This window comes from Perna viridis, chromosome 6, assembly GCF_037379345.1.
Source record: "Perna viridis isolate PV_CMFRI_1.1 ecotype Kerala chromosome 6, ASM3737934v1, whole genome shotgun sequence".
Taxonomy (NCBI): Eukaryota; Metazoa; Mollusca; class Bivalvia; order Mytilida; family Mytilidae; genus Perna; species Perna viridis.
This window is the reverse complement of record NC_142450.1, coordinates 9,588,857-9,656,410: the sequence shown is the minus strand read 5'-3', so window position 1 is coordinate 9,656,410 and position 67,554 is coordinate 9,588,857. Positions and strand designations below refer to the sequence as shown.

The window sequence follows — 67,554 nt, the reverse complement described above, 5'->3', positions numbered from 1 at the left end:
ATATTGAACTCTTCAGTGGGTAACGATTCACATATGTTGACACCTTTTTTATCATAGACTTTCAATATGACCAAAGAAAAACAAACAAACACATAACAATCAAACAAACAAACAAAAAATGTCAATCCCCCCCCCCAAAAAAAAAAACCAACAACAACAACAACAAACAAAAACAAAACTTAAAAACAAAACATAAAAAAGCAATTTGTGTTTTTATCAAAAATTTAAGCCATTTGTCAAGACGAAGAAAAGCAAATAAGTGATAAACCCTGCTCGGCGTGATCTGGAATCGTGTTAGATGAATCCATTGCGTTTTTTTTAATGGGACATATCTTTTTTGCACTTTAAGTTATGATGGGGAGCTGGCTTTGCTGGTTATCATATTAATATGGTTACTCCGTTTGGGGTCGTCTGGAATGAACAGACTAAAATCTGGGATTGGTTTGGCTAGTTCCAGTATTTTATTGTGAAAGTGCATGACTAGACTTGTTCCTGTTTATTAAACAACATTTCGTAGCATTAAACTTAATATCCCACTTTTTTGGACCATTTTTCTACATTTGAAAAAGTCGTCTTGTATATTATACTTGATGTTGTCTTCTGTTTGTTCCACCTGTGTCGTAGAATAATATGATGATTAGTTGGAGAGAGTGAATAACAGAAATTTGACCACGAGTGCCGAAGAACGCCTAGATTTAATGAGTAGGCGAAACTTGTTCCGCGCACGAGTTAAATCTTAAAGTTACTGTGTTCTTGGCACAAGTAAATCACTGCTATCTATATAATAAAGATGGGTTGTCCTAACACACTTGTCGTACAAATACATGTACCCAGTAGTCTACGTGTATATTAAGAGAATATTTTGCTTCAAAAACTACCCCAGTACTATAGTCTTTGATGCCCTTGAAAAACCAAGCCATAATAATTCTTTTTTTTTTCTTTATCTGTCTTTGACAGTTATTCATAGGCGACTGTATAGAAGGTTTTGGAAAAATCGGAATACTGCCAAATCAGTGTGTATGCAATTCCGGAATTGCTCTGACTTCAAACAGCTTTTTTAGACAAGCTGGAGACGGTCCCAGTTTCTCTAAAAAAAAAAGCCGTTGGAAGTCTGAATAATTTCGGACTATGCATATGCATATGCTTCTGTCAATTTTCAATTAGATCTTCCGTTGTTAAAAAAGGTTGGTAGTCAAAACAAGATGTGAATCCAAGTTCTATGTCTGTACAAATTATATATTTTTTGAAGCAAATATGTCAAGTCTCAAACTTTCGGTGGGAGCCTATAGATGTTTCATGACAAATTCAACAATCTCCCGCTTACGTGCTTTTGTCAAAATGGGAAATTTAGCTTCATTCGAGGAAATTTCTTTCGTCTTATTTGAATTTTCAACTTAAAATTGTAATGATTTACGTCAATTCTTAATTGTCAAAAATATCGCGAAAACAAAATCTCGGTTGAGTAACTAACTTATGATGAATTATTTGGTTGAGATATGAACGTAAACTGGAAAAAGGTAAGCACAAGTCTTATTTGTGCCTTTCATTTTTTGTAAACTTTGTAAACAATAGGTTTATTTGGAAGAAAAATGTGTTTATGTTCTAATATCAGTTTGATATAAGCTGTTTCCGTTCTCTTGATGAGCTTGCATTACTGTAAAAGGGGGGTCCACGATTAGGTAAACTGTTATGACGACACCTTGTAACACAACAAATAATTGCCAACGTTCCCCTGATTCGTTTATACTTGTTGGCCTATGAATTTTCAAAATATAATAAGTTCTAAATGTAAATAAACCTATCGCCAAGGGTTACAATCGTATAAATAAAATAAAAAAAGATGCTGACTGTATGGTGAACAAAAAATCTGAATCAACTAAGTCAGTCAGTGATCGATTCGTGCGCACAATGTTCCATATTTGTGATTCTTTTTGCCCCTATGTAGACGTTTTAAATTGTGGACTGTTAATTGCGAAATTCCACACCCCTATCAAACATTCCTGGGTACGATAGAGTGAGTCAGGGCATGTCTTCTAGTGAAATATTTTGAGCCAATCTTCACAACTGATAAGTGGTTTCTCGTAACGATCTACTAGTATAATTTTTTGTGAAAATGTTTCCACACACCGTGCAGACTACCGACAGTGCTCTGTAATATTCTACATTTTAAAGCATATATCTACATAAATTGTTTTATTTGTTATATTTTTAATTACAAAAAAAACAGACACCACATCATTTTATACATTTTAAATTGACTATAGGAGTTATTTTTGGCTTTCAAATCTAGGTAAAGAAAGAACAGTTTGTATGTGTTGTCAGTTTGTTTCACTAAAGTGTACAACTTGTTTCAAAATATTAATGTAAAGTGAACATTTGATATTCTTGTTTGGAATATGAATTGCAAGCATATGTTCGGTAGTTATTGGAATTAGGGACTTCATATTACTATTATTATATTAGTCCCTGATGAAAATTACTCGACTCATTACCTGCTAAAACCATGTTACATGTACATGTATATGATTGTTCTCCTACCTTCTAAATATACTTATATGGTTGTTGCCCTCTCGTGCATATCGAGTGTACTATTTTAAACAATTATTTTTGATACATACATGTATATATTTGCAAATATAAAATGCTTTCTCCATTAATAAGTTTTATGTGTATAAAATTAGCATTATATGGTCCTTGATAAAAAAAAATAATGCTTAATTACTAGATTTGAATTTATGTCCTTTTACAGCGATTTATACTCCTCGCGTAATCCCTTTCGGGATTCAGTGTCGAGCTGTTTTCTAATTTGACCGGCCATATGAAAAAAAAAAAAAAAAAAAAAAAACAGCTCCGGCCACTGAATCCCTAAAGGGATAATTAACTATACTCGCGGTCTTCCACGTACGTATAATATGATTATGCGATGGCTACGCAAGGTAAACTCGATAATTACCTATCGAAATTTAGCGTTGTAGTATACGGTAGAATGTGAAGAACACACACACACACACACACATATATATGGTCTGCGAATGATATTTACAACATAAGATGGTGTAGTAATATATAATTATACAAATCATAAACAAGTGAACTGTACTGGAATAACGAGTGCAAGAAATTGATTACAATTTTACCGACTAAAAAAAATTAAATCGAGTCTCTTTTTTAACCAAAACTCGTGCATATCTCCAAAAATCAATTATTTGCTTGTTTCTCCACCAAACATCAACTTGACGTTAAATCGTGTGATAAAACGGTCCTAATAGTCAATGAGTAATTGTCCTTTACCCGCAAACTTAATAAACGTTAAATGAGACGCGATTGGACAAATATATGTCGCCTCTTATGATGTATCCAATCATATTTTATTTTATTAAAATACAATATCACAACCACTTGTTTACAAATGGACGCCTCTGTCGTCTGAACCTGAGGTATAAATTATGAAACATAACCGAAGAAACATGGACATTGATTGTCACATTTTATTTAAATTACTTAACTGTTTGACAGTGAAGTAGACAATTATTTTTCTCGGAATGACTCCATAATACTTGTCATTTTTTTCTCTGCTTGGCAATGCAAATATGCTGCGATGGCGTGCAATTTCTTCACAAAACTAACAAGAATAAATCTCTGAATGTTCACTTGAGAATGAAATATAATTCAAACAGCAAAAGTCAGTAGAAGGAGCCCTATTTGTCTGACCAATCCTATATACAGTATTTTGTGTGAAGAAAAGTAAAACTCACAACTTTAATGTAGTTTTCATTATTTTCTAAAGTAAAGGTCTTGATATGAGACTTGTGGTTATAATGAATGAAATATAATAAGGATTCATTAAAAAATTGTATGTTATTGTGCTTCATCCAAATTACCATTACCATGGGAGACAACCCTAGCTACCTGTAATGTATGTAAAAAAATAAAAAGTCAAAGTTGAATTATGCCTCCTTTAATTTTAAGATCCGCCTTCATGAATTTTCAGTAAGAGGGATGTTTTCTACTTTACCATCACTCAGGGCAAGTGCAATTTTTGCTAACACAGAAAAAAGTTTCTTGTTAACATTAGCGTGTCATTCTAATACAGGACAAACCATTTCTAAAACTTGTAAATTTATAATCCATATTTGTGAGTGTGTTTTCTTTGATGGGTTCGACATAAATTTTACAATTATCACTGTCAGATTCTTTATTTAGTTCCTATGATATGTTGTCATCTGATTTCTTTTCTGTAGCAGTTACGGTATTGTCAATATTGTGATGCCAAGTTTCCAGCTTGCTACAAATATTGAGGAGGTTTGCTAAGGGTATTTCATTATCATCACTATCATCGTATGATTTGACATTTTAAAGTATTTTTTAACATGTACTTAAAATGTTTGGAAGAATGTGAAGTCCTTTGTCAACTTCCTGTTTTGGCTCATTGCTTATCTCAACAAATTGTATGATTTCATACTTCAGTTTCCGAAGAAAGAACTTTTTCTTATTATAAATTAGGAATCTGACACAGATATTTGGTGTCTGTGAGAAACATAAATAACATTACCTACCTGTTTTATTGTAATTAGATTTTATTGCTATGAAAATATATCACTCTTTGATTAAGTACACATATCAACCTCTTATACACTTCGGTGTCTGAGGATAAATAAAGTGTTTGTTGTTTAAACTTTTTAATGTGTGTGTGACAAATTTTTTTTCTAGACATTTAAAACTTGTTGTAACCAATGATCAATGCATGGAATTATTAATCACCAAGATCAATTTATTCAAGGCTGCATCAAAAAATTTGGTAAAAGTGAATTCGCTATACATTCTTCTAAATTATAATGACTGGCTATGGATTTTTAGAAAATTCGCTGTATGGCTTTTTCTATTGACATCCCTGCCAGCACATCTGCAACTCAGTTTTATGAATAAAGTAAAAAATTCATGTAAGGACAACCCCATTCTTGGAAATTAATTATTTGAAAATATTTAAATAATGGATATGACATTGACTAAACATAAAATAGTAAAAAATAACTGTTATTGTTTGTTTCTTTTCTTGGAGACAATATATAGAGCAAATTCCAAAATATTTTTGAGTTGTCTCTCTCTTACCACTAATATTTGAATACTTGTTAGTCAAGCATATCAGCAGTTAGTATGGAATATCACTAAATAAATCATAATTTATATGACAATAAAAAATTGTGATGTGTATAAATCTATAACAAGTACAAGTACATTAATTATTATATGAAAGAATTTAAGTTTATTCTTTAATACCATGAGAAAACATAATTGGACTGGATTGCCTATTTTTATAAAACTTTCGGGAAATGATGCCTTGCATTATGCACCTGCATTTTTTTTAATGTAATTTTTAGACGTTTTAATTAACATTGATTTCAATGATATACCAATTCTAGTTCTGGCATGTGTTATTTTTGTGCATCTTTTTTTTACTTCTGTTTTGAATAAAGGGGGGTATATTCACATTAACGGATGTCCAGCCCCGTTATCAAAGAAAATTTTGACTCACCCACTAAGATATCTTTTTGGCATATCTTTACTTTTCTAAAGGTAACTTTACCAACCCATACAAAAATATTGATGAGCTGTTATGTTAATAATTTATCAAAATTACTTCACAGATCACAGTTTCAAATGTTTCTTATGAGACTTGGGTATTTTTTTAATCAGGAAATACTGACCTCAATCAATGACAAACTAAATATTTTGTCAACAATTGTCTTGATACTACAGACATTCATGGTTGAAATATTAAATTTTAATAATGATGTACATGTACAATGTAGCATATTTACATGTACCTCTTACTACTAAGTGAAGTGATATCATTAGAAAAGTATGATGAACTAACAGCTTTAAGAGATGACAGGGGTAAAAATAAGGAAATACAAGCTGGTAGCCCAGACCATATTTTTGTTTAATATTTTCTATATGTTCAACTAAATTTTACCCAAATGTTTGGTAGCCCAGCACAAAATCTAGTACCCTTGGGCTACTGGGAGACTGCTAATTTCTATACCTGGTTGAGTGGAAAATCTTTCCATTTAAAAAGAAGCGAAATAAATTCTGGTTGAGTTATTCAATTACATGTGAATTTTCTTCCATCCATCAGTTGAGTTATAAGGGGGATATATTTCATAGACACATCCACCAATTTGTTACAAGACTTCGTCTAATTGTAAGCACCAGAGATTTTCATATTTACAATAAATACTAGCAAACATTGAACTGGTATTAATCTGGTGTTTTGTTTAGCTATGGCTGTAGTTTGACACTAATATCTGAATATTTGTTAGTTTACTATGTAAACTGGTATTTTACCAAGCTGCAAAGCCAGTTTTCTTGCAGACATGCATATCAAAACTGATAGAATTATAGATCTATGATACTTACATGTATTACATACTTATCTATTCTTTTAAAATGGAACAGATGGAAGTCCTGTGGACTAGTGTGTATTTTAATACACACAAGTCCTTGAAATGACTATTTTTGTCCCCTGCCATTATGAGGAAATACTGATGTCTGTCTGTCCTTCCATCTGGTCACACTTGTGGATGCAACTCCTCTGCAACTGCTCGATAGATTTGTTGTTGTAAGCCACCATTTGCAGTTGATCATATTATGCCCTATTTAGATTTGACAGATTTTAAAGGAGTTATGGGACTTCAACATTTTTTTCATTGGCAGAGGTCTTATACAATGTAGCTACGAGTTGTATGTTTATCTGCATTCCCTCTTTCCACAGAACCATTGTTAGTTCCCATATCATGACAAAAGTATATCCAAAATTAAAAAGAAAAAATGTTACATTATTATTCATGAGAATGGCTTGTTAGCATTTTTGCGTAAAATCTAATAAAATTTAGACTTATAGTTGTTTCAGCATCATGAGATAAATTTTAGAGATAACTCTGCAATGGCTATTTTAAATTATGGAACAAAGAATAGGGGTGAACCAATGGCAAAACTAATTAAGTCTGTCTGTGGGCACTGTTCCAAGGAGTTTGATATAATGGGTTGTTATATATATTTATACATGTATCATTAAGAAGATATGTATTACATGTACTGGGTGTTCTGTATTTGGAAAAAAAAATACTGCAACGGAAAGTTAAATTTAGTTCTTTCATTGTGTACAATCACTAAATTTCAAATGTAAATATTAACTGAATTATTTGCTTATGATAAGAACTAAAGAAAAGTAGAATGTAATTGTTAGATCACGTAGTATGTACGTAAGACCAGAATCACAGTTTTGAGGGGTCAGGACAAATACATTTAATGCCTCTCTTATGATGGTATTGGTTAAATCTCTATATCATCAATAACAGATAACAATTCAAAACCAATTGATTTACATGCATAGGCAACCACCTGAAGCATTTAGTTTTAGAAGATTTAAATATATATTCTGATTTGAATTCGGTCATTCACAGTCAATACTTCACACCGTCTGGTGTTTACATTTTTGTTGTTATACTAGCTGATGACATTTAATTGATTTATCCATTTGTGTTAAATTGTGGATTAGAGAATATTTTTAGGTGCACTGAGTAAACAGAAAATATAAAATATTTGTAAAATGAAGAACTTTAATTTTGAAGATCATTACAATGAATACAGTCGCGTGGTGAGTTTTTGTTTATTTTGATAGTACATTGTAACAAGTGTGAACATGTTCTTAATGAAATATGCAGTTGTAAATTTAAAGCACAGGGTTTGACACTAACAGTAGTCTGGTAGTCCTGTGCCACCCTAATGTGAGAGAGGACTACCTAGAAATTTTAATGTGTAGTCCATTGGGCTACCTAAATTAATTCTTAACATTTTACTATATTTAAAGACAGGGTGCAAGATAATTTTATGGACTACCTAATTTATTGATAAGAAAGTCCTTTGGGCTACCTAGCTAAAAAAGTTAGTGTTGAACCCTGAAGCAATTACAAAAAAAAAGAGAACAAGTAGCTTAAGTCACATTAAGTACTTGCAATGTCTCTGATTTGTCATGGTTCCATATTGAAGAGAAAAATAATATTTTAATTTGATACAACTACAAAAAGTTATGGACTAGTACAAACAGTGTCTGTCTTGAAATATTTTCATCCTGATATGCTGGAAATTTAAATGGATTGTTTTTAATACATGTTTGAGTAAAATTTATATGGTGCTATTGCATTTTAATGGATAAAGACCTAGAAAATAAACTTAGATGTCAGTTATAGACTTAAACCCATGTCAAATGCACCTGAATCTTCCACATAAAAATTAAAAGATATTTTATGTCTTATTTGTTTGTTTTTTTTTCTAAATTGTTGGAAAGAAAATACATTCGTATTTCACTTATAATCAAGACAGAACAAGTTGCTACATTTATAACTGGGAAACAGAAAATAGAATGGGGATTGGAAGCAAACAAAAGAAAAAATTCTGCCTGCCAGTGGAAAATGGGAAAATTCAGAGAAAAAAATGTTCCACTGGTAGCAGCCTGTATAAGCCTATTCTTACATGAATTAGTAGTTAGGGTCTTTGATGGGCTTGAAGCTTTATACATATGTACTTTATAAAGCTTGACACTTTATATTTGGACCACTTTGGCCTGTGGTCAAGAAATTCCTTCAGTGGCATTACAGCTCCTGAAATGAGTTCTGAAGTACAAAATGTATACCCTGTGCATTCATGCAAATTTGGTGCACACTTAAGAATGAAGATCTGTGCCTGTGGGCTTGCATTTGTTGTTTTGTCAAATGCTTTATGAGAGTTTACGGTATGGGGTAAAGCTGCCTTATATAAAGAGGAAATCGGTTTTCAGAAATTATGTGATTATTGATGATATTGATAGCGGAAATAAATAAAGTAAATAAAGAAAAATCAACTTCAGTGGAGTTATTTAAACCATTCTTGTTGACTTTCAGTTTGTACCAGACATGCATCTCTTGAACTTCATGTGTTGTTTTCAACTAAATTTAAATAACTAGATTCTCTACTTTGAATGCAAATTTTGTCTACAGATTATGGATCTTTCCAAAGTACTTTTACAGTGCTTGACATTGTTTGGTGGTCAACAGGACTACTTTAAAGGTAAAACAAGCAGTCCGCAGATGGTAATGAAGGTTCTGGTCTTCGATGTTATGAAAAATAAGACAAAATTTAGCTAGCCTATAGGACTACCATGAACATTTTTCAGGTAGTCCTCTCCAAAATTTGTAACAATTACATTGTATTTAAAAAAATATGGTAAAAAAGGGATAGTCTTCAAGTAGCATAACCAAATTTGATTAGGCAATATACATGTGGTAGCATTGTTGACTAAATGGAGCAGGTACAAGTTTATGCTTTGTGTATTATGATCTTGCTAATAAAATCTTCAAAGGTTATGTTTTTAATTTGATTCCTATCTTGTAACATGTATGTATGATTCTGAATTAAATTGGAAATGGTGGTAGTTTGTCATTTGGAAGTAACTTAGAATGCTGCCATTTGCATTTTATTTTTGAAAATTTTCTTGGAGAGCATGCCCCTCAATTTTCAGGCCACCTTTCTGATATTTCTTAGGCTATCCTGACATTGCAAACAACTTATTTTATTTGTTGTCAGATTTCCAATAGCTAGAAATAATACAATGAATAAATAAATATTAAGTATATTTGTTTTATCTTGAACTTAGCTTTTTCAAATAAAGACTTTTTGTTTGGTAGTGAGATATACTGAGATGGAATTCAAGTGTTATGGGTTATTTATTTGCTGATAAGAAATTATAAAATAATTTTAATGGCTGCATGCGTAAGTAAGTAAAAGGTCCTAAAGATATACCTTAATTCAAATAGAATTTGACACAACTGTTTATGATAAGCCTTAGAAAGTATATATATGTCACTTAAATGTTGATAACATTCAAAACTGCTGAGTCCTAATGGTTGTTTTACTTCAATCTTTTTACCTATTGACTAAATTTGGTGACATGTGGTATAATTGTTGTGTTTTTTAACTGGGTAAGTAAAATTGAAGAAGAAAAAAAAATATACAAGAATTATATTCTAGTGGTACATTGCACTGGGTGTGATATTGTTGACATGGGTGATTCTTCTGTAAAATTTCAATTAATATGAAAGATGGTATCAGCATGCAGAGAATTGATTCTGGAATTAAATGAGGATTGAAGGTTAAATGTCTGCAGGATTTTGAAAAGTGAGCTTGAAAATTGTTAGCACTACTTGAATTGTGTTGTTATATGGAGTACTGCTGAAATTCCAATTTTTTGTATGGCACATGATGTGCTGAACCCAACTGGACAAACATGTATCAATTTACAAATTTATGAGAAAGGTTGTAGGGTTGATGGCAATATGAAATGAAAATAGTACACACAAAACATAACAGCCTTTGTTGGCAAAATATTGGAAAATTTGGTAATGCTCTACATGTTCATGTATTTCTTAAAATGAATGAAATTTCTGGCAATGGATGTACATGTACAATCAATTAATGGATATATTGGTCCTGGGATACAATATACAATTAATATTAACAGAACTATCTTTTTGTATTGTTTTCTATCATACAAGAATGTGAAGTTAGACACCCTGGCAAAGTGCCTGTACCATTACGATTTACTGTTAGTAACCAGCCCTATTACACTGTCTGTAATGGATTAGTGCTTCATTTGTGAGGATAGATTATAACCCATTTACAATACCCCCCTTTTCATGATTTTCAGTGATCTATAAATTGTATAGATATGAAGTTATACAACTCATGTTTTATGAATATACTTTATTTTGTATTTACTACCATGCAATTGTTACATACAATATGAAAATATTGATTTTAATTTGTTTACTTCATTTTTCTGTTGAATGATAATTGTATGCAGCATGCATGTACATGTACAAGTGCATGATATAATTTACACAAAATAATTTACTGCTTAATTTTGTATTTTTAAACTTCAAATTTATTAGCTTTGATTCTTGAATACAATTTATTAAAGGGTAGTAATTACTCCAATATATACTGTATGTAGTATCCATTATTGAACCACATTAAATAGGTCAGTAAGTTTATTTGCTACAATAAAAACATTTTTCAAATGCTTGACCCTTATTTGGTTAGATGGAAATCTTAGATTGTTAACTATTACATTTAAAGTTTTTTTCCAATGATGTTGAGTGCATTATAAACATTGGATCCTTTCTTTAGTTAATCCTTATTTAATTTAATATTCTCTAACTAAATATGTACATTTCCTCAATTTTATGCACAATTTGGGGGAAAATGAACAAACTATGGCCTGAACCCCTTTTTATCAATTTCTATCCGTCCCTGCATATAATTGTTTCTAGAATACAAAAAGGACACTTATGTTGGTGGTCATATGCAATTCATATTTTTTTGTTTCCTTAACATGGTGTCATATGACTGTCTGTGTTGACTTTCCTTTTCATATGGAAATTTACACATATTTAAGTATTACTATAACAATGAAGTTGAAAAAGATAGCACTTTTGGTAACATTTCATGGTACTAATAGGTTTTCAGTGACATCAACTTACATCTAATTATACAATAATAAAATATTTTATTCCAAGTAAAGTGTGAAAAAATCAACATCAGAAAAAAGATATCAAAATAAAAACAAAAAATGCACACCAACAAACAAAAAAAGAAAAAAAATGAAGAAACCCAAAAAAACCAGTCATTCCACTTATATGAGAGCATTTTATAATCCATCTGTACAACTAAGCTTTTAACAAGAAAGCATTATGTGGGTGAAATTGGAGACTTGATCCACATCAATTTAAGATTTAAACAGGGTATTTGTTTGCAGTTGTAAGTCACTATAGATTAGAGTCATAGGTATTGAATTTAATAATAAATTTGTAGTATCATCCTATGAAAGGGATTTAAAAGTATTTTCATCTCATTGAATTAAAAAAAAATGTTCTCCTTTTTAGAACAAACATGATGTAAAAGAACCTCCCATGAACAAGACTGTAGAAAGAGACTGTGGGCTTATACCAATGATGAATGGACATGGCAAAGAGGCAGGGCTGATGCCTCTATCCAAAGATGAAAATCAGCAAGATGATGAAATGACAAAGAAACTTCAGCTATTACAAGAAGAAAGCCTTCATCCTCTGAAGGAAGATTTATCAGATTGGTTAGCAAAAACTCTTAGTAAGTAACTGTATCCATAGGCAGTAACATGATAAAATACAAAATTACCTTATAGAGATTATTTTGGCGGGTGTAAGATTTGGCAATTTTGATGCAATGAACTATGCCAAAAATATTGGCGATCCTAATTTTGGTGGATGCTAAGTTGTGCTCTAAGTACCTACTGTAAGCTCAGAGTAAATATTTTGTGGAATTTTGTGTTTTTAGGCAGACTGCTAAAATACGCCAAAATTAGCATCCCACAAATATAACCCGCTTTATCGCTATATCGTATGACAGGTTAACACGTTTAAAGTGCAGGTGGAAATTATTACCAGTATTTTAGTAAAGTAGACAGGAAGATCTGTAAATTTTGTCATACTTCTATCAAGACCTCCAGATAATGATGTTTTTTATTGACAAGGTCTAATTTAATAGATTATTTATCAATTATCTTTTGCAAGTATGTTTTAGTATGAGGTGATATTCGGCCGATAGAATGATAAAAAATATCAGTAAATGATAAACCAATAATAGTCTTAAACAAGTTATCTGTCTATTGGTGATACAAACAGAATGCAATACAGTTATTGACTTTTTCTTAATCTGATGTCATATATACAAACTATATGGAGAAAAGGAAATGAAGGGAGCCAGAATTAAAACAGGAATAAACTAGGAATACTGTGAGCAAGCTCTCAATGAGAATACCCCCATATCAAATGCAGTTAAATGAATAAGTAAGTAAAAAAGTTTTTTCTTTGAGAGCATTTTATAATCCACCTGTACAACTAAGCTTTTAATAAGGAAGCATTATGTGGGTGAAATTGGAGACTTGATCCACATCAATTTAAGATTTAAACAGGGTATTTGTTTGCAATTGCAATTGATTTCCTTTAATGCATATTAAAATAATTATCTCCCTTTCGAGTCTTCTAACAGTAACTTTATTCTGTCTTGCACATTTACATACAAATGTGATGACAAATTTTCCTATAATATTTCATTAAAACCCCTTGAGTGAATTAGGATTTGGGCTTATGAGATCTTTAAGTTGGATTATCTCCCTTTGGAGTGTCCCAACAGTGGCTACATCCCTACATGCACATCTACATACATGTACATGTATGCCCAACCTTCCTGTAAAATTTCTTCAAAATCCCTTAAGCTGTTAAGGAGTTACACTTATGGGGGTTTTAACATGTTAACCCTTTAGTTTGATTATCTCTCTTTGGAGTGCCCTGACACTAAGTATGTTCCTTCATACACAACTACATGTTATGCCCAACCTTCCTATAAAATTTCAACAAAATCCCTTTAGGGGGAGTTGTGATGTTTTAACATAAAAAAACCCTTTAATTGTATTACCTCTCTTTTGTGTGCTTTAACAGTAAATATATTCCTTCACGCACATTTTAATATGATGTCCAAACTTCCTGTAAAATTTTATCAAAATCTCTTGAGCAGTTTAGGAGGAGTATGCTGAAAAGAAATGACTTATGGATTGGTGGATGGACATATGCAGACAGATGGACCAATAGACAGACAGACTGGATGATTCCTTTATAACCCCCACCAAACTTTGTTTGCTGGGGGTATAAAAAGAACATAATCCAGAGACAAGTGCTAGACAAAGAAAATATAAACACACAAACAGTTAATAACCAATAAACGGATAATATGAACAATGAAACAAAAGCAAATGAGCAACTCAGACTCCACTAAAAACTGCAAGTACGGACCAGGTGCACTGGTAGGGTAAGCATCCTCTTCATTCTAGAAACACCTTGTTAAGTTTACAGAGTAACAGTGGCCATGTTGCATTGATTATTAATCAATAAGCAGTGGTTGCATACAAAAGTATATCTACAGTACATGATTATTTATCAGCATCTTCAGAGCCTAATCTAGACATTGATGACATGGAGAAGTTTTAGTAAATTCTATTTGAAAAAAAAAAACAGTATTGACATTTTTGTCTAAGTAATCTATTACAAAAAGTTCTCTCTGTCAAAGACAAATTGATGAAGTGAGCACAAACAAGGAGAGGTTTTTGCTCATTTCTTCCTCTAGATTAGATCCTGATCTTGTGGACAACCCAGTTTTTAATTTGGGCAAGTTGAATTTTAACCAACTTGCTTGATAAGATATGAAAGTCAAACTCTGTGTATTAATTGTAACAATTTTGTTCTTTAAGGCTGTTAAGTTTTCATCAACTTGACCTGTACGACAAGGTTCACAAAATAGTAATGTCATACTTTGGTGTTCACATGTTTTCTAGAAACCATATATCAGGATGTTGCAAATTTGTTTTATTAATAATACCAATTTAATTAGCATATATACATGTAATATGCATTATTGTTTGGTCTATTTTTATGACCTTGGCCATGACAGTTTTAAAACAGTGTAAATTCCATATACATATTGTAAACAACTAGCTTCCAATTCTTTGACCAAAGATAGGGCCGATTAAAGGCTTGGGGTGGTATTATCTGCTTTATTCCATTTATTTTTGGCATCCTATATTCAAAACAACAATTTTGAAAGAATATGGTAATCAGTAGTCTTATTTACTTTGAATATTGAAATTGACAACCACTTGACATTGTCAGTTGAATGCCATGTCACTTTCAGGTGTCAATTTCATTGTATGAGAATCTACAAGAAAAAGAATGATAAATATATTTCAGATAGTTTCTGATTGGAATACTAAATCAGACCATACAGTGATTCACTCACAAACCTGACATGAAAGTCCTTTGGACTTTAGTTTTGTCAGTGAATGGTCCTATTTTACACGTCAAAAATATTTGGAAAAAGCAGTTTTTAATCCTATCATAAATTTTAGCTGTGAAGAACAAAATCGTTACATTACATTGTATAACAAGGTTTGACATTCAAATCCTATTGGGCAAGTTGAAGAAAATTGAAAACTAAGCTTTCCTTAGGTTAATGCATATTAAAAATTCATAAAATTTGGTTGTTCTTCAGGCAAGTGTAATTTATTTCTACTACTTGTCCAAATAGTAGTTTTCACTTACCCAGGCTATAAGACAGCCCCTCTATAAGCATGCTCTGCATCATGAGATGTGTCACATTTGATGATTGAGGGTTATTACGGTCTTGACTCTCATTACGGATCTCACATGACCACCCCTTATGGGGATTCTGTTAGTAGTTGGAGGTACCGGAGCCCAGCCTTCGGAATACCTGACAGAAGAGCTCAGTCAGAGTATGTCCTACTAGTGGCTGGGCTGCTCTCTGATGCTGTGGCCTACTCCCAGACCCCACATGGGTCCGAGAGTGTTTCCCCACTCTAACTCTTTGGGAGTACGTCAACGTGGAGTTTGTATCATATTTGATAGGTTAATTTCCTTTTGTAGATATTGAGATAACAGCAGAGACATTTATGGATGTGTTAGATAATGGTGTGTACTTGTGTCATCTGGCTAAAGTTATACAGAAAAAGGCTGAGGAGTGTGTGGCTAATGGCACATGTGATGAGGTAGTTCCCTTACTTAGTTAATAACATGTATATTTCAATGCACTGCATTCTTTCATATGTTTCATGAATGCAGACATCATTTTTTTTTGTGCTTTTTAGTGGACTTTGGCTATTTCAAATCTGGATTTTACCCTTACAATTCATTTTTTCAGTGTATTTTTAATTCCAATTTTGCCAATTGCTGCTTTGTCAACCTCGTAAATTTAGACCTGTATTTGAAAGCTGATTTTGATACCCCTCACTTGCAAAGTTGGGAGTAATATGGTGATGGGGTGTCTGACTTTGGTCAGTACTTCCATTAGGTAAAGAGGTCACCCCTTCTGTTATCCATTACTCCTCCTACTTCACTTTATAGAATTAAATGAAACTTTTACAGAATACTTATCTCTTATCCTGTAATTCTTACAACATTGCATTGAATTTCAGGTAATTTTCAGAGAATCCTTATTACCATTGTGCACCTCATACAAGTATTTTAGATTATGATCCAAACCAATATGAAGGTTTTGCATAGCAAAACATGATCTTTGTTCTTCATGAATATAGGGTACTGTGAAAGTTCTATTTTTTTTGGGAAACAAATTTCTGTGGTTTTCGCAGGTAGGTCAAACCATGAACTTTGGTTCCCAACGAAAAGGAGAATCCCATTGATTTGAAAACCTCAAAACCACAATTTCAAGAATCTATGAAGTATTTTTATAATGACTGTATCTATAACTCTTTCTACATTACTTATGAAATTTTCACAAAAAATATTAAATATTGAAGATGTGCAGCTCTTTTCATTAGATTTTGATCTGAATGTTTTTCGAGATATCTCAGCAAAACATGGACTTGTGATTCACTGTCATAGGGGTCAGGGGAGTTGATTGTTAGTATAACAAGAATAGATATGGTGAATATATCAAAGAGAAAACAGCCCCACTGGGATCAAAAATGTCAGCTCAAAGCTCCCTATGGGTCATCAGTGAATGATAAGGAAACCCTCACACCACAGGGCAGGCTGCAGCTTGCCCCCAAACAACATTATTCGCAGTGAAATAGTTGGCCCCATATACTCCATCAACATAAAAGTCATGGTAAGAGCAAACAAGGCGCCTGGAAAACTGATTCCGTGTATAAGAATTGAAGCAAGTTCAATGAGTTTTGCTTACAGTTTTTCCAGTTTCTATACTGATTCCACTTTTATAAAATAAAGGGCAAATTTCTCTGGAACACTGTAAAATATTGATAGCTATTACAAACCTATCAACAGGCTGATATTTTAATGTTTTATAAAAAAATTTTTGAGTTTGAGTCATTCTTCTTGTGCTTGCAGTTATATATGGCCCATAAATCATTAGAAATACATAGAATAGAAGGTTTACCTTACTTCATACCATTTGTTAGTTGTTAAAAATTTATATTTTAAATATTCCAATTTCCTGTCCTCTTCACAAAATATTGTTAGTGTAAAATTTGTCAGAAGTTCCGACTTCATGACAGATCAAAGTGTTGTTGCGTCGTACCAGTTACGTTACAACTTTTTTTACGCTGAAGATATTTTGTTAAATCAACCACAGGGGTAGAAATCTATTAATTCCATTGTTTTTAGATCCTATCTAAATAGAATAAGATGTCTTTTTATGCTATATTTCTGAGCATTCTCAGTCTGTATTTCTTTGAGGTAAGTTCTAACAGTGTTCAATCAAATTTACAAAAAAGTGTTAGATTTTCCTTTTGGAAGAACTTACTGAGCATGCTCAGAATAATAAGACGAAACGTTCTATAGGAGTGCTTTGCGTTTTTATTTAGTGTGATATTGTGATTTAAGGGGTATGAAGATTTGATTTATAATTATGATCTTGTGTTATACAGGTGATATATAATTTTGTTTCAGCCAATTCCCCCCTCAGGACCAAGATGTAAGAATAATGCACCCTCAGGAAGCTGGTTTGCTAGGGATAATGCTGCAAATTTCTTAACATGGTGCAAATCACATGGGATGAAACAGGAATCCATGTTTGAAACAGACTATCTTGGTAAATATTTATACAGTTTCATTATCTTCCTTTGATATTGTAAGGTCTGTTGAAATGAATAGAATATGAACTTTTTGTTAGTGTCTGATCTTAATGTTTCCTTTTTTTTTTTTTGGATATTTTTTAAACAATATCTTGCATGATTATGTTTTTTATTTTTTTTAAATAGCCAAAAAAAATTCAAATGTATGAAGAATTAAACTCAGTTACCATGTAAAGGAAAGACAACTCTGACAGACTGCCACATATTGTTCTTGACTTCTTGTAATGTAAAATGACTAGTTATGATTTTTTTTGTCTATATTGTAAGCACTTTTAATTTGTAATATTATTTTGAATGTATCTCTATTTCTGGATGGGAATTTTTTTTTCATGATCATTGTCAAATAAAAAAAATTATTCCATTTTTTCATTTTACAAAGCCGGATTTATAAGTAATTTTAAGCACAAAACCTCTAAAAGATCAGCACTTTTAACAAGTTAGAACAGTTAAAAAAACAGCATTGTTCCATCATTATATGTTCTTGTATGTAATGATCCTTTGCCACGATTTTTCTTCTTTTTTTTCCCTATAAAAACTTCTTGAATTAAGTTTACAAAGTTGTATGATATTACAGGTACACACAAAGTTATGAAGTAAGAACTTTTGTACTTATTTTAATAATCAGTAGGTTCTGAATCACTATCTGTTTTAACAGGAAATAGGTAGGACTAATAAATAGTGTTTGAAACCAAACTTGTGCACCACTTTGGTATGTTCAACAGGTTGCATGGGAAAATGTATGATCATGCACACGCATATTTTATTGGTTTGGAAAAAAATACAATGTACTGTGAAAAGACACATGCATGGTTGTAGTATTGCTGTAACGTGGTGGAATAGTTAATCCCAAGTGAATCAGACATTTTTTTCAGATGTGTATTTATTATCTGCTAATATTCCTATTATGAATGTAAATATAGAATCAGATTGGATGTATACTGTTTCCATTACAGTTCTTTGTACTTTCTTTTTTTTCTATTCAACCCCTGTCTGATTAATTACTTATTTCTTGCTTTCTCCCATTCTAAGCTGGTGATGAGAAATTCACATGGCTTTTTAACTACCCGATAGTGATGAAATTGTTTTCCCACCATTTTACAGTTTCTGAGGTTTCTACAGATTTCATAGGAGAAACCAATTCTCCTTAAGACAGTTCTGGGTTTAAATTATTTATCCACTCTCTGTGGTAAAATTAAAATTTTAAAATGTTCGCTAAAGCTCACATTTTGAAAGTTAATTTTATCATCATAAGTAGAAAAATAATTTAAACCACTCATACTGAAGGAGAACCTATTTATTTCCCGAAAAGGATCATTTTATGAATTAAAATTGCAATACATGTATTTTTCTTGTCTGATTTGAAGTTTTTCATTTTGTTAACCTGAATTATTTTACTAGTAGCCTAATCAGTTACTCCAACGTTCATGGTTGGAATTCCATTCTTCCACAGTACAAAGTCTGGAAAAAAAGGCTTGACAAGCAACCTCTAGCATTGCTGAAGTACTTAGTCAGTCTGACAGGGAATTTGTCTGAAACACTTTTTATTCATGGATTTTACATGACTTCTGTTTTTAGTTCTTGATTAGACGTCAGAAAGAGTGTATGACGAGTGTTGAGGCTAAGATTTCTCACTAGAGAGATGGACATACTCCTATTTTTATCATTATGAGATCAAACATGTGATGTTTGTGATTTCACAATACGACATATGTGAGAAAAAGAATGAAACACCACCAGAAATTACATGACTAGAAAATCTCAGACACCCTTGGGTATGACTATGCAGAGACTTGATATAAAACTTGGATTTTTAGTAACTTACCCATAGGTATCTGAGATTTCGCTGTCACACACTGTATAAGCAGTGTTAGATTTTTATGTCTCCCTGAAGAAACAAATTTAATTTGAAAATTAATTTTAAAGTTGAGAAAAAGAATCAAACACCATTCAAAATTGCAAGATTAGGAATTTTCAGACCCCAGTGTGTGTGAGATGTTTTCTAACTCTTTAGGGTCTTGTTAGAGAACTTTAAATCTTACTCCACTGACAATCACAGCGGAATTACACTGGAATTCCAATGCAATATACTTTTCCAGTGAAATTCCACTGGACTGCATTTTCTTCTGGAAAATAATCCAATGGTTTTTCATTGGATCAAAGAATAGTTTAATGGAAAACAAATATTCAAGTGCAGTAATGGTTTGTGTTTTTTTTTTTTTTTTTTTTTTTTTTTTTTTTTTTTATCAGTGAATGTTTCAGAATAAATATCCAAGCAATTGTTTCTTCTTCCAATTTTTTTAAATTACAAAGTCAAATTTTTCAAGAGTATGTAAAAATAAAAGTTTCTTTTAACTTCATCTGAAAAAAGAAATTACACAATATGTATTTTAAAGAGAACTACAAGTTACACAATTAAATGCATTTACCCTTGGGTGTGTAAGATTTGTCTGTCAAGCACTCTATAAGTGGTATGAGATTCTTTATATCTTTACATGCATCTTCATTACCCCTTCTATTAAGGACTGTAATTTTGCAGGAGCCCCTAGATTAGCTATCTCTGGGCTACCAGGGAGATTTATTCACTTTATTATTACGTGACAAAGTTAATTAAATTGCATATAGTCTTAAGATAAAAGATTCTTGATATCATGTACTGCATGGCTTTGTTCATTTGCCAGCAGGATAAGACCAACAAAAATCATGAAAAATTAACAGCAAATTACTGGAAGCAGGAAAACCTGTATATAAGTAGTAGTCCTTGTATGAATCATGCAAATCCTGAAATAGGCTACACATTTTTATTTTTGTTATTAAGTTGTTTTATGGGTCTGTATGATGAAATGTTTTATCGTTCTTTACAATCTGTCTGCTCATAGAAAATGATCTATTGTATTTTAGTGTCATTTACAGAGTTATCTCCCTTAATTCTTAATTCTTAATTCTACAGTACATTCTATATAAGTTTTATCTCCTAAGAACAAGGGTTATATGAAAAGCCACATGTTAATTTCTGTATTTCTGTTCCCAGTTACATTTTTAACAAAATATAAAAAAAAACAAAAACAAAAACAAAAAAAAACAGTATGAAAGCTTTCCAACCATGAATCACATTTTGTATGATTCTTACCTGGAGTGCTACTGAATTCTTTAGATTGGCAGGTTTTATGTATAAAAGAACAGTGAAGAAGTGTTAAAAACATGTAACATATAATTACAGTATCTCAAACAGATGAAAAATCAGTGATCAACTGTTTACTAGATGTAGCTAGACTTGGATATAAGTTTGGACTGGAACCTCCAAGTATTATCAGAATGGAAACTGAAATAGAAGAGGAGGAGCAGGAAGAAATACCAGTTAGTAAACCAGTTGAGATTGTCCGACCTATGTCTAACAAAGGTCCTAACCTGGATGCTGAGGTATTTTGCTTTTAACATTGGTAGATAAGGCATCATATCTAAAAAAACAACAATAAATTACATCAAATCATCAACTTAAAAATAAGGGATGATCTATGAAAAATGATTTTAAGTAGAATTTTGATTAAAAAAAATTAACTGCAATGTCTGGCTACATCCTCAAAACTATACATGTATATCTCTTTAAAAGTGTTGGTCCTAAAAACTAGGCATTAATATATGCTTGCAAATACTGGTCTAGGTTATATGCCAAACTACAAGTCTGCTTACCAATGTTAGTCAAGGTTATCTCCCAAAAAACATACATATATGTCTGCTTACAAGTTTTAGTCTAGATTACTTTCAAAAACTATATATGTACATGTCCAATTACACTACATGTATGTCTTCTTATAAGTTGTAGTATAGGTTATGTCCTGAAAAATATACATGAATGCCTGCTTGCAAGTGTTAGTATACATTACTGTAGGTTATGTCCCAAAAACTGTACAAGCATGTGTGCTTGTGAAGATCTGGTTTAATTTGATTTGTTTACAAATAGATTTGGATAATACACTTAAATATGTTGGAGTGATTTTCTCTACAAAATTGGGGGGGTGCAAGCTGGGCATGTGTTCCCCACTAGAATTGGGAAATTTTTTTTTTCAGTAATCTTGATTTTCTTGCCTTTAAATCTTTTTAGACCTCCCTGACCTTTAAATAATAATGTGTTGCCAACATGGGAAGTGGTGAAGGGGGGTGTCTTTTAAGAAAATTCTAAAGGTAAATACCAGTATAAAGAATGAGGAAATGGCCAGACAGCTGCCAGATCAGATTTTTATTTTGTAATTAATTGAATTTCTTTATTGCCTTCATTATTTAAATCATGTTTAATTTTGTGTGAATGTGAATTTATATAACTGGCATGTTAATTGATTGCTGAGAATGAATCTAATTTTTGTTAAATAAATTTGGATTCGATTTATAATTGTTGTGTGGTTGTCTAACATAGTAGACCTCATCTGTTCAGTGTCATTAGAATTACTTAACTATCTTGTCTGAATTGTTAGTGTGATTTTTAGTGACAAAATCATGCAGGTTAAGTATGACTTCCATGGATAAATTTGTTCTTTTTTAGTCTTAAAGTTATATACATGTAGCTTTTGATTAACTTGAGTGTCATCTAGAATAACTATCTTCAGCTGCAGTATATTGTAATAAAAAATAGTTGAAGAAAACCTGCTACATTATCATGTCATTACACTTTATTTTTTTTTACAAATACAAGATTTATGTTGATTGAATTATGCGAGTTTCACAAAAATGTTCCTGCTGTTGATATTATATTAACTTTGCCTTGATACTTTAAATCGTAGAAAACATGGGGTACAGACATTTAGTGTGCTACATGAATTTATATTTTGTGTGTTGTAATGATTAAGGAGGTCTTGATGTCGAAGGAAACATTGATTGGAGGGGTTTATAGGAACCCCTTATCTGTCCATATCTCTTATAAGTGCAACTGCCCCTAAATGGTTCAATGGAGTTTGAAGAAGCTTAACGGGAATGTTCGGTATTTATATAGAATATTTATAAATGAACTGTTTTATGGTGGGGGGTCAATTTTCAGCAAAAACGAATCAAAACTCCAATGAAAAGTTTATATTTCTAGGGATATCACCTCAGTTACTGTTTCTAGGGATATCACCTCAGTTACGAATTAAGAACGATCAGTTCTTATTGCTTTGATTGAGCAGTACTCAAATTCTTGAATTATGATCATAGTACTGGTAGATATCATCTTGTCTACTGTTACCATAGGGTGTTTTCCCAAAAAGCTACTGAAAATTTGACAGATAAAATATTTTTTTAGACAAAACTGATTTAATATAAATGGTTAATACATATTTTGTTTAAACAAAGAATTAGTCTCATGATCTATAGTCTTTTAAGATATCAAAAATTAGTCCCAACTGGGATTAATGAAGCTTTGTAATTGATGCTAAGTTTACTACCATTTAATAATTGAGTAATGAGTACTTGTTGACAAGTTACATGAATTATGCAGTCTTTTTCCTTTACACCTTTGTTTTCATAGGCAGATCCAAGAGGTACCCTAGCCCCCTCCCCCTTTAAAGTTGAAAATAAAACGAGAATAGGTATGGTGAATATGTCGAAGTGACAACCACACCAGAATGAACATGTCAGCCAGAGACCACCAGTTGGTCTTCAATGAATGAGGAAGAAACCCTCACACCACAGGGCAGGCTGCAGCTGGCCCCCAAAACATCATTACACATAGGTACAGCAAAATGGTTGCCCTTCTTTACTTAAGTAACATTAAAAAAAAAAGACTAAAGGTGATTATATAGAGAAAAAATTTGAAATCACACTGGAGTGCTCCCCCCTTTCGGAATACAAATATATCTGGAACCACCACTGTTTTTGTTCTTTAGTATTTGAATATGTGCACAGGTAACATCTATTGTTACAATGTACACAGATAACATCCATTGTTACAATGTACACAGATAACATCCATTGTTACAATGTACACAGATAATGCCTATTGTACAATTGTTACAATGTATACAGGTAACACCTATTGTTACAATGTTCGTAGATAACACCCATTGTTACAATGTACACAGATAACGCCTATCCTTTTGTTACAATGTATACAGGTAACACCTATTGTTACAATGTTCATAGATAACACAATTTTTTTTACAATGTACACAGATAACGCCTATTGTCCTTTTGTTACAATGTATACAGGTAACACCTATTGTTTCAATGTTCATAGATAATACCAATTTTTTTACAATGTACACAGATAACACTTATTGTCCTTTTGTTACAGTGTACATGGATAACACCTATTTTTACAATTACAATAATCAGAATTTATTCTTCCCCTTAGCTTTGTACTTTTTTGTGTATTCAAGGTGTTTTCTGATTACCAGTTTTTGTTTTATTTTGAATGTAGAGGCCATTTAGATGTTTTCCTATTTAAAAAAGCCCAGCAATTTGATATATTAAAAAAAAACAAAAAAACAAAAAAACAATTCCATCAATGCAAACATTATGTTTGATAAATAGAATAATGATTGCTTTGTCATTTGTAGATTCAGAGGATTGCATTCAACTGTAAATGTCACCAGTACATAAAAAAGCTAGGAGAAGGAAAATATTCCATTTTTGGAAAAGTTGTACATATCAGGGTGAGTTTTATAATTTTTAATAAACGACTTTATAATGATCATTAATTTTACAGAATTACTGATGAAAAGAAAAAAGATTATTATCAGGACTCATCTATCCTATAAAATGTAATGTTCACAGAACCATGGTGTCCGCCAAGGCTAAAAGTCTATTTCAGGTGTTGATTGGGCAAATATTGTTCACATGAAGTTACTCTGAATTGATTGAGTTGAGTTTCACATAAAATTCAAGTGAGCTTCAGATGAAATTAATATGATTTCTTGATAAGTTCAATTCACAGGAATTTTATGTGTACTCTCTCATTTCATGGTGAATTTGGTTTCATAATTTAACTGAACCACAAAAATAATAATAAAGCCAATAAAGGGTAATAACAAAATGACCGAAAAGACAGTAAAAAACTCCTGGCAATAGCTTAAAGGAGTAGTCAAAAGAAGGAAAGCCCGTACATCAAATGGCAACACCTGGACATAAACCATAAAGTATGTTGGACATAACTGCCAGATCATTGATAAATATATTATTGTATGTCATTATTGATAAGTTGGTGAACACTTATAAAGGTATACAAACTTCATAATATTCAGTATTGTGTAAATAGAGACAAACTGTTTATCCATGTCGTGTAGAATTTCAATCCCCTAAGCACAATCTCATTGATGTTAATATCTTTGTAATTAGACACATTATAATGGTGATGTTATTGTGTGAACATGCATAAGAACTTGATTCCATGCGGTTAAAAAATCAGGGGTTCTCTTTCATCATCCCATCTGAAATCTGTTTGTTAGTTTTGTTAATTTTTTTTTATTATCATGTTTTAATTACTACTAATGGTAACGGAATAATTAATTGAAAAGAGACAACGGAATAATTAATTGAAAAGAGACTATCAGAGTAAACAAAGTATGATCATGGGTGCACAAACTTACTCTGTTGATGACTTAAGTCGCCAACCATTCTCTGCACGAGTGAATATTTTCTGGTTATTCTTGATAGTCAATTTAAGGGGGAAAGTCTGAAAAAGGAATTAACAAATTCATTTCACATATGATTTATCAAAATTGGTTATATAGGAAACAATGGGTAACTCACTGCTATCTATCTGATAATACACATATAAATCATGTAAGTTCTGATTCTAAGGCTAATCAAAATTTAAAAGCCACTTGAATTATGAAGCAATTTTATTTCACTACTCATCCTATAGTCAAAAATGTATACATCACTTAATAATTTCATATTCATCACTAAATGTAAAAAAAATGATGGAAATACTTCTGGTCTGAGGTTTAGACTCTTGACCAGATTGCCAGATGAGTTCATCACATGCATAAATCAAGGCAATTATAGGAGCACCCGTGCAAAGGGAGATAATTCTACTTACACTTGGTTTTTCTTTGGATTAATAAGCTCAAAAGCTCTCTTGAACTGAGGGGTGGGAGGCACAGGATAAATTTTGTTTTCGAAAATATTTCATCTGTTTTATTTTATGAAATTTTGTTTTCGAAAAAATTTCATCTATTTCATTTCGCAAGTGACTCCTTTCTCAAAGTTGAATGTTGGTTTTTTTATTAACTGCAATGGTTAAAAGAGAAATAAATTACTTAGAAAGCATAGTAATTCATTGAAAAATTTGGTTGCTTTCTTAGGTAACTTTAAAGTAATTTTCTGAGTCATTCATTGTATGTTGATTAAAAAAAGATCTTTGTACTACTGGACATATATATATAATAAACATTATATTGAAACAAACATTTCAATGGGACAAGATTTGCCATGTACCATCCATATCATAGAAGCTGTCTGGTTTCTAAATGAACAGTCTTTTAATGATTTGATATTAAAATATTTCGGTTTATTTGTAGTTTTTACAGAATCGTCACATTATGGTACGGGTAGGCGGAGGTTGGGATACATTAGAAAATTACCTGGAACATCACATTCCTGTACAAGTGTTCGAACATAGACGGGATATCCACGGTGAACCTCCTAATGATGCTAATAAATACCTATACTTCAAATCACAATACCGATCTACATCTATCTCATGATGTGTTTACTTTTTCTGTTGTTGAAATTCATGTTATTATTTTTACTATGCAATACATTTCTTAAGTTGTTTCATGTTGTTTGTATTGTTAGTATTTAAGTAGCACTCCAGCTAAGAATTATGCAAAATGTGATATATAATCTGTGCTCATAGGAGATAAAAATTATATAGAATGCACTGTAGATTTCAAAATTAAGGGAGATAACTCTGTAAATGACACTTAAATACAATAGAATCTACTGGATTTTCAATGTTGATTATCTCCTTAGATCAGACAGATCGAAATGAATAATTACACATTTCATAATATACACCCATAAAACAACTTAATTACAAAAATAAAAATATGTAGCCTTTTTTGGGGTGTAATCACATTTTTAAGATTTTGCATGATTCTTATGGACAGCTACTTAAATGGATGTAAATATGTGCTCTTGAGCAATTGTTATAAATAGATGGTTATCAATCTTAGCCACTTGGCAATTGTTAAAATAGATTTTGATAAATCTTTGCTTTTAAGTGATTTATTGTTATAAAAATGATTATACCTCCTGACTCATTACAGGTAGCTTTTGTTAAAATTAGCAGGTTGTAAATCCAAAAAGTTCATGAGCAACTGTTTTGAAGGTATAGTTCAGGGGTGGATCCAGACTTTTTGAAGAGGAGGGGTGCCAGCCAGGGTTCCTCTGAAAAGGGAGGTGCTAGGACTTTATTTGCCATTTTTCTGTCAATTTTACACACGAAAATGACAAATTTTCCCAATAAAAAGGAGGGGTGCCAACCCCCTTTACCCCCCCACCCCCCCCCCCCCCCCCCCCCGAATCCTCCACTATTGCTCACTAAGTATTGTTAAAACGGTTGTATTTTTGTTCTAGATTTTTGTACTGTTTTTATAGAGAGGTAATCTCTATTGTGTTGGTTATGATCTGAGCCCCATTTAAAGAGGTACACCTAGGGTAAGGGACACAATTCTTACAAATCATTGGAATGTTTGTGTTCAGCATTTTACATCAATCTCATGTAAGTATCAAAGTAACTTGGACTGATTTCATTCTGTTTCAAATGAAAGCTTAATAGACTTTGGTGAAATTGAATATGATACAGCATATCACTGATTTCAAGAGTTATGTGCCCTAGGTCTACTTCCTTAATTGGTATATAGACTTGCTTATACTAAATTGATGGGATGTATGTAAGAGTGCCTTAAAGTTTGTATTGAAAACCTATTCAATTAATGTCTGCTCAGGCTTCTGGTATGTCTTAAATATTCTAGGTTATAGAAACATATTAGTCAATTACTGGTAATTTTTTCAACTGACACAGAATATGTCTAGTTACCTATATTTTTGTCTGTGTAATAACAATTATTCAGACATGTATGTTTGTCTCCATGTTTGGTAAGATACACTTATTGTACAATTGTATCATTTTAATAATGTTAACAGAACAATTTCAGTATTTATTTCACCAGAGATAAAGCTGTATGAACTGTAAGTCGCATTGAATTCAGTAACATGGAATACCTGCCTTTATATAGATAAAAAAAAATATTTTGTTGTTTTTTGTTGATATAAGTACATATAAAATTATTATGTGTGAATCATTTTCATTTTAGATTAGTTCTCATACCTGTTTTAACCTTTTTTTTTAACCTCTGTGAAGGAGAACTAATGCTTGGTAGAGTTGTGTGTGATATGTTTTTGTGACCAACTTCATGAGCCCTGTCATTTGTAGAAGTAGGATACTGTAAAATTTGGCTGATCTTCCTATTGTCCTACCTCAGTTTCTGTCACATAAAAGTTGGTTTGTCATGATGTATGTGGAAGAAACTTAAATTGATGAAAGCTTGAATGGCATGTAAGACTGCTTGGAGTTTAAGGATGAAAGGTTTAAAGTTAAGGTCACTGGTTTCTAATACCCAATATTGTTTTGTCTTGATGAATGCAAGAGAACTTACACAGATAGAAGGCTAGGTGACATGGTAAACACCTACTGAATTCTAGGTCAAGACAAAGGACACAAACTGTTAGAATATTTACTGAAAAGCAACTGAAATTAAGAAAAAAAAAATTTTGAACCTGATGTATAAATGTGAGTCATAATCTGTTAAGATATTGGCAACGCTTGAAATATTTTATTATTGTTATGCTCTTGTGATAAATTCTTTTTTTTTGTTTTTTGCTTTTATTATTATTGTATAAGATTAAATAAATTCCGTCCAATTAAACATCCGTGTTCTAGCATTAAGAGAAAAACTATTTTGCCCAATACATGTAAATATTCAATTGTTTTATTTTCTCAGGGAACTATATTCCCTAATAGTCATAAACTTATATACAGTCATAGGTCAAAAAAACTATTACATTCAAGACATTTACAATTGTTTAGATGTGTAACAAGAACATTCCGTCCATTTTATATTTCAATTCAATTTAAAAAGGAAAAAAAAATATTCAGGCCATTTCATATAAAAAAATCTAACATTTTTCTTTTCATTTCAGACACACACTTTAATTAAAAAATTCTGATTAGATATTTCTGATCGTGGAATATTGTCCATTTACTGATGGAATTAAGATAGTAAAATTTCTTTTGAAATATTTTTTTTTAAATTCTGGATAAAAAGGTATTTTGTTCACTTTTCAAGAGGTAAATCTTATGATATGGGTTTCACAACAAAAAGTTTACGACCCAATGTGTCATGAAAAATGTACATGTCAAAGAGTATTAGGATTTTTTTAGTCAACAATGGATGGCTCAGATGATTATTTTTCATTTGCCTAATGAAGCAACCAAATTTTCCGCACAAGAAAGAGTTATCTCTCTTTTTTCAATTAATTTTTATGCTTTCTATGTGATTTTTTTTTCTTATTAATTGTAGCTGTTAATCAAAAACCAACATTTAACTTTGAGAAAAGATGCATTTGTGATATGAAGTGAATAAAATGTGAAACAAAATTTGTCATGTCACTGCCAGTTTTTTGCATGGACACCCTTTTTAAAATTCTATCAGTTTCATTTATACATTGAAAGGAAGAGCTAACATTCATTTTATGTACAAATTCATTCCTTTTGTGTTAATTTGCTCAATAATTAAGTCAATCTAATTAAAATTAGACTTATCAATTATTCCATTCAGTCACTGTGTACATACAGGGAAAAATCTAATTAGATTGCTCAATCAATTCCTTGATTTTTTTTATCTGAACTACTTGTACATGTACATATTTTGTAGATAATTAAAATTGTCAATGTTTACATTTACATGTTCCGCTAAAATTCTGCTGATTCTTTTGTTTTAATGCTTTACATGTATTTATAGTATGTTGATTATAAAACAGACATCTGATGCTGAAAAATAAATAATTTTGAAACATAACTGTGAGATTTCTTTTATACCACCAGGAATTCAAATTAGCAGTGGTCCAAAGTTTGGGACACTCAATTTCTGATCCAGGATGCCTCCACTTAATACACATTCGAAAGAACATGGCGTGAGATAAACTATAATAAAAAAAAATGGTAATGGAAATAAAACGTATTGAGTTCACTAAAAAAATCTACTCAATCGTGTACTTGTTAATTGCATATTCCTGTTAATTGCATAGAAAGTCAAAGAACAGCATGTCCTATCTTATCTATGTAAAAAATTCCTCTTATTTGCATAACATAAGACCAAAAATTAGGAAATACCTCTTATTTGCATAATTTTTTTTTCTAAATTTACCAAAAATGTACCCATATGAGTAAAACAACAATAGATCGTTAGTGGAATACATCAGATTTCTAAATAATTTGTTTTTACATTTTCTCTCTTTTGACCAGACACTATGGGAGGAATCTAATTAGACAAGATATAAGAATATACCCGACTTAAAACTAGATGATATTAACAGGTATCTTCCCCTGAAATGATAATTTCTGTTAATTGCATATTTTTTTTTTGACAAAAGGCTATGCGATGAATAGGAATCCACTTCAGTGGGTTTGCAATTCTTGAAGTATTCAAATTAAAACTTAATTATCGCAGGACGTATAAGAAATAAAGATATTATTGAATAAATCTATGTTCCTCATATTGTATTTTAACCCACCTATGTATGTACGTGTACATTTATTTCAAAATAGAAAGAATATTAACTGAAAAAAGTCTCTAAACAGTCTTATAATTGTCAGTCATTGAATGAATTCATGAATGAATGATTGGTGGTTTTTAACGACCTTGAATACGAATACAGGCCTGTCACGGTCGATGTTAGTAGTTTAGTAGAACCAACTGGTGTTGGTGGCGGAGCCCAGCCTTCGGGATACATGTACCTGACCGAAGAACTCGGTCAGAGTATGTCCTACTAGCGGCTGGGCTGCTGTGCTGACGCTCTGGCCTACTCCCAGACCCCACGTAGGTCCGAGAGCGTTTCCCCACTCTAACTGTTAGGGAGTACGTCAACGTGTAGAGTGAATGAATTCATTGCAAGGTGTTACTTCTTGTATTGACTACATGTGTATAAAGGCAAAGCAATGCAAACGCAATTTGAGGTGTTTATTAATTTTTTTCATGTTCCCTCATTACACAACAAAGGCATATTCACAACATTCATAAATAATTAATTTAGAAACTATTCTCAACGTGTCTGTAAATAGCCGTTTGGAGTTGTGAACGCTATTCGCACACTATCCCCCCTGTAAGTACTAAATAAATAGCCATGGATAAAAACACTGCCTCCCCGAATATTTCTGGAAAAAACTTGTCCATTTATTAAAATCTTCATTTTTCTTATACGTTGATTTCTTAAATTCTATCGCTCCATTACTGACATACAAAAATACCAGTTTTATTTATCGTAAATATCGATATGCTGTATGCGTGATTGAAGGAGAAACCTCTCTCAAAGAGAGGAAAAAAAGTCGCAGACGGCAACGAAGTACAATGTATATGCAATATGTAGTGATCAGTACTTTCGAAACTTATATGCATCATGCACAACTTGTAGGTACAATAAAATTCAGCATGAAGAAAATTTGTTTCCTCGCCAAAGTAAAAAAGACTCACAGATGGTTCCTAGTAACAGTTGATTGTCTCAAAACTAAACAAAAGAGATTGAATCAACTTCTAAACTGAAGAGGCTGTGACTGTCATGTTAAAATTGTGGATACTGAGAAGCATGGACATGTATCTTATCCCAAAATGCCGACTATCGGTGTCAATCATTTCAAGTAATGTCAATATGATCAGAACTATGCCCGACCGACTTTCCAATATTTTGGCCGCTGTTATACTCATAACAGACAAGGAAAAAAAAACAAACAAGAAAAGCCCTTCCCGTGCCGTATACCAAATAGTACAGAGTAATAAACCGTAAATATGTTTCTTGTGCATTTTTGTCTATTTACTTTCTGCTTTTGTCTGCTATAGATCCCCTTGCATACATGTACATATGCGCGGAAAGAAAAATGTCAGACAATGGAGCAGTGGTAATAAAAGTCTTTTCATTTTATAAATAAATGCACTTGGTCCAAAGTTATAAAGGAGAAAGACATTTTTTTCAAAACAATTGCGCCCTCATCATCGTTATGTTTGCAATTTCCTTAAATATTTTTACCGTGAAGTCAAAAGTATTGCTTAATCAAAGTCCTAGAAATGCTCCTCTTTCTGCTCTTGAAAAAAAGTAAAATGACCAATGACAACTAAGATTATTTCAAAGTGCGTGTCTTTCTATCACATGTAGTACATCTTGATGTTTCATTATTGAACAACCAAGACGATTGGCTAACATGTTGTTTGAATCAGTCCTATAAAAAGAAAGCTCGATCCTGTAATTTGTTAAGAGCTAAATTTCAAGAATAAGATGTTACCAGCGTTAATAACCTCTATTATATATAAATCCAATTAGTGGATTGAGATTCATTTTTCTAACTGTCATATGAATGAACATGATAGGCGACCAGTCAAAGCGAGAAACGGAGAGGGACCGGAATCATAGGTGAAATATCCCCCAGTACTATGAAGTCAAACTTGACATACGATACCAGAGTGTCTCCATGAAGTCAAATAAGCCTATACTGGCCCCATATAAACATTCCACGCCGAACTTCATGCCAAAGAATATCCAGTTGAGACGCAGAATAGAATCCCTTGACAATGTGCCTTCGATGTCATTACTGAGAACTTATCACCGGCCTTTTTTCAAGGCCATCTAGATATTTGAAAAATATTCTTAAGTTGATGTTCGAAATAAAATTTTAAAAAGGAAAATACTGACATTGAAAGATGCTGCTATACTTGTTTAATTACTACATGTTTGTATTGCACAGTGAAAATTTATTTTACGTGTCATGCGCGCCGTATCAATTCCTTAGCGGCAATACAAATATTTCCCTGGGGTGATACGGCACATGCTTCAAATTTTGTGGTGTTATATAGGTTAAGAGTTACATATTGTATGTCTTCGCCATATCAACCGTCAATTCATATCAATCCTAAGACCCCTGACAGACGGTATTATTTACTGTCCGGCTTAGTTCTTACTGTCCTGTTCGGAAATCGCTTTGACCATGGAAGTATATTATATATATAGATATGTTCTTCATCAGCTAGAAGCCTAAGCCTCTTTGACATTGTTCTTGTCCTAGTTATCTCAAAATCAGAATTGTTTTCCATTACAGCATGCAATAGATTTTGATTTTAATTCCTAATCGGACACTGGGCAGTATAAAGCATTATTTATTTCGAATATGGACTCCCATTATTGATCATATTACCTTATCCCAGCACCCCAACCTAGGGGCGAATTCAGGCGGGGGCGTGGCGGGCGCCCCCCCCCAAAAAAATGCAAGGTATGGGTTGTCAGGGGTAGATTTAGGCAGTTTTAGGTTGAAACTTTAATTTCTCGCTAATCTTACCACAAAAGATATCTACATTGCACCCACTCTACAAGAATATTTCAAAAGTTTAACCTAAAAAAATGTTTCGACTCGCTCCGCTCGGCGAAATTTTAACTGCACCCCCTTAATCTAAAATCCTGGATCCGCCATTCCAACCTGGTCACAAGATGTTTCGAACTTCTACTTGAATCAACCGATGATAAATACATTATATTTGGATGATCTCTTTAATCTTATATTATACTTCGTGTTTTATTTATGTACATGTTAATCTACAAATGTATATGTCCGATATACGAGAAAAAAACTCTTTACTGAAATTAATTGCATGTTCAGGGTAGAATAATTTTTTACATATCATTAAATGTCCTGATCTGACACATGTTGTCAATAATCGTTCTCAAAATGTCAACACAGGACACTAATCTCTACAGTAGAGTAGACGTTTACGTTGTAAATATACTAATGTACATTCAATGCTGGTAAGCATCATGCAGAGGTCAAAGTAAAATCCGAAAAGATTTTATTAAAAAAAATATATGACAGCGCTAGGTAAAATGACCAAGGCAACGGATTTACATTTAAATAGTTAGTAAAATCGAATGTATTTGTCACTGGTCTAGGGTCAATCGTCCTGTGTCAGAGTTCAAAAGGTGTGATTACAGTTTATGTGTGTATACATATACAAACAAAGTACAAAATGTATAAAGCATCATTGGTGATGATTAGAGCGTTACGTGTGCACATATTGTAGTGAACGTGCCAAATAATAATAATACATGTATTGTAATCGTTAATTTACTTTTCTTGCTCTGTGTCATAGTATTTTGTTATTATGCATAAACTAAAGGGACACGCTTATCGGTATGTAGAAGAAAATGTTGAAAAGTTAAATGATCTAAGTCAGGAGTTATGGAAAAATCCAGAATTAGCGTTTCAGGAGCATAATGCACACGATATGCTTACTAAAATTCTGGAAGAAAATGGATTCAATGTTATAAGGAGATATAAATTAGATACAGCATTCCGTGCAGAGTTTGGTGATGGTAAACCCCACATTGCTGTCCTCTGTGAGTATGACGCTCTTCCAAATATAGGTCATGCATGTGGACATAACTTGATATCTGAAGTAGGAATTGCCACTGGATTAGCAGTTAAAGCGACACTAGAGGCATCCGAAAAGAAATTGGGCAAGGTATTTTTATTAACAGCTGTGTAACGTATGTATGCTTATTCTTGAATACCGTATTGACCATGTAAAATGGCACTGTATTAACAGTCGACATTTACTATAGTACATGTATTTGTAGGTTGGAATTCTTGTTAACCATAAGCAATTGCTTAAAATATATATGTGTGCAATAAACAAACGTGATGAGTTGGTTAGATCAGATTAAGAGGACTATCATGAAAATTATGTTTTTTTGATAGTACGTTATTGCAAAATAAACCCTTATAGGTTAGGCAAATAAACATAACATACAACACATTTGAAACAAATTACTGCGATTCTAAAGTAATTATGGCATATACATTTCAAAAGAGATTATTACAAACATGTATGCATTTGACCATTATGGACTGATTTTTGCAACTCCAAAGATTGTTTACAAAATCAACAATAATGGGCATTACATCCATATAAGAATTGGCTGTGATAAAAATTTTGTCTTTTGAAAAATAACATAAATTTTCCATGTGCATATTGTTTATTGCGCGAAGTGCAATAAGCAAAATATGCAAAAATATGGAAAAGTTTAAAACATATTTTTATCTTTTCACATGACAAAAGTAGCTCTGAATTTAACTGAAAAGGGGCGTGTCAATATTTTTTTATTCATTGGATATAACAAAATTATTTTAACCAATCAGATGACAATATTTATCTCAAATTAATTTATATTAATTTAGTGCTAGGGTCGGATGCTAGTACACCGGCCCTCGAGGTTTCAAATATTTAGTTTTCAAATTTAATTGATTCTAGCTGTCAATAATTGGATGTCCGGGTGAGGAGGGGAAATGTGGCAAGTCATACCTTGTTGATGCTGGCGTGTTTGATGACGTAGATGTCGCTATGATGGCCCATCCATCCCAGTTTACACTGCCTAAGCCCCTAATGGTAGCCATGACACCGTAAGTATACCAAGCCACTGATGGTAACCACTACGCATTTCACATTTACACTCAATAACCAAATTCTAATACATTAGGTTTCCCTGATGTGAGGTTCAAATAAGCAAATCCAGTTTTCACTCGATAATATAATTTGTACATGTAGGCTCGAGTTATTGCGTGAAATACTAGTATTGGGAAATACTATCCTGAGTAGGAAAAAAATATTTCAGGAGCTTATTAGTGCAATACTACGAGCAATAATATCCCAAAATATCATACCTTTAAAATTAATTTATTTATTTTTGTTTATTTCTTAAATATAACTACCGGTCCATATAACGTCATATGGACCTGTAGGATATTGTGTGGACCGCCTCGCTTTCAAAGTATAAACGTGAGGTCAATATTGGAATTTATTGCACAGTTTCTTTTGGTCAGTTTTTGTACTGAATATAATAGTGCTCTACAATAAAACAATATTCTTATTATGTTAATGAGTTGTATTGTTTCTTCAGTGTTACGATACGTTTTACCGGGAAGTCAGCACACGCAGGCTCATTTCCTTGGGATGGCATAAATGCCTTGGATGCTGCTGTTTCATTTTACAACAACATTTCTTGTATGAGGCAACAATTTAAACCAACGTGGAGAATAATGGGTAAAATAGAAAATAATTATGTATTATGCTAGTGTTGGAGACACGTGTACAAGTGAATTAGTTGTCATTGGAAAAACAAGTGTCGTCGAATCCCCTGCAATTACGAGGCTGTCCATGTAAAAATCAGGCAGATCCGGTATGATTTGGGTCGCACATGATTAAATTTATTCTACTGAATTTTTTTTGTTCCAGTGTAATGTATATATCATAATAATTATGTATGTCAAAAAGGACGAAGTTTGTTTTAAATCGACATTGGATGGCTCGGATATTGTTTTTTTAATTTCCCTAACAAGGCAACAAAATTTTGCTTAAATTAAAGAGTTGATCCCTTTTTTCTCTCTACCAAGGACGATGATTGTGATTTACCGTCTATATACTGGATTCCTAAACTACAAACAACGTTTCATAGCTGAAAATGCAAAATGTACCATCAAACCTCTTTCAACTTTTAACTTCTATACTCACAACTGTCAAAGAGGGTCTGCAGTCCTACCACAACACTTGTTACTCCCGTAGTGGTATTAATTCAATGTGGATCCTAAACAATTCGAAAGATCTTTTGAAGACAATCAGTTCAAGACTATTATCTGAATATAATAGCATTAAAACCTATCATCTTTCAACACTGTATACTTCTATTCACCATACTCTGTTAAAATTCCGACTTAAAACATTATACATCGTTCTTTTTCCAATAAATATGGTGCACTTAAATACAAATATATGTTCTTAGTAGAGATTCCTCATACTTTGTAAGAAATAATTCCAAATCATCTTCCAAATATACAGAGGAAGATGTTGACAAAATGCTGGAATTTTGTATTTTTTTAAATATCGTTTGACTAGATCCTTTAATCTCAGTTTCGGCTATATAGATGACGTATTATCTTTAAACAATCCTAATTTCGCGGATTTGATACATCGCATCTACCCCAAAGAACTTGAGATAAAGGATACTGCAGACACTGTAAAATCAGCCTCATATCTTGACCTACACTTAGAAATCGATGGTAAAGGAAAACTATTGACCAAACTTTACGACAAACGTGATGACTTTTCATTCAGAATTGTCAACTTTCCTTTCATCTGTGGCAACATCCCGTCAGCACCTGCGTATGGAGTGTTCATATCACAACTCATACGTTATGCCAGAGCTTGCCGAAACTACGCAGACTATTTGTATCGCGCTAGAACTGCTACAAGATTGAAGTCATCACTACAGAAGTTTTATGGTCGTCATCGTGAACTCGTGGATCGTTATGGTATATCCACCTGCACCATGAAAACTGATTTATTCAACGGTTCATAGTTTTCCTTTCCTCGTTTGTCTACCCCAGACGACTTTTTATGAGCAACTCGGTGGGTGTTTCTAGAAAAGCAGAGGACGCTTACCCTACCGGTGCACCTGGTCCTTGCTCCCAGTTTTCATTGGAGTCTGAGTTGCTCATTTACTTACGTTACTTTGCCTGTATGATTTTAGTTACTTTATGTTCTTTGTTGTGTATGTCTGTTTTCCATGTTTGGTCTTCGTCGCTGGATTGCATTCTTTTGATTACCGCTATAACCTTGGTTCCCTTGATTACTCTTAAATAAATTTCAATGATTCCTATGTAATTTATCCCTCTACAATCGTAGCAGTTAACCAAAAACCCAACGTTCAATTTTTAGAAAGGATGCATTGTGATATGAAATAAGTGAATTTTTTGTTAAAACAATATTTGTCATGTAACACCCAATGCCTGGTCTTTGCTTGGACACCCTTTTAACCATTAGTCTGTTATACAGATTTATCTGGGAGAGGGATATATTAATGATTTGGTACCGGAATTAGATAGATTTTCCCACTGACGTCTGTACAGTAAACCTTTGTCTTAATTTATTTTTTTAATACAACAATTCTTCCCCCCCTTTTATTTATGTAGCACTACAACGGCATGTATTTGTCGCAAAACTTAGAAGAGATTCAAACTTTGTGAAAAATTTGGTTCGTTTAATTATGGTTATTTTTTTTTTTGTATTCTCATTTGTTTTAAACTCATCAAATATACTTCCCAGAAGCACATTCCATTTATACTTCAACTGATTGCCTAAAATGTTTGTACAAGATAAAATGGAATACGCACTCACTAAATCTATATTAATAGGAACGAGTATGCTTAAGGTATAATATTGTAATCAATCTAATAACTGCACTTATTATTGAATATAATTTACTGGACGTTTATTACCAGGTGTATTCAGAAAGGCCGGTGATATTCCAAATATTATACCGAACGAAACAGAATTAGAATACTTTATCTATACTCCTACTGACGAAGAACTAGTCGCTGCCAGGGGAAAGGTTGTTCAGTGTATTAAAGGCGCTGCCGTGTCTTCTGGTTGTGAGGTAAATTTCAATTTCAATTTGTTTTCGAGGCTGATGTTCCGACAGATTATTGTTATCTATCGTACATCTCATCTGGAACAAATCATTTCACAAATAGGCACAACAAACTGATACTAACTTAAAAGAATGCAGTATTGTATATACAAAATATCTTAAAATGAGATGTCACTTGTATGCTGTATTCATAAGTATCACGTGGATCTATAGAGTATATAAGTCTCGTCACGTGACTCCGTTATTTCATGAGAATGTGTCCTCGTATACCATTCAAATGCATGGAGATTCGTCATTAACATGGCATTGAGTTTGACAAAATATCTTTTTTGTGTAAAGATACTGAATATTAACGAAAAATAAATAGTTCTACTGAATAAAAATTTTAAGAAAACCATAAAATAAACATTTTGCATTGTGATGTAACGTTTCGATTTCGCGGAAGTATAAAGATTTCAATACGGTCTACATCGGAAATTCCAGAAGGGAAACTGAAACTAGACCGAGATTTACAAACCCTATTGAGGGAAAACCTTAAATACACTTTCCAAACCACACGCGTTTATCGTAGGAGTAAAATCCGACTGCATGAGCATAATCAAACCGTATCTGTCCTTATTTGCATTTTTCTACTTAATGAGTATGATCCGACTGCATGAGTAAATATAGAAGTAAAACTACAATTACTAAAATAACTTAACCACTTCTTTTCTTGTTTCTTTCTACTTAAACCAGGTTACATACAAATTTGCGGATCATTTTTATTCATCACTAAAATCAAACAGCACGATGGCAAAAGTGTTTGAGGACAACGCAGTATCAATAGGAATTCACATCAATAAAGAACCGGAAATAGTGAACAAGTACGGCGGATGTACCGACATGGGAAATGTTTCAAACGTTGTCCCAAGTATCCATCCAAAGTTTTATATTGGAACGAGAATTTGCAATCATAATGAAGGATTTACAACGGCATCAGGTATTTTGTTTTCATTTTTTAAAACACATAATTATGTATATGTACTTTCAATCGGTACACACTCAGGGAATTAAGCTTTTGGCTTAGATTGATTGATTGATTATAAAGTGTAACATAATATGGCAGATTTTATATTTACATGCATATCGGGGAAAGAACGATTAACAAATCAAACAGACCCAAACGAGTATAACGTCATTGAACCCTCTTGTCCGCCAAGACGTAGTTGGGATTTTTTTAAGCAAATCTTATTTGATCATTTATTACAATATCATTTAATTTAACAGTTTATGAGCTGTAAATCCATTCGGAAAATTTCACAATACAGGCGCATATTCAGGCGGGGAGCGCCCCTTAAAAATTATTTATTTTTGCAAGAAATCGTGATTTTCAAAAATTTTACAACTTATAAATTGTTTTGCTTCTCTTCGCTCGGTATTTTATTCCATTATCGCCCCTGTATTCTGAGATCCTGGATCCGCCCCTGCATTAGGCAGTCTGTGTATTGATAGTATAACAAAACATTTTTTTCGATGATATCGCTCACTCCAGTGTTACAATTTCTTTAATTTATGCACAGGGGCTTGCTCTCACTATCAAATATGTAGCCAGATTACGCCCCCACTATCAAATATGCATCCAGGCTAGTAAACTAGTCAGCTGCATATTTGATAATGGGAGCAAGCCCCTATGATTTATGTTCGATCTATGTTGGCTTTTGCCTTGCTTTTACCTTAAGAATAATTAATTTTCAGGTGATGCGGTGGCTCAGCCATATACATTAGCTATGGCCAAAGCTTTAGCTATGACAGCAATTGATGTAATGACAAAACCAGATCTTTTGTCTGACATTAAAGAAGAGTTTAACAAAAGAAAAGCTAAAGAAAAAACATCAAATCAAGTGTGAAAAATACTTGCTCATCTATAAAAAAAAGTTATCTGCATCTGATGCGAATGTAATTTCGAATAGATAATACACTGGACAGACCAATTGGAAAATCACTGGATATTTTTATGAATCTCGAAGATTTATAAAAATCGGACAGGAGATCACACTAATAGAAAAAAATCAATCTCCCTATTGGAAGGGATTTCTAGTAATAATCTGAAAACGTGAAAATTTCCCATTTTTGCACGATTCAAGTCGATCTCATAACTCGAAAACGTAAAATTAAAAAGAGATATAACGATCAAATTGGAACTCTGGTCAATAGAAATTACCAAAATTTCGTCAAAAATAGTAGGTGAAAGCTTTTTTGTAGAATGTGAAGCGTTTACGACGGACGGACGAACAGTAATTCGCCCCGTCTAGAAAGACGGGCGTACATTGTGTAAATACAATGACGTTGTTTCGAAGACTTCGGCTTTGTTTTTATGAGGTTAGATACGTTACTCAGCTGGAGATGTGCACAGACCATACTTATTTCGTGTAGACATACATTGTAACACTTCCAGATAGGGGAAGGTTGAGCGCTCGCAAACATGTTCAACCCCGCAACATACTTGATCTACCTGTCCCAGGTCAGGAACATGTAGTCCAGTGGTTGTCGTTGTTTTTTATTTATGTTTATGTTATTCGTTTTATGTTTTTCTACAGATAAGGTCGATTTTCGTCTTTTATGCATTGTTTCATTTCATTTATTTTTGGCCTTTACAGTTTGCTTTATGGTGAGTTTCACCCTTTATTGAAGGCCGTGTGGTGGTGACCTGTAGAAGTTTTATTGTTCGTTGCTTGGTTCTGGTGGATGACTGTTCCATTGGCAATCATACCACATCTCCTATTTTTTATGTATCTCGAATAAAGGCATGTCATATGCTATTCTGTGTACAAAACACATATGATTATGAGAGATGACGCATATCGGACAAAAAAACAAAATATTCGAGTTAAAATTTAAACAAGATACCAAGCTTAAGGCTTCTCGTGTATACGCGTCACCGGCTTCCATGCCGTTCGGAAGGCCTTGTACATGTACGTGTAATGATACATTGTACAATTGTGAATCCATATAAAGTCGTCGCGTGACTCTCAAGAGGATATGTATGTCGAAATTCAGATTGTAACAGGTACAGCAATATCCATATCAGATCAGGGACTTTATATTACACTTTAACTACTGTTGTTGACTCCGGCAAATAGAGAAGTATCGGGATAAAATAGGACCAACATTAATGCTATATATCTAAATGATAGTTGTAAGGACCATACTTCTCTACGTCACATGTATATTTCAAATACTTAAATAACAATGAACAAGTAGTTTGGATTTATATGCGGTATTTATTGTCAACAAAACGTATTAATACAGTGAATTTTGTACCTTTAAATGACAGCTAGAACTATCAGGTTTAAAGTGGGCAGCAACACAATATTTTATTGAAGAAGCAAGCAATTGTAATACATCAAACCACTTAAGGAGGTAGACCTAGGGTAAGGGACACAACTCTTACAAATCATTGGAACGTTTGTATTCAGCATTTTACATTCATTTCATGTAAGTATCAAAGTAATTCGGACTGATTTCATTCATTTTCAAATGAAAGCTTGATACATGTAGGCTTTGGTGAAATTGAATATGATATAATCAAGAGTTATGTCCCTTACCCAAGGTCTACCTCCTTAAACCCTTGTACACGTACCATGTTAATATATCCTGATTATATTACAACACATAAGGGAGATTAAGCATATATAGGTCAGCTATTTTAAAAGCAAGTTTTTTTTTTAACTTCAACGGTTTATGTGATATTGTAAATCCGTTGAATATAAACAGAATAATTATTTGTTTTAATCCCAACCACCTGACAATGTATTTTCACTAAAAAAAATACCATTAAATCTTAACAGCCACTGCATATTGATATATTGATTTTTTTTTATACAAAAAATGTGTTGTGAGTATAGTGGACACATTCAAAACATATTTACCTTGAAACAAATTAAAATTCTACAAAATAATATGGGTATAAAAGTCACCCTACAGAAGTAATCTTTAACATGGAGATTGTAAGTACCAAAAACCGAACTAAAAGCTCCTTCGGAGTTCATATACACAGGATGGTCAATTACTCATAAAATTGAGTAAAAGTTAAAAAAATAGTCCCCTTAGGTAAAAATATAGTATTTCATTTTAATTAAATGCTTTTCATATTAAAATAACACCATACTATAGAGATTCTTGACCAATACCAATACAATCTATATACAAGTTAAAACATTCCATTTGATTATCACAGTAACTGGTCCATATTTATTTCTTCAGGTCGCCAATCTTGGTTAGGGCATCCTCCAGCAGAGATAAATCACCTACAAATACAGGTGGTAATATGTTAGCTTTGTGATTAACATGCCACATGTACATGACTAGTATAAATACACTGTAAGGTGTTGGTATTGTCATAAATGTCAACACTCATTATTTACAAGTTAAAACATACAATTTCCTCGTTTAGAAAGTTAAGCTTTTCATGCTTAATCTGAATAGTCATTAGTTTTACAGCGGCGGATTAGAGAAGGGGGCTCCCAGATATTATTTGCTCCTTTTTGCCCAACAAAAGGGGTCGGGACTCCTGAAACCCTGCCACTGCACCCGCGACTGGTTTTATATAAATATGTATTACAGATGGTTTTTGTCCAATTTTGTCTTTTTTAGGACTGCACATTCCAGCTGTCTCAGACAGGTGTGTTTTTTATATATTCAAGCTTTACAAAAAACATAAAATATTATGTGACTTAAAAAGTACATACTTTTATTCCCATCACAAAAAGACAGCTTTTACTAATGAACTAAAATTCGTAATTTTCGAATGTACTGCGTAGACAGCGGCCTTGTAAGCATATTGAATATTTAAATTTGAAATACAGTGGAGGAGAAATTACACGTAGCCCCAGTTCTATATCAGATTGTGTACCAAGTGATATGATTTTGTTTCATATTCTAACTGTGAGAAATGATACCAAAATGATATGCCCGTTCCTCGTCTCTGCAATATCACATGATCAAAATATAAACAGAAATTTGTCAACTTGATGTCGCTTCAGTCTGAAATCGAAACCCAGAGTAAAGCATAATTATCTACATGTATTTAAAGCATCTGTCTGACTCAAGTTGCTGTGATAAGAATTTTCTGAGAAAACTAACGGAAAGTATTGGATGGACGGATAGACGGACGGGCATCATGCATCACAATATGCCTCCCACAAAACGGAGATGTAATAAAAGGTAAATAACTTCAACCCCATCAATAGTTAAAATATTCAGTAAACACATATTATAAGCCGTGAAGCGAAGTGGGCATAACATACCCCAAGAAGAACGTTAAAGTATAAAATAATATGGGATACCTTTGATTGTCTTTGTGAGATTGATGATCTGGTCCTTGCTATCAATCACTTCTACACAAAGAGTGTATGGGTTATAGCGAACACTAAAAGGACGAGGAATCGTTGCTGCATAGGTTCTAGTAAGTAAAAAGAATTTTAGTACTACTCTAAGAATTCGGCAAAACGTGTGTAAGGTACAGAGATTTTGTTTGCTGTATCCAAGTATTTATACCTCATAAGATCCAGAAATAATTATTAAAGTGCTTGTAAAGTTTGTCTTCTTAAGATATTGAAAAGTCATATTAAGCTGAAATACACTATGGAAAAATAGTGGGAAAATTTTCACACACTTTTTCCTTATATAAGCAGTAATAAAATATCTACATCACAGATGTTTCAGAATAAATTTAAATAGTTTTCGACTGTTTTCTAAATGTACTGAATATATTTCAGACAAAATGACTAAACTGGGAAAAATGATGAGCCACCCATTGCCTGATTCTCACATAGAATGGTACTAAACCTTTATATTCATCTGTTTTTATATGGACTAGACAAGTACTAATATAACACTATCAAAACCATACCATAGAAGTTTTTACATTTTATTTTGAGAGCTATTTCTTCTGAACCCTACTTCAGAACATGAAAAATAGCTAAAAAAGTTAAACAACTGTCCTAATGAGTCAATTCATAATTCAATAATAGAAATTAGTGCAACCCTGATGGTAGGAACTTTCTTTTCTTATGAACCCTTCTCTCTGTCATTGCAGTTTTTATTATTGTTCCTTTTTCTCGAATATTTGTTTTATATATATTTTTTAAAATATTTCATTCATCAATAATGTCCGTACATCTGTATTAATACCTCATTTTCTCCTTGGCTGTATCAAAACTATCAGCTATGAAATATATTGGTTGGAATTCGGTAATTGGATAAGTCTGTTCAGCAGTTTTAGCAGGTTCAAATGGTCTTTTCTCTGGTTTTTCAGTCAAGCAATACTACAAAATGAAATCAGTTCATTACAGTTCAGATTCTGTTAATATTTATCACACATGACTGTATTCATGAAATTCACGCTTTATTCAAGATTCATCAAATTCAATCCCAAAGGCATAAATGTGTACATAGATAAATGATTAATGCTACAAATTCGTAGACCAAAATAAATCCTACACAAATATTATTCAAGCAGTGAAAACCCTGAACTTCTATCACCTAACACAATGCATATGTACATTTAAACAGATTTATTATCTGGTTATTCTTAAACAACAAAATAAATCTGTTTTACGAAGAACAGAAAAAATATAACATACATGTATTTCTGTTAACATCACAATTTACCATATACATAGTACTCCCAAAACAATAAAATTGGCGGAGATTGATAAGACAGTATAGGTCGGTTCCAGAACAATATGGACAAGCACAGACACAACATAAGCTTCATACAACTCTAAGTTTGGATCGTCATTTATTACATTGATTCAATGGCGTAAGTTTCTGGGTATGACCAAATTTAAAACAACAAATAAGCTATATGCATCAACTGTAGTTTTTGATACTTTTTTACTTCCGAGTCTTTTCCTGTCATAACTCCTAATTGGTTTCAAGTCAGGCAAGACCTTCCTTCTAAGGTTTGGAACCTTATATAAAAATTTCATAGAAATCTATGAAGTTATTATCAAAAGACCAAACAATTTTTGTTTATGCACCTTAAGCCTTCAATTTCTTTCACAGTTGAGATCGAACTCCTCAAAATCAAACCTATTTTTGTATCCTTCCAAAAAAAAGTCTGCTACCGGCAGTTAAAAAAAACTCAACTAAATTTTTTATCCGGAAATCGGAACGGATCCCGAATTCCCGGAAACGTAATATATTGTTATGTGAACAGACAACCATCCAACATAGACATACACTACCATGCTGATCTTTGGAGGTATGGAACTTTGTGGTTCAATTTCATAGAGATCCATACACTAATACTTAGGTCAAATTTTATTGGTCATAAACCCTAACCGTTATAATTAAGATAATAACCCCTAAATTAACCATACTTTTCTTTGTGGTTTGTATGGAACCATGTTGACTATAGTACAAATTGAAAGTCATCCATCATATTCTAATTATCATCCCAAAAACAAGAAAATGATAATTATTCATCCCTTTATTTTGTATTATTTCACGAAGATCAAACAAATTATATTCACGAAAGCCAAATGTCAAAATAATTTGTGGTCTAAAAACGCTCATACATGTAACATTAAGAACTTAAGCAAAACAATTAACTTACCTGTAATTCCCCAAACGAAGATAAAAGACCTGCACCGTAAGCTTTGATTTCACCTTTCTGTCTGCAGAGACCAAACTCAACAGTAAACCAGTAACACTAAAATTGAAAGAACATAAAAAACCCGTTCTATATCCTTTTTGGAGACTAAAATAGAACTAATTTTCATTGGATTATGATCAGTTCGCTCCCCCGATTTTCATCCATTCAATCGGTTTTGTATGACAAGTATACAGGTAATTACTATTTCGTTTTTTTAAAGAAAATATTTGTTTTATTGGTCATACATGTACCAAAAAGTTAACAGCATAAGTACGAAAATATATAATATGAACAAATATCACTTTATAGCAAGGGTATAATAATATATAACAGAGACTGCTCTCTTTCAGTTCACGGGGTTGTGGACTCCTTATTTAGCTTTGTTTACAACGGGGTTTTGGACTCATTATTTAGCTTTGTTTACAATTGTTAATATGTCTAAGTAAACCCATATCGACCAAAGATATAATTATTACCGTTGCCAACTTTTGAATGTATTCATCTGGTGCTCCAAGACTAGCCAATCCTATCTCTTGTGAAAATCGCGCAAATGATGGATCAGCAAACAGCGGCACGTGACCAAGTAACTCGTGACAAACATCTCTGTAATAAACCGTGTTGTTATCATTAGAATGGTGTCAATAAGCAAGAAATTGACCAAAAAATGATCTAAAGTGCAAAACCCTTATTTTCGATAGGGTTTTGTAAAGTTGTTGGTTTCTTGTCCTAACACTAATAATTTCAGTTTAACGGTGCAGCCATCAATAGATATCACGTGCACCAAGTGAGATACAGAATTCAATATGTCTGAAAGGGAGTGCTATAAACATAACTTACGGTTCTGGTGTATACATGGGCTTAGATCCGTGTCTGATGTACTGTGTTGAGTGAAACACTCTGAACGCCAATCCAGCCAAAAAGTCACGTGATGACAATAGACCAGCAACAGGTCGAAGTCGAAAACCGGAACATTCTGAAACAATGGGAACGTTGGAAATCAGAAAATTCGGAATTATCAATAGTAATACTAAAACTTCCAACAGAAAAAGAAAGTAACATAGAAGATGTAGGGTCTTGTGAAAAAAAATGAAGTGGAAATACACATGCGAATGAATCTTCTGCTTTTTGACATTTGAAATAGTGTTGCTTATGTTCAGTATGCTATGTAAGATCGAAATATTTAGGCATCACTTACCCTGTAGAAAGGTTGATATGTCTTAGAAAGGTTGATATGTCTTACCCTGTAGAAAGGTTGATATGTCTTAGAAAGGTTGATATGTCTTACCCTGTAGAAAGGTTGATATGTCTTAGAAAGGTTGATATGTCTTACCCTGTAGAAAGGTTGATATGTCTTGTAGCTGTGGAATGTTATCCTCTCTGAAACCACAGTTATCACATAACAGTGGAAATATATGGTTAAACTCCTGACAGGCATGAGTTGGGTAGAGTTTGGTCAGTTCTCGAAAAATAGTGCCCCTTTAAATACACACACTTCACGGTAAGAAGTATGAAATACAATTGATTCTTCATAAAAACACAGTATGTAACTTTTGTAATTTCACCGACAGTGCTTTACACCAATGAAAATCATGCTGAGTTTTAACAGTCTTCAAGATCATAAAATAACGGTTCAGACAAATTGAAGCTAAAAGAATAAATCAGTTTGTTGTTTGAAATGCATACTAATAATATACTCGTGTTTATGGTGTTGTTCATGTAATTGAAACCACATTTTTTATATTGGTGACTATTTTTCCAATTAAAATAACAAAGAGTAAATATTTTTTTGGTGATGACAGCTTACATGTATATTACATGTAATACTATGTTAATTTTACCATGTTTCAATCTCTGCCTGTGTGTATGTTACTCTTGGAATCTCTTGTCCACTGAAATACACAATCATTGGTAACCCGAATAATCCAGTCGTTATATTACGTTCCCTACGATCACTCAAGAAGAGTAGAAGAGAAACGGATATGGAGAGGGCCTGGATTATTCGGGTTAAATAAGTGATTGCTTCTTATTTGAAAAATCAACTTAATTTATTCAATGTTTTAAACTCATCTTTTTATTAAGACACAGAATTAAAAATATAAGACGGTGGCTCATCTTTGAGCTATTACTGTTTATAAAACCCCCAAACATATTATTTTGACACTTTATTATAGTTAAGTTGTTAACCTACTGAAATATTTCTTAACATTATTAGAGGTTGCTAGTAGGTATATTATAAACAAAAAATCCCCCAGTTTAGTTATATCCAAGATAACAGGAAACACCGAACAAAAAAAACAAAAAAAAAAACGAACTGAGTACTATCAGAAACCCTCTTTCAACTATAACTGAAGTCATAAAGGCTTATCCAATCGTATAAATATTGGATATTTTGGCATGCTGTACACGTGTTTTAAAAGTTAATTGTATATTAAGTAAAAGTAATCAAAATAAAAAAAAAATATATCAAAACAGGAAGCCAAATCCAGCCCCAAAAAGTTCTACCAGAAAACAGTGACAAACAAAAAAAAATATGGTATATGGAAGTAAAATTGACAGCTACAATCTTACTGTTTGTAGTGAAATGCAATGTCAGCGAATTCTTTGCGTCTAGCTCTGTAAATCTTGTCTGTAAACCCCTAAAACATAAAAGATACGAATGTTTACTAAAATTAATCCACTCTTGATACGTGCTTGTTACTGTTAGATTCATTATTATTACAAAAACACATAACAGTAATAGTGTAGTTATATCATTCAGTCATATTTCAACTAGTTATGATCTTTTACTATTTTAAGGATTCAGGTAAGACCCGGGATAAGGGACATAACTCATGAAATCAATGATACGTTTGCAACATATTCAATTTTACCAAAATCCATCAAGCGTTCATTTGATATAGAATTAAATCAATCCAAGTAACTTTGATGCTTAGATGAGAATGATATAAAATGCTTTACACAAACGTTCCAATGATGTGTAAGAGTTATGCCCATTACCCTAGGTCTACCTCCTTAAACAGCTTTTGATTTTTATCGAACAGAACGAAACTAATACAGTGATGTATAATAAAAATGAGTGCTGAATACAAAATTTCAATGAGAATCAGGTAATATCTAGTCTCTTTTCACTTCAATGACAAGTATCTTACTGGATGATCAGAGTCCAGCTCAGATCCATAGCTCAGTATCTGATTGGCAAAACGATCAAGTTCTACAATCTTCCGTGGGAACCAAGGTACTGAAAATATCGGTTAATGTAAGGATCAAAACAAGTGATTACGTACCTGTTTTTATTTGCTAAATACATTATGTACATTTGCATGTTAACATTGTAATTTATGCATGCTCACTCTATGGTGCAAGGTAGCAGAAACAGCTGTGTTGTATCAAAATACCATCATCGTTCTGTTTGTATCCGGTATTGAAAGATTTAAGCAACAATCAAATTTAGATCGTCAAGTTGAAAAACAATACACTAAGTATTCACATGCCTTTTTTCATGTATAAATATGTTACATAGGGTGAACAATTAAATTAAAAGGAATAATGAGGCCTAAAATATAAATCCCTCTATCAAATATACTTTCAACCTATAAAAAATAAATGTAAAATTAACGAATTTTGAAATACAAGTATCCTTAAAAATGTCCGAAAAAAAAAATACATGTACATATATCTTACTAGAATCTTTGTCATCGGTGTCTCTGGACATGATGCTGAGAGTTGTCGACCTTTCCTTCAGTTCTTGAATGGCCTCCTTCAGTCCACCCGTCTTGTTGTCACATGATACGAAGAAAGCATACAGTGCCTTGTCTTGTTTGGACGGACGAGACTCTATGTGATGAAGGTTCACATTGTGTTTCTAAAAATGTCATTAATTTTATATACTTTTTAAAAACTTAAGATGCTTTTTTCAATAAAAAAAAACAGGGACGGATGCACGATTTCAAGTTAGGGACAGGGGAAATAGAAGAAACAAGACAAAAAAAAGTTTTGGGATAGAACTTGTGAAAAAAAACATTAAAGATTTCAGACTTTTTTTTTTAATTTTGGTGAGAGGGTACGCCTTTCCTTGGAACCGCACATGAAAACCTTCTCAAAAACTGAAACCATTCAACGTCAGTTTGAAAATGGGTAATATTATTTCAGCAAATGGACCATTGTTTTTAAATTTGTTTCATGCATATGCATATTGCGAATACAGCGGTACATGCACATCAGGAAAAGTTCTCTAAAGATAAGGGTCCAACATGGACTAGTGATTGGTATAGACAGGAGTGATTCGGGTCTGGTTTAAAAAGGTCAAATAGTATGAAAACGTGATTTTGATATGAATAATTATTACATTTATGCGATTTAGTCTAAAAAAACAATTTTCACATTACAATTAATATAATAACACATTTTATACTCAACGTAAAATGTGTCGAAAAATAGAATATTATGAGCAGTCTCGAACAAAGGATTCGCTCGTTTTACTAGGTTTCTTAACGTGCATGTAATATTTAATTATAGAAACCTATAAGCAACAAAACAATAATCATCTTTCCTATTTCAGAGGACTGGAATTCCGCTTAGTCTTGTAACATGACTTTGCAGTTGAAAGACATTTAATATTCGTCTTACACATATTAACAACAAAATAAAAACATTTGGTGACATCGAAGACTACAAGACTATTATATCATTTGATTTCCCCGCCTTGCATGAATATGAAAGTTAATAATTACGTAATGCTGAAGTTTCGTCTAATTTTAGTGAAAATCTCTATTTCATGAAATACGATTTTAAAAATAGCTAATTCTACTAACCTCGAATATGCGAAGTGCACTGACAAGAGCGCCAACCTTCTCAGGCAACGTAAAGATAAGACTTAGTCCCCCATCTCCACCGTGTTTCTCTTCTAAATAACCATGGTATGGTAAACTAGATTTCTACAATAATACAATTTCTTGGTATAACAATCTCATTTGGTGATAACCATAAAATAATTACAACCTTCAAGGTTCATGCAATGATCTACCAAAGTACCAAACTTCATGACAATGTGACCTCAGTCATCACAGAAAATAGCCTCCGAACTAACCCATACAACGACAGACAAACCGAAAAGTTTTTAAATAATCAGAAACGTAGTTAAAAAATAAACATCTGCCAAATAAATTACGACAGACGAAACAAATGTAAATGAACATATTAAAGAAGTTGGTCCTAAATCGTTTGGTGGGTTTACAGATTCTGCGGGGTTAAAAATGAACAAGCTAAGATAATTTGAGTACTCAATTTTAAGTCTGGTAATAAAAAGTGATTTAGATACTGACATTGTTATCGTTTTATTATTGCGTTTGCCAAAATAGATGACCATTTCTACATATAAAAATAAATCTTTCAGTTGTTAAAGTTCTTCCCCATGACCTACTGCTAGCAAAAGTGTCCGATTATTGCTCACCGTTCACTAATATATAGATTCAGTCCCACTTACTGTACAAAAAGGCATACGAAAAGGTCAACGCACGATAATTCGATGCACAGGCCAAAATAGGAATCGTGCATTCATATACTAGTAGTCATTTTGTTCGATTGTGTTCAAAGCCCAAGAGAAGCGAAGATTTTTGCGTTATTATGAAAGTGGTAATACTCGATCAAAACTTTGCATTTTCGAAATTAAAATGTGATACACGTGAAGGAAAAAGCAAAGAATTTTAGTGTCATTGATTATAAATACGAAAAACATACAAGTAACGACAAGAAAAGAGAGCTAACGAAAATCAAACTTTTTTTTTAAGAATTATCAATCAAAAACAAGACAAGTCTATGTGGTTATATTTAAAATGCACTGTATGTTGTATGTACATTTTTATTAAAATATCTGATTGGAAAAAAGTTGAGCAGAGAAACAAAAAAGATAACTGCCTAAAGACTTCATTTAAACAAGCATACTTTAAATGAAAATTAAAATATTTTGTATCAAAATAAAATATATTAATTTCTTATGCCTAGGCATAACCGTTGTAGCACTGCTCAAGAAGATTGATTGATTGATTATTGGGGTTTAACGCCCGAGCAGCAATATTTCAACTATAGAAAATGCTGGTCAAACAGTGATACCACATATAACATTAGTATTATTAGATGAAAAATTTCAGAAAAAAAAGTTTAAGACCAGACATACTAAGGCAAAGCCAGGCGTTTTAAACTTCTGGCAATGCAGGCAAATTTAACGTCGTTGTCAGACAATACTAATTCGTCTGAATATAGCTGAAATATTGCTGCTCGGACGTTAATCCCCAACAAACAAACAATCAGACAATTCTAAAGTATAGGTTAGGTCAGACAAAACCGAGACCAAGTCAAAATCATATTACATGTCATGACGACCTTGTACACAACTTCGATCGTCTGAAAATAAATTGTTGTTGTAAATGGAGCTAGTTTTAAAGTCTTAAATATGGTTCTGTCTAAAAACCAGGCAGGGGATGATTCATCATAGCTCAAGATAATCAATGAAAATGTTCAATACAATGTTACGTCCTATAGTGCACTCTTCTTATGTTCATTTCTTTGGACCTGTTATATATTGGGAAATATTTTTTTGACTGGTTACAGTGTAAAAATTCTGGCGGGAAATTTTCCCGTACTTTTCTGCAGTAGAACGTAGCCAAATTTTGTGTTGGGATCTCCAGTGGGCAAATTTAATTAGCACTTTTGTTTTTGAATATAGTTTATATAAAGCCTACTGAAGGATATTTGGAATTAAAAATGCATGAATCACTTATTAGAAGTTTCTGCCTGTTTTTAAGGTAGACCGGTGCAGTAACATACAGTAAGAGTATAAAACGTAAATACCTCAAAGATCTGATAATCCATTCTCAAAGACTCAGTCAGTTGTACGACGAGCACTCTTAATTAAACTAATGATACATTGTATTGACGTCTATATTTTGTTAGTTAATTTTAAAAATAGTTCTTGACTTAAAAGCCCTTCCTTGAGAAAATACAAGTTCTCAGTATTAATATGAAATTAAGCATGTTTTAATATTTCCGATTTACAGGGTTACCGTAGCATTTTCGGAGAAAGGGTTTGGCCCTCTTTACTTGTACATATACATGATTGTACATTGTATGTAATCACTTCGGCTAAACTACTTGTAACAAAATGACTAATATATGTATAAAAGAGGCTTAGTATTTCTCAGTAAATCAAAAGTTTGTGTGGGTTTTATTTTCTACTTGACTGTATCATCAAACCATAAACAAGATTTTACGTTAGGTTGGCACTTAAATTGTAATCGTCCGTTGCAATTAACTCAATTAACCAAACAGATCATAAATAATTAAGCAGTTTTTTTAAATAAAAAGGGGGGGGGAATGCACACAAAAAGTATTAACAGATTGATTTGTTTATCATTCAGTGTGTACCACATATTTTTCAAGCGCTTCAAAAAAAAAAAAAAATAAAATAAAAAAAGATAAAAAAATAAAAAAATAAAATAAAATAAACAACTAAAAATAAACAAAATAAAAAAACAAAAAAACATATGGTGGTTTACAACTGAAAAATCACATATTACATGTTGGTTCAAAATGTTTAAAAGGCGAGATTGTATTGTCATTGGACTACTCAATGATTGGTTTATTTTGATGTTCTTTATTCTAAAAATTATTGAAAATAAGATATTTGCAGAAGAATAATTTTAAATTTGCTCATAGTAAACACATTGGTGTATTCAGAAATTCTACAGAATACAACAAAGTTGAAGGATAAATCATGATAATTTTATGATAATCTTGTATCAAAATATATCTACATGTACATGTAATGTATCTAGTCAATCATAATGCTTCTAACTTGTTGATAGATGACTTTTTTATAGTTCATTGTGCGTGATTGCATCATTTAGAACTGAGACAAGCAAATAGGTGCAATTGATATCAACAGTTGGTCTACCCTAAAAACAAAAGTTTAGTTGCCTTCATAAAAAGTGCAAATAAAGCATTACAAGAATGATATGCATAAGCCATGATACTGATAATGAAAACATTCACTGCATACCTGAACTGCGTCATGGCTCTGATGAGAAATTATAAACAAATCAAATGTCGTTTGGAATATTTGAAAAAAAGTTAACTCTTCCTTTGGTAACGGGTTTCATTCAATGATTGCAAGTACCTTTCAAGAACATAAAATGTTTGATTAACCAGCTCTTGAACTGAACATGGAGGTAAATTAATTGTTTATAGTGTCAGTTAGGATATTTTTTAATTAAATGTCTCTAACAAACGCACAGGATTCCGGTCCTGTTGATTTTTGAGATCCAAACAGTAGACTAAGTTTCCATTTTCTACATATACATTAATCAACTGTGTAATAAATACGTTAGACTTCGTTCACTGACACATTTAAGGTGCAGTAAAAATAGTTAAATAAGAAAATTGGCCGGTCAGTTAAACTAAGAACTCAGCGCAGCTGAAATAATTACATAATTAATTGCGAGAAACAGAACAAAAATAGGGAGATCGATAACAGCAATCTGCAGACATATTTATTTTGACAGTACAAAAGCAAACAAAAATGACCTAAATTAAACAGTCAATATTGAAATGTTCTTGGCGAAGGGCATTTAAACATATTACTTTTAACAAATGTTTGCATGGGTTAACCAGCTGAAATATCTTACCCCGGTAGAAGTTCCGTTTTCCACTTTTTGACGTTTCAGAGGGGACGGCCCATCATTTTTCAGTCCATTATCCATTTTCAGATAACTTTACTTTTGCTATTGGAAATTACAGTCAACGACAAATATTCATGAAAAATATCAATAAAAATGGCCTTAACCTCTCATCTCAGTAAAGGTTAAAACATGACAACAAACAATTTGATTGGCTGAACGTGACACACCTCGCTTAGTAAAATCTCAAACACATTTATCACAATAAATCCGGTCATTTTGTTATTTTAAGCGAGCTTGAGGATAATCAAGATAATAAATTTTGATAGGCTTAAAACCATACGTAAACGTATGAATTAACGAAATTGAACTTCTTTTCATATCTTAATTAATCTTCCTTTGAGATTTGGCAGGGTCAGATTAGAAAAGGGGGACTGATGAAAGAGATTTCGATAAAAATTAAGGTAAAATGAACCAAAGTTGTCAAAATACTGTAGATAAAAAAATGAAAATGAAAAATTTAGTTCCCCTTACACTTTTTTCACTCTTAAATATTATACAAATACTAATAGTAATATTCTTTATTGGCACAAACACAATTACAATAATTGGCAAAGGCCCATATAATTGATATATAAAAGAGTAACATATATAGTAGCGGTGTACATGTAAATAGAGTATTAATCAAATGTTATGAGAAGAGATATTTGTTATGAAATAAAATTTTTTCTGATAGAAAAAATAATATCTAAAAAATTAGTGATAATCTTTAGTATAGTATATGAATCACTGAATATACATTGTTTCAGTGTGTAGTAATTAATCGAATCAATATCTTTTTTGAGGATATTTGATAATTTAGACATAATTTGACTTCTAACTTTGGAGTATTTTTCACATTTTAGCAAAAATTATATATGCTGGATCACCAATGTCACAACTATTATTAAAAGTTTCAATATGTACCGCACGTCCCCTGTCTCGAAAAGCGGCCCCTCTCTTCAGAATTTTTGGATCCATCGCTGCTTCGGTATTATTGTTTCATCATAGTCAAGGTTTTCCACTGAGGGTTCATTGATTATGAAAAGTAGGCATAGCGCAGGCACACAAAGGGGGTAATGTACAAAGAAATATAAATACACATTGATGTACGCTGGAAAAAAAATCTCTAGCTGACGTACCAACAGACCATAGAAAGTGATCGCCCTCTGGCCAACGTACCAACAGACTCTAAAAAGGGATCGCCCTCTGGCCAACGTACCAACAGACCATATAAAGTGACCGCGCTCTTGTCGACGTATCAACAGACCATATAAAGTGATCGCGCTCTGACCGACGTACCAACAGAGTCTAGAAAGTGATCGCGCTCTGGCCGACGTATCAACAGACCATAGAAAGTGATCGGGCTTTTGCCGACGTACCAACACACCTTAGAAAGTTGTCGTGCTCTGGCCGACGTACCAACAGACGAAAGAAAGTAATCGCGCTCTGGCCGACGTAACAAAAGACCATAGAAAGTAGTCGTGCTTGGTTTGCATTGAATTTGAAACATGTTTTTTTTATTGCGTAATATTAATTATTTTCATTCCCGCGCTACAATTAATAGCACTTGTAGCTCATTAAATTTCCGACAGAGTAAGACAGTGGAATACAAAGCAAGACTGGGTCGTTTAATGAAATACTATCACCCTGAATGGGACATTGTTTCATATAAAGTTCCTAATGTGAACTGATCGTTTGAATGGTAGTATAAAATGAGTCTGCTTGCTTGGTATAAAGTTTATCACCCAGTATTTGCTCGTTCGGTGATTTTTGATTGATGGCAGTGATTCATATGCATACTTTTGTGTGATTGTTGCATTTAAATACTTTAAACAATGTAATATACATGCCTTTTTTAACTTAATTTTTACCCATAGAATTGATGCAAATGAATTATGAATTGAATATCCTTGGGGCGTATAGAATTTGATTTTTGACACAAATATTTATTTGTGCAAAATATTACGACTTTTCGGGTTGCTAATGGATGCTATGCAATCAATAAACTACAATGTAATTAGGTTACAAAATCAATCAAAACGCTTTATTTAAGATTCATGTACAAAATGTCTTTTAAACGAAGCAAGGCTTGATGGTCGCTTCGGTGTATCAAAAATAACGGGTTCTACAAGTGTACTCCCGTCAGCGCCATATAACAACCTTAAGACTGTAGTTATTTTGTATATATTTTTAACAATTTGCTGTAAAAAAAGTTCCTGCCCAGAACATGTAACAATTAACCTTTGCCCAGCTGTAAGAGGAATGTGACCACTCGGGGTGGATCCAGCATTTTACATTAGTGGGGCGCACAGTTAAAATTCGCCGAGCGGAGTGATGCGAAAAAAAAATTGAGGTTAAATTTTTGAAATATTCTTCTAGAGTGGGTCAATGTAGATATCTTTTGTGGTAAAATTAGCGAGGAATTAAAGTTTCAACCTAAAACCGCCTAACTCTACCCCTGACAACCCTTGCTTTGCAAATTTTAGGGGGGGACGCCCGCCACGCCCCGCCTGAATCCGCTTCTGGCACTATATGCAATTGCACTGACCGAGCAATCTGGTAAATATTGAACGGTCCCTAAACACATTGAAGATCCAGCTCCGCGGATAGGTCTGCTACAAATCAAAGCAGTGAATATTCACATTCACTTGTTCCTCTTTTATTATGATGTCATGAGTTTGAATGATCACACCCATTTTCTGTTAATTACGGCTTAACATAAGTAATGTACTAGATGTTGATTGAAGAGGTTGAATGACAAAATGGCGATAGAGTGTATACTTGGTAATAAGCACAATTTATACAACAAATTATATTTGTAAATTTATATTTTATTACCAAACAAAGTCAAAACTGTAAAAAATATATCAGAAGGATATGAAGCTAAAAACTTTAGATGAACAAAATTTTAATGATTAATGAAAAGAAAAGTGAAGCATACCCTGTTATCTTCCCCTAGATTCCCTTCTTTGTCATTGAAGCCTGATTCCTTGCTCTAACACAAGCACTTGATATTAGTGGCATAAAAGCCTGGTTACTGACTCTCACATGAACTCCTGATGGTGGTTTCATTGAAGCCTGGTTCCTGTCTCATACATAACTCCCCAATGGTGGTTTCATTGAAGCCTGGTTCATGTCTCATACATAACTCCCAATGGTGGTTTCATTGAAGCCTGGTTCCTGTCTCATACATAACTCCCAATGGTGGTTTCATTGAAGCCTGGTTCCTGTCTCATACATAACTCCCCGATGGTGGTTTCATTGAAGCCGGGTTCCTGTCTCATACATAACTCCCCAATGGTGGTTTCATTGAAGCCTGGTTCCTGTCTCATACATAACTCCCCAATGGTGGTTTCATTGAAGCCTGGTTCCTGTCTCATACATAACTCCCCAATGGTGGTTTCATTGAAGTCTGTTTAATCGTTCCTACATAACCTACCAAAGATGGTTTCATTGAAGCCTAGCTCTTTCCTCCCTTATAACCTATCGAATGTGTTTTCATTGAAGCCTGGTACTTTGCTTCTTCATTACCTCCTGATGGTATAACCATCGAATATAATAAGAATACATTGTAGGTATGGTTAATATGTCAAAGATACAACAACCCCACTGGAATTAAAATGTCAGCCCAAGACCACCCATTGGTCTTCAATAAACGACGAAAAAACCCTCACACAACAGGGCAGGTTGCAGCCCACTCCCACCTATTGGTTCTAAATGAACAACGAAGATACCCTCACACCACAACACAGGCTACAGCTGCCCCCAAAACATTATTATACACAGGTACAACTAAAGAGTTTCCTCTATATACTCAAGTTACATAACAAAAATAAAGACGAAACTAAGCTGCGTTCTTCGCTCTCGAATAAACGTCCAATGGTGGTTTCATTTAAGCCTGTTTCCTCGGGATCGCTGCAACATAACCATCCAATGATCTTGTCATAGAAGTCTCGTTCCTTGCTCCAACATAACTCCCGATGGTGTGTACTCGTTGAAACTTGTTTCATCACCTCCACATAACCATCCGATGGTGGATTTATTAAAGCCTGGAACCTTGCTCTCCAATTACTTCCCGGTGATGGTTTGATTGAAATCTGGTTCCTTGATCTCATGTAATCTCCCGATTGTAATTATACTGAAGCGTTTTTACATGCTCTAATATTTATCTTCAGATGATGGTTTCATTAAACCTGGTTCTTTGCTCCCGAATAACCTTCCGATGGTGAGTTCATTTAAGACTGTTTCCTTGTTCCAGAAAACCTTCCAATGGTGATTTCATTGAAGTCTGGTTCTTCGTTCCCACATAATCGATCACATATCTCCCGATGGTGGTTTCATTGAAGCCTGTTTCCTGGGTCCTACATAACCTTCCCATGCTGTCATTGAAACCTGATTCTGTGCTCCTACATAGCCTTCCTGTGGTTGTTTCAATCACGGTTTCTATCACCCTACTTTACATCAGCACTAGATTCAATGAATTACAACCGAAAAGTTATTTGTACATTGACATTATTTTTTTTCTTTAATTAAATATTGATTTATTGAATACTTCAAGACATACAAACGCAATAAAACCCTTTAAAACATCGGGCACAGTCTGCTAAGCATGTCACTAATAATATTAAGAATATGGCATGATATAGTTATCAGAGGAAAAGAAACGGGTTTTATATTGCTTCCGTTTTTTTTTGGGGGGTTTGCTTTTGACGTGTCAGGACGCCCATTACTACATGTATTTTTACCATAAGGTCCTAAACAGTAAATCCATTAATCGGAATTTGATTAACAACTGATTCAGAACAGATCTTCGAGATCATATTCCAATGTTGTGCTTGTATGTACTTAAGCAATTAAGTACTGCCTTGCTATTAAAATGGCCGGTGCCTTAATTAGTGTATGACCATGAACAGTAAAGTGTTCAACAAATCGTAAATACAACATTGTAGTGTAATTTTAGGTAATTTAATGGATCTACCACATGAACTCAGGTCCCTGTGACACGAATAAGCTGATTTAGGGCCTGTGTCGTTGCTCCCACGTATTCTAAGCTAACATTTCAGTTGGAACTGAGAAATGTCAACTTGGAACTGAGAAGTGAAATGCCAACTTTGAACTAAGAAATGTCAACTTAGAAGTGAGAAATGTCAAGTTGGAACTAACAATGTCAACTTGGAAGTTAGACATGTCAACTTTGAACTGAGAAATGTCAACTTGGAAGTGAGATATGTCAACTTAAGATCGCCAACGTCAAGTTGGTACTGAGAAATGTGAAAGAAATCATTGCACTACCGGTCTTTCGCAGTTCCCTTTTAGTGAGAAAGAAAACCAAATTATGATGACAACCGCCTAAACATTTGTAGTGATAATTGAAGATTTAACTTAGTATCCCCTGATTTCAAGAGAAGCATTTTCGACAGTATCCTTGCGTATTGAAACTAAAATGCTTTTTTATTCTGATTTTGATGAAAAACTTCTCCGTCCCTAAAAAACTATATTCAGGGGCGGATCCAGGACTTTATGAAGGGGGAGGCGTAACTACCATAATCAGTATAAAAGGATATCAGTCTTTGTATCATCTCCGAATTCCTGAGAAAAAAAACCGAAAACCTTTATATCAGTCAATGGAAGTGTTTCAATTCGGACTTAATATACTTGTAACTTTTCTTCATGTATAAAGTACATGTACATGTACAAGGTCGAAATTTGAGCCCGATGCATGAATTTTTATGTGTGGATATGCACAGGCACATAATGTAACACTGACCAAATTGTGTATTATGCTTTTACTACACGACTCATTTTCAAAGGACGAGCTTGGTACATGTACTTGTTACAATCATACATGTTCGTTAATGTAGGAGGAATAAGGCATATGCTATGATTTGTTACATTTTCTTTTGTTTCCATATTATCCAACAATACCGTCAAACAACACATATACACGTAATCAGTGTGTTTTGATCTTTTAGAGTTGTGAACACTGCTCACTTTCTGTACCTCCCATTTTATTAGATCTCTAACTATAATCAATTAAAGCTAAGCCCTGCTCAAGTTACAATGTATCTCAAAATATCCGCCTTTTGCTTATAAAATCCATTCAACTTGCTCGATTCATTATATATATGGGCCGTTATGAGGGAAAAAAGCAACATATGTAGATACATGTAAAAGTGGTCACAGGTGCACATGTACAACACTATAACGCTCTTGAAAACTTTACCTGCAACCTGCTTTTATCACGGCCTTGCTTGTAAACATATTGTGTTTTATTTCGTCGGTCCTGATCGCCATGCAGTCAAGGTAGAAGTTAGCTGGCGCACGGGGAAGTGTGCCGAGGGGAATGAAGGAACTTCGATGTATAAGGAAGACGAAGCTAAAGATACCCCAAGAAGGTGATGCGTTGTAAAGTCCATGGTGCATCCGTAAAATCCGTGGTGTAATCAAACCAGTAGATTCCCAAACAGCGTCACTTTTAATGACAGAATCATCGAAATCTTTCCAAAAGATTCTTAAATTGATATTTATAATAAAATGCTCAAGGAGGGTAGCCCTGCTTGATACAAGTTTCTAGTTACATGTATGCGCACTAGCACTGATAATTACAAAAGACCCCACATTACATTTTAAAGTTTTACGCCGTATTCACATCTTAAATCATAATAAAAATAAAAAAAAATTAAAGTAAATTTTATCTTCTTCAGACCTACAGAAAAACACTGAAATCACAAGTTTCTGCAAGTAGGCTAATTGACACATTTTCTGTGCATTCAATGGCAAACGTTGCACGTTTTTTTGTTCCTTTAAATCAGTACTACTGACAGCTACTTGACGGTGGTTTACTTATTTAGCAAACAATTGTGCTAGTATCTTTTGTATTTACAAGCTTAGAATTACTATATGAAAGGCAAGTTGCCGCTAAAATACCCTTTAATCTACATGACAGAACAGTAATTCTGATTGGTTGAAATTCCCAGTGAAATTTCAATCCGTGGTATAAAAGGAAAAACTGTGCCTAGACAGTGTGCCATGTCATACAGAGTATGAATTTGTAAAGCAGTCTCCAGATGAAGAAAATGAGAGAAACGAACTCCTAGATTCTCGTATCTGAATACTCTTGAGGGAAGTCAACTAGCTCGCACTGGTGAACTATCAGCTTTTGTGCCATACAAGCCAAGAAGAGATATGTACTTAGATGCCAAAGAACATCCACTCAGTCTGAAGGTCGCAGACTCCGAGAAGATACCAGATTTTCATACATACAACAGCCCTTTTAAGGGCTACCTAATATATTTCAAAAAGATTCTTAAATTGAAAAAAAAAGAAAGAAAATGGCATGAAAAGGGTCCCCCTACTGTAGTTTTGTCCCTTCAAACCTATAAACTACATGTACCATACATGTAAGACCTCCGAATTGATGAGCAAAAAAAACCTAAAGCCATTTTATCAGTCAATGGAAGTAGTTCAATTCGAACTTAATATACTTGTAACTTTTCTTCATGTATAAAGTATATGTACATGTACAAGGTAGAAATTTGAGCCCGATGCATGAATTTTTATGTGTCGATATGCACAGGCACACAATGTAACACTGACCAAATTGTGTATTATGCTTTTACTACACGACTCATTTTCAAAGGACGAGCTTGGTACATGTACTTGTTACAATCATACATATTCGTTAATGTAGGAGGAATAGGGCATATGCTGTAAAGAGCCTTATATGATTTGTTCACATTTTTCTTTTGTTTCCATATTATCCAAACAATACCGTCAAACAACACATATACACGTAATCAGTGTGTTTTGACCTTTCTGAGTTGTGAACACTACTCACTTTCTGTACCTCCCATTTTATTAGATCTCTAACTATAATCAATTAAAGCTAAGCCCTGCTCAAGTTACAATGTATCTCAAAATATCCGCCTTTTGCTTATAAAATCCATTAAACTTGCTCGATTCGTTATATATATGGGCCGTTATGAGGGAAAAAAGCAACATATGTAGATACATGTAAAAGTGGTCAAAGGTGTACATGTACGGCACTATAACGACCTTGAAAACTTCACCTGCAACCTGCTTTTATCACGGCCTTGCTTGTAAACATATTGTGTTTGATTTCGTCGGTCCTGATCGCCATGCAGTCTACGTAGAAATTAGCTGGCGCACGGGGAAGTGTGCCGAGGGGAATGAAGGAACTTCGATGTATAAGGAAGACGAAGCTAAAGATACCCCAAGAAGGTGATGCGTTGTAAAGTCCATGGTGCATCCGTAAAATCCGTGGTGTAATCAAACCAGTAGATTCCCAAACAGCGTCACTTTTAATGACAGAATCATCAAAATCTTTCCAAAAGATTCTTAAATTGATATTTATAATAAAATGCTCAAGGAGGGTAGCCCTGCTTGATACAAGTTTCTAGTTACATGTATGCGCACTAGCACTGATAATTACAAAAGACCCCACATTACATTTTAAAGTTTTACGCCGCATTCACATCTTAAAACATAAAAAAAAACTAAAAATAAAAATAAAATATAAGTAAATTTTATCTTCTTCAGATCAACAGAAAAACACTGAAATTACAAGTTTCTGCACGTAGGCTAATCGACACATTTTCTGTGCATTCAATGGCAAACCTTGCACGTTTTTTTCCCTTTTAAATCAGTACTGACAGCCGCTTGACGGTGGTTTCCTTATTTAGCAAACAATTGTGCTAATATCTTTTGTATTTACAAGCTTCAATTACTATATCAAAGGCGGGTTGCCGCCAAAATATCCTTTACTCTACATGATAGAACAGTAATTCTGATTGGTTGGAATTCCCAGTGAAATTTCAATCCGTGGTATAAAAGGAAAAACTGTGCCTAGACAGTGTGCCATGTCATACAGAGTATGAATTGGTAAAGCAGTCTCCAGGTGAAGAAAGTGAGAGAAACGAACTCCTAGATTCTCGTATCTGAATACTCTTGAGGGAAGTCAACTAGCTCGCACTGGTGAACTATCAGCTTTTGTGCCATACAAGCCAAGAAGAGATATGTACTTAGATGCCAAAGAACATCCACTCAGTCTGAAGGTCGCAGACTCCGAGAAGATACCAGATTTTCATACATAAAACAGCTCTTTTAAGGGCTACCTAATATATTTCAAAAAGATTCTTAAATTGAAAAAAAAAGAAAGAAAATGGCATGAAAAGGGTCCCCCTACTGTAGTTTTGTCCCTTCAAACCTATAAACTACATGTACCATACATGTAAGACCTCCGAATTGATGAGGAAAAAAACACGAAAGCCATTTTATCAGTCAATGGAAGTAGTTCAATTCGAACTTAATATACTTGTAACTTTTCTTCATGTATAAAATACATGTACATGTACAAGGTAGAAATTTGGGCCCGATGCATGAATTTTTATGTATCGATATGAACAGGCACACCATGTAACACTGACCAAATTGTGTATTATGCTTTTACTACACGACTCATTTTCAAAGGACGAGCTTGGTACATGTACTTGTTACAATCATACATGTTCGTTAATGTAGGAGGAATAGGGCATATGCTGTAAAGAGCCTTATATGATTTGTTTACATTTTTCTTTTGTTTCCATATTATCCAACAATACCGTCAAACAACACATATACACGTAATCAGTGTGTTTTGATCTTTTAGAGTTGTGAACACTGCTCACTTTCTGTACCTCCCATTTTATTAGATCTCTAACTATAATCAATTAAAGCTAAGCCCTGCTCAAGTTACAATGTATCTCAAAATATCCGCCTTTTGCTTATAAAATCCATTAAACTTGCTCGATTCATTATATATATGGGCCGTTATGAGGGAAAAAAGCAACATACGTAGATACATGTAAATATGGTCATAGGTGTACATGTACAACACTATAACGACCTTGAAAACTTCACCTGCAACCTGCTTTTATCACGGCCTTGCTTGTAAACATATTGTGTTTTATTTCGTCGGTCCTGATCGCCATGCAGTCAAGGTAGAAGTTAGCTGGTGCACGGGGAAGTGCGCCGAGGGGAGTGAAGGAACTTCGATGCTATAGGAAGACGAAGCTAAAGATACCCCAAGAAGGTGATGTGTTGTAAAATCCATGGTGCATCCGTAAAATCCGTGGTGTAACCAAACCAGTAGATTCCCAAACAGCGTCACTTTTAATGACAGAATCATCGAAATCTTTCCAAAAATTATCATATTGATATTTACAATAAAATGCTCAAGGAGGGTAGCTTTACGCCGCATTCACATCTTAAATCATCAAAAAAAATAAAAAAAAAATAATAAAATTAAAGCAAATTTTATCTCCTTCAGACCTACAGAAAAACAATGAAATTACAAGTTTCTGCACGTAGGCTAATCGACACATTTTCTGTCCAGTCAATGGCAAACGTTCCACGTTTTTTTTCTTTTAAATCAGTACTGACAGCCGTTTGACGGTGGTTTACTTATTTAGCAAACAATTGTGCTAGTATCTTTTGTATTTACAAGCTTAGAATTACTATATGAAAGGCAAGTTGCCGCCAAAATACCCTTTACTCTACATGATAGAACAGTAATTCTGATTGGTTGGAATTACCAGTGAAATTTCAATCCGTGGAATAAAGGAAAAACTGTGCCTAGACAGTGTGCCATGTCATTCGGAGGATGAATTGGTAAAGCAGTCTCCAGGTGAAGAAAATGAGAGAAAAGAACTCCTAGATTCTCGTATCTGAATACTCTTGAGGGAAGTCAACTAGCTCGGACTGGTGAACTACCAGCTTTTGTGCCATACAGGCCAAGAAGAGATATGTATTTAGATGCCAAAGAACATCCATTCAGTCAGAAGGTCGCAGACTCCGAGAAGATACCAGATTTTCATACATAAAACAGCCCTTTTAAGGGCTACCTAATATATTTCAAAAAGATTCTTAAATTGAAAAAAAAGAAAGAAAATGGCATGAAAATGGTCCCCCTACATTAGTCTTGTCCCTTCAAACCTATAAACTACATGTATCATACATGTAAGACCTCCGAATTGATGAGAAAAAAAAACACGAAAGCCATTTTATCAGTCAATGGAAGTAGTTCAATTCGAACTTAATATACTTGTAACTTTTCTTCATGTATAAAGTGTATGTACGTGTACAAGATAGAAATTTGGGCCCGATGCATGAATTTTTATGTGTCGATAGGCACAGGCACACAATGTAACACTGACCAAATTGTGTATTATGCTTTTACTACACGACTCATTTTCAAAGGACGAGCTTGGTACATGTACTTGTAACAATCATACATATTCGTTAATGTAGGAGGAATAGGGCATATGCTGTAGAGAGCCTTATATGATTTGTTTACATTTTTCTTTTGTTTCCATATTATCCAACAATACCGTCTAACAACACATATACACGTAATCAGTGTGTTTTCACCTTTCAGAGTTGTGAACACTGCTCACTTTCTGTACCTCCCATTTTATTAGATCTCTAACCATAATCAATTAAAACTAAGCCTTGCTCAAGTTACAATGTATCTCAAAATATCCGCCTTTTGCTTATAAAATCCATTAAACTTGCTCGATTCATTATATATATGGGCCGTTATGAGGGAAAAAAGCAACATACGTAGATACATGTAAATATGGTCATAGGTGTACATGTACAACACTATAACGACCTTGAAAACTTCACCTGCAACCTGCTTTTATCACGGCCTTGCTTGTAAACATATTGTGTTTTATTTCGTCGGTCCTGATCGCCATGCAGTCAAGGTAGAAGTTAGCTGGTGCACGGGGAAGTGCGCCGAGGGGAGTGAAGGAACTTCGATGTTATAGGAAGACGAAGCTAAAGATACCCCAAGAAGGTGATGTGCTGTAAAATCCATGGTGCATCCGTAAAATCCGTGGTGTAACCAAACCAGTAGATTCCCAAACAGCGTCACTTTTAATGACAGAATCATCGAAATCTTTCCAAACGATTCTCATATTGATATTTATAATAAAATGCTCAAGGAGGGTAGCCCTGCTTGATACAAGTTTCTAGTTACATGTATGCGCAATAGCACTGATAATTACAAAAGACCCCACATTACATTTTAAAGTTTTACGCCGCATTCACATCTTAAATCATCAAAAAATTAAAAAAATAAATAAAATTGAAGCAAATTTTATCTCCTTCAGACCTACAGAAAAACAATGAAATTACAAGTTTCTGCACGTAGGCTAATCGACACATTTTCTGTCCAGTCAATGGCAAACGTTCCACGTTTTTTTTCTTTTAAATCAGTACTGACAGCCGTTTGACGGTGGTTTACTTATTTAGCAAACAATTGTGCTAGTATCTTTTGTATTTACAAGCTTAGAATTACTATATTAAAGGCGGGTTGCCGCCAAAATATCCTTTACTCTACATGATAGAACAGTAATTCTGATTGGTTGAAATTCCCAGTGAAATTTCAATCCGTGGTATAAAAGGAAAAACTGTGCCTAGACAGTGTGCCATGTCATACAGAGTATGAATTGGTGAAGCAGTCTCCAGGGGAAGAATATGAGAGAAACGAACTCCTAGATTCTCGTATCTGAATACTCTTGAGGGAAGTCAACTAGCTCGCACTGGTGAACTATCAGCTTTTGTGCCATACAAGCCAAGAAGAGATATGTATTTAGATGTCAAAGAACATCCATTCAGTCAGAAGGTCGCAGACTCCGAGAAGATACCAGATTTTCATACATAAAATAGCTCTTTTA

At 33.2% G+C, this 67,554-nt stretch overlaps 3 protein-coding genes across 5 annotated transcripts; 2 read left to right on the top strand and 1 right to left on the bottom strand.

The window, feature by feature from the left end:
* The first annotated feature begins 7,450 nt into the window (after positions 1–7,450).
* Positions 7,451–29,805, top strand: LOC148613565 (growth arrest-specific protein 2-like). Of its 2 annotated transcripts, none has more exons than XM_088586949.1 (7): positions 7,451–7,657; positions 11,979–12,201; positions 15,567–15,688; positions 17,568–17,709; positions 20,970–21,106; positions 24,277–24,372; positions 26,242–29,805. In XM_088586949.1, the coding sequence occupies exons 1-7, from the start codon at positions 7,610–7,612 to the stop codon at positions 26,425–26,427; spliced, it is 954 nt and encodes a 317-aa protein (XP_088443075.1). In that variant the 5' UTR covers positions 7,451–7,609; the 3' UTR covers positions 26,428–29,805. The 2 variants fall into 2 exon arrangements, with proteins under 2 accessions (XP_088443075.1, XP_088443074.1); XM_088586948.1 differs by having other exon boundaries at positions 7,453–7,657; positions 20,970–21,169.
* A 4,183-nt stretch (positions 29,806–33,988) lies between these two features.
* LOC148613564 (peptidase M20 domain-containing protein 2-like) lies at positions 33,989–41,063 on the top strand. Its single transcript, XM_088586947.1, has 6 exons — positions 33,989–34,503; positions 35,293–35,441; positions 35,939–36,081; positions 38,316–38,470; positions 39,200–39,443; positions 40,199–41,063. The coding sequence occupies exons 1-6, from the start codon at positions 34,144–34,146 to the stop codon at positions 40,348–40,350; spliced, it is 1,203 nt and encodes a 400-aa protein (XP_088443073.1). The 5' UTR covers positions 33,989–34,143; the 3' UTR covers positions 40,351–41,063.
* Positions 41,064–41,704: 641 nt separating this feature from the next.
* Positions 41,705–54,948, bottom strand: LOC148613563 (phenylalanine-4-hydroxylase-like). Of its 2 annotated transcripts, XM_088586945.1 has the most exons (14): positions 54,782–54,948; positions 54,157–54,174; positions 50,915–51,037; positions 49,785–49,965; positions 49,253–49,341; positions 48,672–48,739; positions 47,942–47,992; positions 47,434–47,579; positions 46,941–47,076; positions 46,580–46,706; positions 46,065–46,160; positions 44,636–44,769; positions 43,789–43,904; positions 41,705–42,750 (listed from the first exon to the last, which is right to left on the bottom strand). In XM_088586945.1, exons 1-14 carry the CDS (start codon positions 54,854–54,856, stop codon positions 42,695–42,697), a joined length of 1,416 nt encoding a protein of 471 aa, XP_088443071.1. In that variant the 5' UTR covers positions 54,857–54,948; the 3' UTR covers positions 41,705–42,694. The 2 variants fall into 2 exon arrangements, with proteins under 2 accessions (XP_088443071.1, XP_088443072.1); XM_088586946.1 differs by lacking the exon at positions 54,157–54,174.
* Positions 54,949–67,554: the final 12,606 nt, after the last annotated feature.

Coding starts and splice junctions, on each gene's coding strand:
- LOC148613565 (XM_088586948.1), top strand. CDS start 7,610: ATGAAGAACTTTAATTTTGAAGATCATTACAATGAATACAGTCGCGTG. Junction 15,689..17,567: donor CTAATGGCACATGTGATGAG/GTAGTTCCCTTA, acceptor ATTTTGTTTCAG/CCAATTCCCCCCTCAGGACC. Junction 24,373..26,241: donor GAAAAGTTGTACATATCAGG/GTGAGTTTTATA, acceptor GTTTATTTGTAG/TTTTTACAGAATCGTCACAT.
- LOC148613564 (XM_088586947.1), top strand. CDS start 34,144: ATGCATAAACTAAAGGGACACGCTTATCGGTATGTAGAAGAAAATGTT. Junction 34,504..35,292: donor CCGAAAAGAAATTGGGCAAG/GTATTTTTATTA, acceptor AATTGATTCTAG/CTGTCAATAATTGGATGTCC. Junction 35,442..35,938: donor CTAATGGTAGCCATGACACC/GTAAGTATACCA, acceptor TTGTTTCTTCAG/TGTTACGATACGTTTTACCG.
- LOC148613563 (XM_088586945.1), bottom strand. CDS start 54,856: ATGGATAATGGACTGAAAAATGATGGGCCGTCCCCTCTGAAACGTCAA. Junction 49,342..49,784: donor CACCGATGACAAAGATTCTA/GTAAGATATATG, acceptor CGATATTTTCAG/TACCTTGGTTCCCACGGAAG. Junction 43,905..44,635: donor ACAGCCAAGGAGAAAATGAG/GTATTAATACAG, acceptor TTTACTTACTAG/AACCTATGCAGCAACGATTC.